Here is a 72,089-nt window from a genome sequence, read left to right on the forward strand (position 1 = left end):
CCAACCATGTAAACCATTTTATGATCAAAGTCCACTCTTTTTTGTAAATGGATGCTTTCAGCAGGGTAATGCACCCATGACACAAAGCAAGCATCATCTGAAGCTGGTTGCACACACACTGGCTTCATTTTAATTCACAGTCTCCAGATCACTACTTTGGCATCCTGTAGTGTCACATATCAAGTATCTTGTGTTTTGTGAGTGGTTCCCCAAGAGGCATGGCCTGGGGGGGGTAGGAAACCCACAGTCCTTTGCATTTTATTGGACTGCACTTGATAGTTGGCGAGTGTTTATCATGATTCTTTCTATGCTTTTTGGTTTATTGATTTTTTTTACCTTTTTGCTCTGTTCTTGACTGCTCTTTGAATCTCATATTTAAAATTTGTTCGCTTGGATTACTCTTTGTGTCAGGTAGCTCTTTTTTGCATTTTTCTGCTCCATGGAGCTTGCTTTTTCTTCAGAGCATTCTTGTGAGAAATAAATCTATTTTATTAAGATTGTATGTGTAAGATCGTATTTTTGGAAGGTTTTGGAAGTTACATTTTGGGAGCTCTCAAACTTTGTAACACTATGCTCCTTCTCAGCCTCTTGGGTCTGTAGTTGAATGGTGTCTGATGATGCCATTTCTGCGTGGTATTATATATCAGTCCATACTCTTTGTATGTCTAACTCCCGATTTATGGAATAGTCTCCCCACATCCACTTCAAATTCTGCCTCCCTTAATGTGTTTAAGAAGCATTTCAATATGCTCTTGTTTAGTGAATTTCTGTCTAACTGATATTAGCTGTTAGGTTTAGTAACCTAGGATGTGAAACTAGATATTATTTTCTTCCAAGCTCTTCACTTGTGGTGATCAGTTTTGTACTGTTGTCCTGTAACATTTGTTCCCAAACTGCCCAACAGACTGATGTTTACTCAATTATGTTGACCTCATTTGTAAGTTGCATTGGATGAAACTACCTTCTAAGCAAATAAATGCAAATGTAATGTAAACAGGTGGGAGATTTGAAGCTATTAAGTACAACATTTGAAAATGACTTTATAGTTTCAAGAGAGAACACTTCCAGGTCCACATTCAGATCATGCAAAGAATTGATTAAAGGAAAATAGATTGCTGGGTTTTATATTTTAAATTCAATTCTACACCAGACTTACAAGCATATTACCAGTATTTTATGTGGTGTTTTTGTGCAGTTTTTGTTAGCATATATCCGGAGATAACATTACAGAGAGTGCATTAAAAATCTTTATTTATTCTAGAACTATAAGAGTCAAGTTGACTGACAGAAGGAACATAAGCCATTCATCTGTAACAACATGAGACCTTAAAGAAATTAAAGCTTTTGCAAGCTCTTACAGAATTTTTAAGTAAGTTATTCATTGGGGGCACAAAGGCTCAAAAGACTTTTGATCAAGAGGGAATTTCTAAGTAATGTTAAATGTTTTTATGTAAAGAATTGTTAGCATAAAACAAGATATATGGATGTATAGTTGAAAGATACCTGTTGACATTCTTATATTTTCTCTTTTGTGTTTTTTAAAAACCATTGCAAACAGGCATGCATTTAAATTCTGTATATATTAAGAATGTTTGTGCTGGTACATACAATTTCTAACCAATCCCAGAGCATACTTACACATTTACTAGGTCAAAGGACAGCTGCAGTTATGTTAAAGGTGGATCTTTGTTTTGTAGGAGTACCGATGGCACTCCTACCAACACTACCGAGTGGCCTCTGTAATAGACTTACAGCTTTTTTTTTTTTCAGGAATTCCCATTTTCATTGTTCAGTTATTTATAATGCAGAGCAATACTCTTCATTGTTAGTAGTTCAGATTGTGTTCTGATTTGATTTCTTTTTCAAAGAATTCTCATTTTAAATTTGTTAGAACCAGATGTTTTATTTCCTGTATAAAGACACACAGATAATAGATAGACACCCTAGTGATACAAACACTAGGGGGTCTCCACTCTGAAAGCAGTTCAGGAGGATAAAAGCACATGTCCAGATATTTTATTACAATCTCATTATTTTTCAAGAAAATCTTTTTTTTATTTTGCCTACTGACAGACTAAAAAGGGTAATTTGAATTTCAAAATTTTACTGTAGAGCTTTATGATTAAAAAAGCTTTACTGTGGTTGTCTGGATTGAAATGAATTTTGACACCCCACACGAATTATTCCCTAGGATAATCGTTGCTCATCCTGCAATCAGTGTTCCTATAATTAACGTTTATATTGTTAAATTTTTGGGGATACCCCTCTTCTATCAACTCTCTAGGTGGACTTTTCAGAGCACAGTACTTAAGGAAAGATTAGGACCCCTATTTGAAGAGAATCAAATATGGTGAGTAGGGAATCATTTCAGACGCCAGCTTCACCTATGAAGCAGTAGCCCTGTAGCCTTCACTGTGGCACTGATATGGGGCCATCTCTAAACCCACTTTCTTCTGGATGCATTAGAAACATTCATACCATCTATTTTCTAAGTGGTTTATCCATCTGATTGTCTCAAGGAGCTAATTTCTATCCACATTATTAGACAAAAGGTGGTAGCCAAAATTGAGCAAGGTGCCAGTCTATCATAGGACACACACAACTAAACATCTTTGGAAGGTGGCAGGAAGAACAGTTTCACACCAGATAAAACATGTAGACTCCATACAAAAATGTTGAGCATGCTCGTTTCCATGCACACTTTGAGATGTATAAAAACTAAACTTGGTGCAAAGCCACACACCTTTTCATGGCAGCCTCCCTCCTTGCGTACACAAGTTTCTGCTTGGTTTTGCAAACTGGTGGCACCCAGCATCAAAGCAATGCTACTGTTTCTGTGTGGTCTCTCTTTTTTCCGATTCACTTCAATGACACGGGATTTATGAAATATATGAAAATTAGTTGAATATTATTTACAAATTTAAGGCACTTGATTGCAATCATTCTGTAACAATATAATGATGTCTGCAATGGCCAAACTATTCCAAAAATCATAGCTGCTTTTATTCTCAGTGTACCACTCAGAGTATTTTAACCCATTGTAGCTGTGTGCAGTGTGTAGTACAATTATATTGTATTATTATTATTGTTATTATATCATTTTATAGGAAAATAAATTTATGAAGGATTTATATATTGAATTTGATTGTACCATAAAATGACAATAAAAGAATTCAATGCAATTCAATAGACAAGAGCACATATTTACAGATGATGATCATAACTGGCATCTAAGTCAATTTAGATTTCCAAGAGCTATCCTCTTGGCACTGTGTGCTGTTAGAATACTAGGATGTATACTTGATATCATTTTTATGATGAAATGCATAAAAATATTCATATTAAATTTTATAGATAAATTGGTAGCTTCATTTAAATAATGTATACTGTTAATAATTAAACACGTGGGGGCACAATGGCAAAGCTGTAGCAATTAGATGGCCCCCTGTCCAGAGATTATTCCTGCCTCACACTGTATGGTTCCTGGGACTGGCATGAGCCAGGATGGATAAATGGTTTTACATTTATTAAAGGACTTATATTGTGGTGATTGGTTATGTGGAAAAAGAAAATGAAGGGACAGGAATTGGGGGTTGGTATACACAGTACTGCTGCAATAAATTATTTCATAGAGTGTCGCTCGTGTCCCAGTAAGCATCTTGCAGGGTGTTGGAGCAATCCCTGGACCGGGGAGGCAAGAACAATTCCTGGAAGGGGCTCTAGCTTATCTCTACTGCTGCACCACCATGCCCCTATATTTAATTCATGCTTTAATGCATTTCATCAGACAGCTGTAATTTCATGAATGAAATATATTCTGTGTGGCAATCAGTGCCTGCGTGCTCCTGTCTGTGAAAGAGAAAGCCCATTTAAGAAGCACATAGTGATTCACACACATAGAACACAAAGAATATGAAGCATTTATCATGCTACTTTAGTTACGATGGGATTTGAGAAAGTCTAGTAAATCAAACATCGATTTTAAGATGAAGTTTACGACGTTCTGCTTTAATGACAAAATAAACTACGAGATTACAGTCGACATTCCAACATTTATTTCTTCATTGTGTCCCTATTTTTTTTTTCTCTCCTCTGTGCCCTAATATGGTTCCATATGATACTCAGACAGTGGGCAACAACTCGCATTTTCATGTCGACTTTTACATCTGACCACTTCTTTTTTTATTTTGGGCACTGTATGACTTTCTAAAATTGAGTAGGACCTCAACTTTGCATTTGATGAAATTCTTCCTTTTTATATGTGCTTTTGCCATTGTCTTTTAACGAGACATTCAACTGAAAGGGCTATTTATATTGATTTACATTTTCAAATATCAAAAATTGTGGGAGGAATCGGGATGGGGCAGCAGGCACATGCATTACATTTCATGCTAATCAGGATTTATAGAGCAGAAATGCACGGAAATTGGCTTATGCATAGTTTTGTGCATGTGAAATTTTATAGCGTATGCACATTTTCACTTTTGTCCATACGCCATGTTTTAGTGTGAATCCTATGCATGGCGTTATACATGATGCCCCATTAGTGTAATTAGAACCTAAAACTTGGAATCTATGAGGCAAGGATACTAAGCACTATGCCCATGTGCTACCCACCAGTATTCCCTCTAAGTAATTTCATTTGCTCTACCTTAATTGGTGCAGTTTCCACATAACCTGCCATTTTGCAACAGATGCAGCAGAAGTTGAAAATGGGACTTCAATCCTTATCCATTGTGTTACCATGCTACACTTCCTTCAGTGCAGCGAAAAATAGGAAATGACTCGTTGTTGTTTTTTTTGTTTTTTTTAAATTAGTGTTTTCTTTTCATATTGTATTTAGGCAACTCAAGTAAAGTTTGCAACATACCCGTATAACAATGCATTCATAAAGTTTTGATGGCTTACTGAAACAAATATTACGATAGTTTTTTATTTTCAGCTATCTTATTGCTTCTACTTTCTATTTTGTACCTAAACAGTAAGTTAATACATAATTTTTGTTGCCTAAATAATTTTTAATTAAATGAATAAATAGATCAAATAATTTTTTTGATATAAGGTTAATATTATATTATTTCATATGTTTATTTGATCATTTTAAAAACCTATGCATCTCTATGCAATATCAGTAGTAGTGTTGTGTTGTATTTACAGTACAGTGAAGTTGTTTCTTGCCTTGTCCCAGAAACATGTCTCAGTTTTCTAGTGCCATGATAAACTTCATATTCTTTAATAGAAAACACAAATTAATTTACCTGAAATTCAATTATGCTCCCAGTAATAAGTAAGTTTTTTTTTTGTAAGTAAGTAGTAAGTAAGTAAGTAGTTTTCTTGAGGCTTCTGTCTCCTCTTGTCTTTGCACAAATGTAGAGTTGACAGGGCTCCTTGTTGTTCTTAAAAACAAGCATATTTTATTAAAAAAGGGGAAAACAACATAATTCAAAACTATTGAATTTTTTATTACTTATGTTCTTATTTTATATAATCATACTTTTAAATGCTATTTGAGTCTACTATACTTCTCTAGCTGTTGCTGCTTGCTTTATTGTCTTCCATATACAGTGATCTCTTCTGCTTGCTGCATTTCCATTAGATGCAACACACTCAACAACACCATAAAGGACGCATCACCTAAAGTTGGTTACATGGCTAAGACATTAACTTCAGTTTACACCAATATCCTGTACACAGTCCCTAGAACACCAGGGTGGCAGCATGAATGTGTGGCCAAAAAATTTGCAGAAACTTTCTGATGCTGTCGTGTCATCATGAAATAAAATACCTAAGAAAGTTTTGGTGATGTTGACAATATTGACCCAATAGATCGATGAATCCATTTTCAGAAGTATTTAGGCTCTTCTGGAGGCAAAAGAGGATACTACTCAGTATAAAAGTGACCACTGATTGTACATATTACTTATTAGCACTTTGTCTTGTAATTGACTCTAAGAGATAACTAACTAAATACTTAAATGGGATGCACTGTTTCCTGCAAATTTTAAATATTTACCAAAAACTGTTAGCTGACTGCAGTGCCCTATATGGATAATAACACATTACTTTAAGGATACCAGTAATTAAAAACAGTAAAAGATTCAAATCAAGTCAATTATTATTTTAATTTACAGTATTTATTTGTTATTAACACAGGTGCAGTTTTATGTTCCCAAAAGCAATCTTTTAAAGTGCCACATTGAAAAAGTAATTAGTAAATACAGAAACAGAAGCAATTATCTATGGTTTTTGGTGCATCACCTACTAACATACTGTACTTGTAGACAATATTGTTGGGCACTTCTGAAGGTCTTCTTGTTTCAAAACTGAGAGACCAAATAAACCCACTATATATAATATGTTGTGTAAAAAGTAATTATAAAAATAATTATTATAATAAATCATACTAAAAGATAGGATGCTTTCAGAAAGTAACATCATCAAAACCCAAATAAAGCAAACTCTATTTGTAATGTTAAAAAAATATTCTAAATTATTCAGTATTGGCAACAGGGACACGGGCCAGGAGAAGTAGGTTGTATGTGCCTGCTAGGGAACTTCTCCTTGGGCTGCAAGGTCTGGAGTGGGCAAGCTGAAGAGAAGTCGAATTTTTAAAGGGGCACCGAGGCTCACTGAACAAAAAGACAGTTTTCTGCCTATATTTTAATCTTGTTTTTAAAGAATTTTCTTTTCATTGAATTTTAACCTCCACTTGCACTTTGTTTTTATGGATTATTCATTACACTGTTTTGTTTGTTTATAGTAAAAGCACTCAAGCACTTTTCACCATCCCCTTCCTTGGGGTATTTGTCCTCATTTGGTTAGCTGATCCCGGTCATGACTATAGGCTGTGGCGTGTTGAAGAGGCTCCCAGTGAACCCGATAGAATGGGGCCGACCCACACCACCACACTTCCCCTGATTTATTTTTGAAAAATTAATTTATTGCTCAGTAGTTAGAATTTTACCTTGAAAGACATTGTCAATAAAAGTACAGAATGTGTTATCATGAGCATTTCATTAGGAAAGAATACTTCAGACATCCATCCATCCATCCATCCATCCATCCATCCATCCATCCATCCATCCATTGTCTTCCGCTTATCCAAGGTCGGGTCGCGGGGGCAGCAGCTTGAGCAGAGATGCCCAGACTTCCCTCTCCCCGGCCACTTCTTCTAGCTCTTCCGGGAGAATCCCAAGGCGTTCCCAGGCCAGTCAAGAGACATAGTCCCTCCAATGTGTCCTGGGTCTTCCCCGGGGCCTCCTCTCGGTTAGACGTGCCCGGAACACCTCACCAGGGAGGCGTCCAGGAGGCATCCTGATCAGATGCCTGAGCCACCTCATCTGACTCCTCTCGATGCGGAGGAGCAGCGGCTCTACTCTGAGACCCTCCCGGATGACTGAGCTTCTCACCCTATCTTTAAGGGAAAGCCCAGACACCCTGCGGAGGAAACTCATTTCAGCTGCTTGTATTCGCGATCTTGTTCTTTCGGTCACTACCCATAGCTCATGACCATAGGTGAGAGTAGGAACATAGATCGACTGGTAAATTGAGAGCTTCGCCTTGCGGCTCAGCTTACTTCAGACAGTTGGCTACAAATTTGATTTATGCGTTTCTTTTTACGTAAATCATTTGCATTTATCCATATTCCACTTAAACCAATAAAGTGTCATAATAAAATAAACTATCCTCAAAGTATCTGAAATGATCCTGTTCAGGATGCTATCTGATACCAGGATATGCTCACTCACGCTCCCACACTTTTATCAAACTAGTTTAGAGCTGCCTGTCAAAATAATGTGTCATTTGGATCATGAAGCAACTGAACGCAGAGAAGGAGTCAAAACCAATGTCACTTTATTAAATGGACAGGCAGTTTCTTCCAGCTATTAGACGTAACTGTTAAACATGGATGCTGTTTTTCAGTCATACTTAACAATTAAGTTAAAGCATTGACCTGTTTTCCACATTATATTTTCTCCCGCAATCCAATCTAGTTCCCTCTAAATGGAAAAGTGAATAAGTAAACCAATGGCTTTAGATGATATCAGGTGTTTGGAAGTCTGATATGTGCTAAAAGATGATGCAGTTTTACAGTGTTGGCATTTGCAGTTCATCAAAGAAAATGAATCATTCAGATTTTTCTGTCTGTGCTGTTTGATAGGAGTGCAAAGATAAACAAAAAGCAGAAATTTATAATGAGAAGAATACAATGTGCTCTAATGACTTTCTGTTTACACTGTAAGTCTCTCTATTATAAAAAAAAATCTTGGAATGCTTGGAAGGAGACGATACGTGATTTTCTCAGAGACACTTTAATGTCCCGCGAGAGCTACTTTAACGTCCAGTTAAAGGCAGTAAGACAAAAGGACAGCTGCTGTACAGGCTTTTAAATGATCGACGTGCAGAGTGACAAGCAGAACATGCAGCTCGACAGCAGCAGCAGCAAGCCAGCAGCTGATCCGACCGCATCTCCTTAGTGTGCATTCAGCCCCACCCCCCCACTTCACAACGCAAGTGGCAGTCTTCTATATTATCATATGAAGTATTTGTACCTCAACCCAATAATTGTCTATATGTGCTGTTTTTTTTTAATATATATAGTTTTTCTCCTTGTTCGCTACTAGAAACACTATTTTTTTCTTGATACATGGAACTTGCAAAATTCTTGATAAATCACACACTGGAAATAATAAATCAGCTATTTACCCACTGGCCTGATTCTGGTAGTATCCATCTTGAACTGTTGCTGTACTTTATTATTAACAATATCAAATTAACACATTTAAAACATACCAACAATTACTACCGAAAAAAGAGAGAAGTGATACATAAAATTATATATACGTACTGTAGCTGTTGAACACACTTAGGAATTAATGTGTAAATTGTTAAGATGTTCCCTATTATCCTATTTTATGACATATGCAACATTTTATAACCTATATATTAGATTATTTATTTGGAATTAAGCTCTTAAAAGGTCATGTACCTTATCCTAAAGAATGACTTCTAGGACAAATGATGTTGCAGTACCTCAACGTGCAGAGACATCCTTAGTTCCATGACAATTTACATTCACCACTCATTCATCTTGCTGTCTGCTGTTCAGAAATAGGTCTTACGTTGCTGAAAGACAATGCTACTTGTGTCATTTTCTTAGGTCAAGGACAGGAGTGACATATCTATAAAAAATATTGGCACATAGTCCTTGTAATGAATGAAAGCAGTGAGACCAAGCTCAAATTCATGGTTAGAAAAAATAAATAAATAAAACAAAAAACATCTGACAGTAGATGCCCAGTACTCTCTGTATTCAGCATTTGATAGAGGTATGTGCAGTGTAGCACCATTAAACCTCTTTGTCAATACCCTACATCACTTATATTAGCCCTTTTCTTACTGTTTGATATATCCAATCATTTCCCTTTCCTGCAATAAATGACAAATTTTGAAGCAAAGAGCAAGCCTAAGATCTAAAACTTATATAAAAGAGAGCTGCCATACAAAATTCTGAAAACAAACTTGGTTGATGCAAACTTAGTAAACTATCATAGATAGCACAGAACATCAGTTAGTCTTTATAAAACATATAGTTGTCCAGGTTCTTCCATCTGACAGTGCATTAACACTGTAATAAATATAACTACTGCACGTTACTGTATATTTGTTATCAATTGAAGGTGTTTTGAATTTTTATGGGTCTCATCCCTGGATTTTGATTTATTTTTCTTTTGAAGTCTGCTTTCTTTTTTAAAGTTAATTCTCCTTCCTTATACAGTTTTTGTGTTAATTGGCTTTTATTAATGTTATTTCATTTTTCTTTGGATTTTTTTTGGCTCTGGTTTCTCTTAACGATGTAATTCAATGTGTAATTATGTCTGATGATGGTGGAAGACTCCCTCAACAACCACCTATGAAGTACATATAGGTCAGGCCCCAGTTAGGTCTGGTGTTGAGGCATTGGATTTGTTCTTTTGTTGGTCTGCTCATAATAATGTAATTATTTCTTTATTTTATGGGTATTCTGGGTCAGAGAGTTTCACTTTCTGCCTGATTTGCTAATTCTTAACATGAGAAGAGAGATACTGTGAGTATATGACAGTCTGTTGATATTCCAAACTATTCATATGGTAAACTCAAAATCAGTGGCCACAAAAATTCGCAAAAGTTCAGTCAGGCTGGAGTCTAATCCAGGGCAGATGTCTTGTAACAATCTTAGCCCAAATAAGAGCATGCAGAGATGAAAAAAACAGTTGCCCTCTTCATGGTGACTTAAAGTATTTCAGTACAGACTAAGAGAGAGAGAGAGAGAACTCTTACTATACAGTAGGACAGCTAGTAGATCAGTAATGTCAAACCTTCAATCATCTGAAGCCTCAGCTAGGATAGCACAGTGGTTCATTGATTAACATGGCTGTCACCTCACATATCCAAGATTTTCAGTACAAATATATGAGGGTGAAGTTTACACATTGGCCCAATGCCTCCCTTCTTTCTCTCCTCTTGGGTTTTTTCACCAATATCTCCAAACTCATGGCAATTCTAAATTGGCCATGTATACGTGTGATTTTAGGTGTATGCATAAGTTTGCTCTACTATGGATTGGGGTCTTGTGTCGACTGGTTCCTTTAGCAGATTTAAAAATATTTTGTATTACTGAGGATAAATAGCATCTACAGGGTTAAAAGATGTATTTACATTAACACAAACATTGGTCCTGCTTGGTGAATTAATATTGTACAATTCTGAAAAATATCAGTATAAAAATAAAACATCAATTTCAAAGGAATGACATAAAAAGGCACCATCTAACTCTATGAGTGGATATGTTAAGAAAAGAAGTAAAAATGATCTTCCTGTTAGTCCAGCTAAAGCATAAAAGAGAGGCAGAATCAACAGGATTTCATGTAGTCTTCTGTTTAATAAAAATCAGTTTTAAGATTGCTTAGTGTTCATTTTGCTTTCACATTACAAGTGGTAAATTTTAGTGAACAGGGAGATCAATTCTGCCATTTACTTTAAATAATAAAGCACTCAAAGGCAAAATATAAACTATCAAAGAAACACAATAGAGGAAACTTGCTGCCTTTCTGAGTCAGTCTTGAATCTGTGTTACCATAATGCCGTGGCTTTCCCACTTGCCCACTTTTTAGACAAGCACTGTGGTGTAGAAGTTAGCTGTTCTGCCTTAACTGTGTGATGCTGAGCAAACCAATTAATCTGCCTGTGCTTCTGTCATACAAACATACAAATTATTAACACTTGTAATGAATATGGATCCATTATGCCAAATATACACATCTGGCAGATAATCACATTTTATTGTTGTACAGCCTTGATTCACAGTGGAATTTTTTTTTTTTGGACATTGATCAACACAAAAAGATCTAAGAAAACAGATCTCTGGAAAATAATCTCTTATATATATTTCTTTTCTGGTTTGTCCTGCTTCCACTTCAAAACCGGTCCCGCCCACACGCAGCCGACACAGCATTTCTCGATTCCTATTCGTCCTCTTCCATGTCATGCACTATACTGGCCTGCTGAGCATAATACATCCAACAAGTACTCAAGGTGTTGCCACAACGGTAAAGTAGCTTTACCACCCTTGTGGGAGCCACCTGTGTCTTTACAACAGCTTCTTACACAGCATACATCATCCATCCATCCATTTTCCAACCCGCTGAATCCGAACACAGGGTCACGGGGGTCTGCTGGAGCCAATCCCAGCCAACACAGGGCACAAGGCAGGAACCAATCCAGGGCAGGATGCCAACCCACCGCAGGACACACACAAACACACCCACACACCAAGCACACACTAGGGCCAATTTAGAATCGCCAATCCACATAACCTGCATGTCTTTGGACTGTGGGAGGAAACCGGAGCGCCCGGAGGAAACCCACGCAGACACGGGGAGAACAGGAAAGTGAACCCAGGTCCCCAGCTCTCCCAACTGCGAGGCAGCAGCGCTATCCACTGCGCCACCATGCCGCCCCAGCATACATCAGAAGCTAAAAATTATTGTGAACACATTCGAGAATACAACTCTTCTCTAGCGTTTGCTTCCATGGGTGCACAGTGTGACAGATTGAGGCACGTCGTCCTCTTGAACCCTCTGACTTGACTCCAGACACCAGGTAAAAGTCCAATAATTATATTTATTCGGACAACACAGTGCACAAAGCACCTACACTCCACAATTCTCATATAATTAATAAACAATACTCCAATCAATAAACAATACTCAATCCTCCACTCCCAGACGCTTAGCCACCCTGCCTCCCAACTCAGCTCACTGTCTGGGATTTCCCATGGTCCTTTCATAGTCCATGACCCGGAAGTGTTTGTCCCTCAGTCCATGTGACTTTCTATCACTTCCGGGTCAGGCAAAAACTTCTCTTTTTCTTCAGCCTGGAAGTATATTATTTCTTTCATTTCCGTGAGTTGGAAATACTTCCGGGCTATATGGAAAATATAAATCTCTGGGCCTCCCTGCAGCGACTCCTGGCGGCCCCGACGTTATCCAGCAGGGCTGTGTATTAAAACTCCATAGTCCATGATGCCCTGCTAGAATTCGGGGCATCTCCACATTGCAAGGAGGACTCCATCTAGTGGCCTGGGGGTATTGGCCGGGATGAATGGCCGGCCATATCTCACAACAGATAACTCAACCTCCTGGCCATGGACCATACTGTTTTAAAATACACTGGCAAGTTTATCACCAAATCTCTCCACTATACGCTAACACTTCTACCTCTCCAGGATATGGACAGTTGTATGTTTTTGACACAGCACAAGCTATTGAAGTATGCTTACAAAATAAAGCAAACTCTGCATGCAGTGAAAAGTTACTTCTTCAGCTAGATTGCATGCTCAGAACCATCAACCCCTTCCCTAAATCATACAAACACATGCATGAAATCGCTCAGTCCAATCCAACAGCATCTGTACGAATGGTTTTCAAGGCAAACCCTTGGAAGGATTTACGATGATACAATGCCCCGACATGTCACACCGATATTGCAGCGATTTTCGTCGGAGAAGATGGCGAACCGCCTGCCAAAAGGGACATTTGCATCTATCCCATAGGCAACTCCTGTAAACAGATTTCCATGTTCAATATGAATTGCGATCCTATCGTTTACCCACTTTTACTCCCTTACGGAGACATTGGCTGACACAAAGATTTACGACATGTTCCCGATAAAAGAACCGCCAAGCGAATAAGGCTTACTCAATACCAATTTTACGCGTACAGATTAGCAATGAGGAATACATTTAGTATTTTGCACTCCAGCGGCAAACTATTCCAACAGTACATCATAGATGCGTTTGTTAAAACAGGAGGACGTGCGTCTCAACTATCTCAGATTACATCATCAAGATCTGCGCGTGGAACAATACAAAGGACTATCAGACTTCAGGCTTCAGCAAGCAAACGCTGAAAATAACAATGTACGTGTGGGTAAAACGATCATATTACCGTCCACATTTCCAGGAAGTCCAAGATACATTCAATAAAACTATCAGGATGCCATGGCCATAGTACGTAAATTTGGAAAGCCTGATTTATTTATCACTTTCACATGTAATCCTGCTTGGCCGGAAATTCTACATGCACACTGCGTCTTTCAAGAAGTATTTATTTCTTCTTGGTTTCTGAATTCCTTTCTCACCGTTTTCCATTCCTATTCTTATACCGCCGTATGCTACGGCGGGCATTGGCTAGTCTAAAATAATTGCAGTATAAAACACAAAATAATTGAACATGTAAGTATTCCCCCACTTCAAGTCAGTATTTAGTAGATGTACCTTTGGCCATCATGACAACCTTCTGTTTGTGTGCACAGGTCTCTATCAGCTTTACATATCTGGACACTGCCATTTTCCTCCATTCTTCTTTGCAAAACTAATCAAGCTCTGTCAGGTTAGATTGTGAGTGAGCAGCCTATCTAGCCAGAAATTCCAATTCTCAATTGGAATGAGGTCTGGACTGTGAGTTGACCATTCCAGGACATTAAAATTGTTGTTGTTAAGCCCTTCCTATGTTACTTTGGCTTTATGCTTGGGGTCCATTGTCTTGCTGGAATACAAATCTTCTCTCAAGGCTCAGGTTTCTAGCTGATTGCATCAGATGTTCCTCTGGGATTTCCCTGTGTGTTGCTGCATTTATTTTACCCTCTACCCTCACAAGCTTATCAGAGCCTGCTGTATGGATGCATCCTTCAGAGTTTCCACTGAGATGCTTTACAGTGTGGATGGTGTGCTTTTGGTAATGTGTGGTGTTCAAACATACCATTTAGTCCAATGCCCAAAAAGCTCCATTTTGGTCTCATCAGACCATAGAACCTTCATCCAGCTGACTTCAGAGTGTCTTCTAGCAAACTCTCTGAGATGTCACCCAAGCACAGTCTCTCTGTCTCAGTCGCTTAGTTTGTAACTCCTTCAGAGTTAATCATATATCACTTGGTGGCCTCTCTCATTGGTCATCTTCTTGTACAATCACTCAGTTTTTGTGGATGGTCTGCTCTAGGCACATTTATAGCTGTGCCATACTTATTGTATTTCTTAGTGATTGACTTAACTGAACTCCAAGGAATATTCAGAGAGTTGGATAGTTCTTGCCTCCATCGCCTTGTTCTATTCAATGAACTTTTCACTGATTTGTTTGGAGTTTTCCTTTGTCTTCACTGTAAAGGTTACATCAGGATACTGACTTACCACAAGCTGGACCTTTCAGATATGGAATATTTGTGCTACAATCAATGTAAACCACTTGGCTTCAGACAGGTGATCTACGTTTAACTAATTGCGTGACTTCTAAGAACTAATTGGATGCACCAGTAAGGATTTAGGTGCGTCATATTAAAGGGGGTGAATACTCATTCAAGCAACTATTTTGTTTTATATTTATAATTGAATTAGAAAACTTTACAGAGCTATATTTTCATTTAGCATCTTCTGTTAATCAGTGTCAAAAAAGCCAAATTAAAGCCATTGTGATCCAATGTTGTATAATAATAAAATGTGAAAATTCTCAAAAGGGGGGGGTGAATACATTTTATAAGTGCTATTTATGTATAACATCAATAACTGATTTCTCACTTTCCCTCTCTTAACCTTGGTCCTCTTTCTGCCACCAGTGAAATTTCACCCCAAACCCTCCTCTTAAGTCCATCTTTGATGTGTTTTTGCTATAATGTAACTTTAATGCCATTCCTAGGATCACTTTTCAACAAGTCCTGTTATTTCAGTGTCAGCAACATCCCTTTCTCCAGTACTGATACATTAGGATAGAGCTCCCATATGGGCTTCTGCTGTCTCTGTGACCCAAGCAGCTCTTAATGGAATGGGTCTTCAAAGAAACTTTCTCTCTCCTTGGTCAGCTAAGTCTAACCTATTTCAGATATTAGATGTCTGCCGTCAACTTTGGCCTGGAGCTATTTTGACCTGTTTCCAGCTGAGCACCCCTCTCTCAACATAAATCTATGTAGCCTCAGAGCAAGGCAGATGGAAAAGAAAAAAGAGATAAGGAGAAAATTGAGATAATAATAATAGAAAGTCCTATAATCCCACAACTCCCAGAAGAACACATACAAAAATATTAAAATTAAAGTAAGCACACTTTTATTAAATTCAGCCAATTAACACATGATGGATTAAACTGAATTAAGATAGTAACACCACTAGTAATACAAATAATGGTATTTTAATATAAACAGCCGGAATAGTTACTTAACCAAATGGCTAAATGAAAATAGAAATGATAAATCAAATAAAACAATATTTTTAATTGTTGTTATTATTTATCACTACTTATTCATTTATCTGTTATTTATATATGTGTTTATTTAGCTATCAGTTTATGGTATAGTATAGTTCTTTACCAGCCTTGCACTTGCCCTGTGTTTATGTATGCATATGTTGCACCACGGTCCTGGGGAATTTAATTTTGTTCCACTGTATGCTGAAATCCTATGTATGGATGGCATGACATTAAAACCACTTGAGTTGAGTGTGATTCAAAGTTTTTACTCTTATATTACATTTAACTGCTTATTTTAAAATCCTCTATGTGCGTTTTTTTTTTTTTTTTAAATAACTGCTTGGACCTATACTGTATAATCCTACATACATAATAAATCAAAAACTGAATTAATGGAAAATAAACAAAGATAATATATAAAACAATAAACCAAAGAGAACTTATTTTTAGTATTCCCCAGAGTGTGAATTAATATTTTTGAATACACGAGATAAGCTTATATTTGCAGATTACTCAAAGCAATAGTGTTAGGGCACAATATAAAATTTGGCAGTATAATTGAAATACAAATAAGTAGAGATGAACGAGTAAAGCAAAAAGCATATAAATGGGACTCTCAAATGGTATTAATCTGATAAGTGAAATATACAGTAGTAATGCATTCATAGTTCTTTATGTGACATTTTGCATATCTGTGGAGTTGTAGGATGATGGGATATCTAGGGCTATTGCATCTTTAACAAAACTGGGAAAAAGAGCTTCATTAAAAGTGATCTTTTAATTAACATATGTGTGTACAGGTACCATTTTGTGCTATTGAAGGAAGCATTTTGGTGTGTTACATCAGTGCTGTGGATTCTGTTACTATCTTTTGATGTCCCTTTCTCCCTTGTGAGGTGAAGATATTTGTTTTTATCTTGGTAATTAAGCAAGCAAACAATCATTGATTGTGATGTTTCACCCACATTCAACTCTGAAGTGTGGATAATAAGGGCCTTTCATGAAGAATGTGAAAATAAAGATGGTTGAGTTGTTTCCTGTCTTTCTCATCCAGAGTGCACAGAAATGTTTAAGGTCTGTTTCCAGATCATCAGTTTTCTATTGTAGTTTCTCCATTTGTAAGATAAAATTACAGCAGCATGCCTTCAGCGTAGCTGTCATGTCACCGTTGTACTGCATTGCATGTTTAGGTTTCCTGACATGTAGTAGTAATACTTTCTGCACAAGAGCTGATATACTGTATCTACTTTGAACTTTTTGTTGAATGTAATATTTCTTTCACATATCTAGTAGAAGTAGTTACTTTAAGGTGCTTGTTCTAATACTTATTGCTAGGAAACTGACCACTCCTGCTTTGTGACCTACTTCATCTTTCTCTGCTGAATTTGTACATTGTTTAACTTTTAACTTGGACATTCTTGTTACTTGCACTTAATTTGTGGCTAATTAGCAAGTTTATCTTATGCTAAAGTTTTGAAATAAGAGATAGATAGATAGATAGATAGATAGATAGATAGATAGATAGATAGATAGATAGATAGATAGATAGATAGATAGATAGATAGATAGATAGATAGATAGATAGATAGATAGATAGATAGATAGATACTTTATTAATCCCAAGGGGAAATTCACATACTCCAGCAGCAGCATACAAAATACAATATTAAATTAAAGAGTAATAAAAATGCAGGTAAAAACAGACAATAACTTTGAATAATTTTGGCTGTGTGCACCACCACAGTGGATTTGAAATGAAGCAATCAAGATGTGATTAAAGTGTATACTTGCAGTTTTAATTTAAGGCATTTAACAAAAACATTGTATGAGCCAGTTTGAAATATTTTTATACATGATACCCTATTTTCAGGGCCTCAAAAGTATTTGGACAAGCTAACATAATCATGAATATAATGATCATTTCAATACTTGGTAGGAATTCCTTCGCAGTCAATGACTGCCTGAAGACTAGAACACATGGCCTTCTCTACATGCTGGGTTTCCACCCTATTTATGCTTTCCCAGCTTTTTCCTTTACTGAAGCTGTCATCAGGTACTGCTTGTTGTATGAACTTTCTGCATTCAGTTTTGTTTTCAGCAAGGGAAATGCATGTCCAATTGGGTTGAGGTCAGTTCATTGACTTGGTCGCTGAAGAATATTCTTTGCCTTCTATTAGCAGTTATGCATGCCTATGCCATAACATTGCCTCCACCATGTTTCACAGATGATGTGGCATGCTACAGATCATGAGCTTTTCCTTCTCTTTTCCATATTCTTCTCTGTCCATCGTTCTGGTACATACTGATCATAATTTCATTTGTCCAAAGAAAACTGTTCCAAAACAGGACTTTTTTTTATAAATATTTTCTGGTAAAGTCTGATCTATCCTTCCTATGCTTGAGGATTACCAAAGGTTTGCACTTTATGGAAAACCCTCTATATTTACTGAACTTTCATGAAGTCTTCTCTTGATTGTAGACTTTGGCAATGATAGGCCTACATCCAAGAGTGTGTTCTTGGTTTGGCTAAATGTTCTGAATTGTTTTTTCTTCAACAAGGAAAGAATTCTGCAATCATCCACCATAGTTGTGTTCCATGGTGCTCCAGACCTTCTAATGTTGCTCAGTTCACCAATGTGTTCCTTCTCTTTAGGAATGTACCAGAAGGTTGATTTGGACACTCCTGGTGTTTCTGCTATCTCTCAGATGTTTTTTTTTTGTTTGTTTTCTCTGCCTAATGATGACCTGTTTTTACTTGCATTGACTGCTCTTTGGAATTCATATTGAGAGTTCACAGTAACAGTTTACAAATGCAAATTCTACACTTGGAACCAACTCCAGACCTTCTATCCACTTAATAGTTAATGACATAATGAGGAACTATACACAACAGGCTATGGGACAGCTTGTCAGTCAATTGTCACAATATTTTTGAGCCTCTGGAAATGGGTGGGGTCCTTATATAAAAATGGCTGTCATTCTCAAATGGCTCATACTGTATTTCTGTTAAAACCTTTGAATTAATGTTGAAAGCTTACATTTCAATCATGTAATTATTTCTTCATTTCAAATCCATTGTGGTGGCATATAGAGCTGAAATTATGAAAATTGTGTCACTGTCCATGCTTATGAGCCTAACTGTACTCATGAGGCTCAGAGTCTAAGATTGTGGATACTAACAAAAACCCTTACATGTTCTTTGCTTAAAGATTCTGAGATTTTAGACTTTTTGATAAGCTCTTTTTACTTTGATTTATGATTTTTGTTTTGAGTTTAGTTGCATGAGTCAACAGATTTTTTGTTTTTTAATGTGTAATTGTGTCCTTCATTTCCTGGTCCTTCTCTGTGTCCCTTGTGGTTAACAACTTTTTCCAGGTTAGTACATGAGCTTAGACCCTGAGCATCACAGGTCGCTGATTTAAATAGGATCATACCTATCACATTACGTGACACAATTTCCATGGCAACTGACACCCGTGTCTTAGTAACAGGTACTCAAAATGGCAGCACCCATAAATAAAATAAGATGCCATCACGGTAAATCCAAAAGGTAACGGTATAGTAAAATTCTAAGAATAAAATCAAAATGGAAGTAACAATAAGTCCTAAACATGACAGAAATTGTTTTCCTAAGTAAATTTATCAAAATTGTGTTAAATTTTGAAAATTCAAAACCTCACATGTACAGTACCAAGCATCGCCATCTCAGACAGGTGGGCCATGGTGATATATTATTATGTATCACATGACTTCTCCGCCATGTGACTTAAAATAGGTGATGATGCTCTAAACAGCATGGCCAGAGCTTTAAGAATCAAATTGAATGGCATTATTCTCAAGATATATAAAACTCAAAATGGCAGAAAAACAACATTAATAAAGTACTATTAAAATGTTTTATACTTATACAGAGGTGGCTCCTAACACATTATGAAAGTTTAATATTCAGTTCCCCAGACAAACATTACAGCAGCTACAGTGAAGTAAAGCCAAAATAATAGGTAAGGTAATTGTCCATTTCTTAAGGACTTTAATCAACCACAATATTCTTTAGGAAACAATGAAAGTGAAGGTTTCATTTAATGTTTCCTCATCTAAAAAATATCCTGCAACTAAAACTGAAATCCACATTTCTGTCAAAATATTTGTTTACAATTTTTTATTTCTTATAATATTTTCACAATGAAATTACACATTCAGTATATACTTTAAGGAATATATAAAGCCACAATCTAACTGAATCAAACCATAACATATGTTTTAATAATAAGAACTGTAACAGACCCTGAAAATAATTCATTCACTAATTTCCAATCTAAGATTTGTACAGCACACGGAGCTCATAACTGTCTTTCAGCTGTCAGGAGGAACTCATAAAAATTCATTCACTCCCTCACAGCTCAGTTAACATTAATAGCAAATCCAGAGTATATTCCCATAAGAGACTCAATTATATTTCTTTAATTATTCTCATGCAGTCTGACCATGCATCTAGCTATGCACCTTCTCACTATTTGCCTAGAAGGCTGAGGTCTTTACGATGTTGCTTTCTGGAAAGTATGGCATGTTTAATTAATGTATGACTTTCAGGTTTAATGAAAAACTGGCTGATTGCCAGTTGCTTTAAGGTAAGGGCCTATTGCTTATGAAGTAGCTGAATATTTTATACTTTAATAATTTAACCGTAATTATGTAATGCTGTTCACAATTAACATATGCAAGGTGTAGAATTGGACAACTTCTGTGTCACCCACTTAGAAGTAGTTGGTAAAAATGGATATTTTATACTTTGCTAGGCTGTTTAAAATTTCTTCTATAGCTTTGAAAAATGCATTTCTTAGTTAGAATATAATTAATTTTTTGACATTTATTGAAGAGAAAGTCTTCTTTGACATCCACACTCAAACTAAAGTTTATTTGAATGCAGTTATGTAATTATATACACCTCCCACCATTAGAGTTTCACTTCAATCCAGATCAGGGCTGGCAGCCAAGTAACAGTGAAAGGGCATATTAGAAGAGGCCTAGCATTGACTCGATTTAAGAAATAAGTCAAAGCATGTACTTTATGTCAGAATGGGTTTTGATCTCCACAAGTGCTCGATATTTTCATGCCGTTTGACCCAAATACACACCTCCTTTTATTGCAATTTAACACTAGCCATATGATCGGCGATTCAGGGAAAATAATACAGGGTGCTTGCTTCACATCAATTCTCTAATATTACTCTTTATTAAGTCCATTCAATCCTGTTTTATTTATTGTTTTGAGATACAGCTTGTCTTTCTTGTGCATTTTGCCTTTAATTCAGTGCATATTGCCTTCTCTAACATAGATTCACCACTTCAAAGCTACAGTACACAAGAAATTCTTTTTTTACTTCCTTTACTTTACATCCTTTAAATACTATAGTCCTTTGCACATAGGGACTTAGCAGTGGAAATGATTCCCTCTGTCACCAACAGTTCAATGGTGACTCATTCTGACCCTGCAGTTATAGTATGTGGTGACTTCAACCATGTGACTTTGGAAGAAACGATGACAAACTTCCAACAGTTTGTGTCATGTTCAACTTGAGGAAATAACAAGCTGGACCCGCTCTACTCAAATGTTACAGATGCATTTAACTGTAAACTTCTTCCATCTTTGGGCAGATCTAACAACATCTTGATCCATTTATTCTAAATCATACACTTCTTAATATAGTGAGGATAGTGATGGGGCCAGAAGGTTAAAATGGCTCAGAATGACTGCCTTCACATGACAGACTGGGAAATGATGTGTGAGTAACATGGGATAATATTGAGGGACGTGGTTACTGCATCACAGACTATATTACCTTTTGCATCAATGCTGTGGTTTCTTCAAAGACAACACAATGCTTTCCAAACAACAAGCCCTGGATTACTAGGGAGGTAAAACAATATCTCCTGATTTCTCTCTTTTTCTCATTCATATCCAGTGACAAAAAGTACATACAGCAAGTGCTGAAATAAAAGATGAGTGAAGAAAAGGAAGCTTACGAAGCTAAAAGAGGAAACAAACTCACCCAGAATAAAAGGAAAAATCTCTGGAATAGACAGAGTAAAATTTTTCCTCCCACTGCCATATTCTTCCAATGACCAGTAACACCAACAAACCCGAAACACACCAACCACTTATAATATATGAAGAACAACCAACTATGTCATCTGAAATTTCCAATGACGAGTTCACCTCTACCCATCATTATGAGCTGTCCATAACCAAACACCAAGAAGACAACTGAGGAAGTTGCACATGGGAAAAGCTGCAAGACCAAGTCAAGTCAGACCTTGAGTTCTTAAGGCCCCTGTTAACCAACTTCTGTAAAATCCTCTGTCACCTGTTCAGTCTGTCCCTAACGCTCTAGTAGTGCCACTGATGTGGAAAATAACCTGCATTGATACTGTTCCAATGAAGGCAGGCATCTCTTCATCTAATGATTATAGGCCAGTGGAACTTACATCACATCACAAGACTTTTGAGAAGCTGGTCCTGGACTATATGAGTCCTCTTGTTGTAGGCTACCTGGATCCACTTGATTGGAGTGGAAGATATAATTGTCTGTCTGCTCCACAAGGCTTATCCTTACCTGGACAAAGCTGGCAGCACTGTGAGGATGCTATTTTATTTCTCCAGTGCCTTCAATATCATCCAGACATCTCTGTTAAGGGGTAGGCTCAGATGGATGCCCCTATGGTGTCTTGGATAATGGACTATGTCTATAATATGGATGTGAGCAACCCTGGACCACAGAAAGGAACAGTCCTGACTTCTTTTCTCTTCATTCTGTACACCTCTGACTATAAATATAACAAAAGGTCATGTCACTAGTAGAAATGCTGCACTTTCTTTACTAAGATACAAAGTTCTCCACTTGCTTCTTATACTCTGTCTCATCCCTCGTGTCCATACCAAATCAACCAACTAATTAAAAGGGTGGGTTTAGTTTTAGGACATACTCTGGACCCGTTGGGGGTAGTAGTAAAGTGAGACAGAGTATAGGAAGCTGGAGGAGAACTTTGTTTCTTGGTGCAGAAAGAATTGTCTGAAATTTAACATCGGCAAAACCAAGGAAATGGTTAATGACTTTTGCTGCACCAAAGAGTCTCTACGTCTGGTCATCATTCAAGGAGTGGATGTATAGGTGGTGCACTCCTACAAGTACTTGCAGGTCCACATCAATGACAGGTTAGACTGATCTCTGAACACAGAGGAACTGTACAAGAAAGGACAGAGCAGACTCTTTTTTAAAAGGGGACTGCCTTCCTTTAATGTGGATAATGACATCCTTTGCGTATTTTACAACTTTCTGATGACCATTGCAATTTTGTACTCTGTACTATGCTATGATGGTAACATCACTTCAAGAGAGGCCCACCAAATCAAAAAACTAATTAAAAGGGCAGGTTCAGTTATGGGATGCTCTCTGAACCCACTGGAGGTAGTAACAAAGTAAGAGAATTAAAACAAAACTTATATATACTGTATAATTAATATATATATATATATATATATATATATATATATATATATATATATATATATATATATATATATATATAGGGGCGGCACGGTGGCGCAGTGGGTAGCGCTGCTGCCTCGCAGTTGGGAGATCTGGGGACCTGGGTTCGATTCCCGGGTCCTCCCTGCGTGGAGTTTGCATGTTCTCCCCGTGTCTGCGTGGGTTTCCTCCGGGCGCTCCGGTTTCCTCCCACAGTCCAAAGACATGCAGGTTAGGTGGATTGGCGATTCTAAATTGGCCCTAGTGTGTGCTTGGTGTGTGGGTGTGTTTGTGTGTGTCCTGCGGTGGGTTGGCACCCTGCCCAGGGTTGTTTCCTGCCTTGTGCCCTGTGTTGGCTGGGATTGGCTCCAGCAGACCCCCGTGACCCTGTGTTCGGATTCAGCGGGTTGGAAAATGGATGGATGGACATATATATATACACACACACACACACACACATACAATGTGTATATATATTGTAGATGTCACACGGGCATTCCGGCCAGGAGAGGGAGCAGACTTGGAAGGAAGGATTGGAAAGGGTGGATGGACAGCCCATTAGAAAGAGAAAAAATCGCTGGGGGTTTTTTATTCCCCCAGCACCCTAGATGGCAGCAGCCCTGGTTATCGGCACCCACTGAGAAGTCAGCAGGTCATGCCGGGAAATGTAGCCCTGCTGGGCTCACAGGGTACCACAAGAGGATGCTGCAGGGAGACAGGCTCCCTACTGTGGTGGACCCGGAAGTACTTTGATCGGGCAATTGCCCTGGCACCAGAATTATTCCCAGGTCAGTAATAAAAGGGACTGCACTCCCTTATCCAAGTGAGTCGGAGCTGGGAGGTAGAGAGGCAGCACTTGACTAGAGGAGGGCAGTGCGGTGGTGAGAACATTATTGTGAGGAGGAAAAAAACCTGTGTTTTTTGTATTTATTGTGATATATTTGAGAGGAGTTGATTAATAAAGCAACCTTTATTTGAACCTGGGATTCTGCTAGTGTGTTCATGGTGGGGTTTGGGCTTGATGACGGCTGGGTTGCCTTCATTATATACTGTATATATATATATATATAACATGCTGTGCATATTTCTTTCAATTTTAGTTGCATTATTCTAATATGATCTCATAGCTAAACACAAAATGTCTGCTTGTCATCCAAAGAATTTAGCAAGATGGAAACTAATGATGCCGGAAGGTCCACTAATAATGGTACACCAAGGTGTCTGTGGGTCGTAAATTCTCAAATACTGTGTAATTTTTTAAATAAATATAGTGAAAAATAGTGCCAGTATCACTGGTCATTCCCTAAACTTACAGTATAGTAAAGTTACATGTGACTTTCAACTTATTACTAAATAAATTTTCAATAACATTAGGAATCAGAATTAAGAACTGAAATTAAGGCAGTTGCCTGGCTCCAGATGTTTTTCCATTGCAACCCAGAACCCTAAAGATCCATTACTTACTTGTACATCAAATTAACCAAATGTTACCCACCTCTTAAGGTGCAACCTCTGAGCATGCCTATTCACCTTACTCAGAAAATGGCGATGAAACCAGTGCAAAAAATATGGAGATAATAGATGTAGGAACAACCATGATAAGAATCCAAAATTTTAAGAATTTCGAATTCCTGTTCCCTACCAACGTGAATAGCACAAAGTGGAAACAAATTGTTAAGATATGGACTAATGTGAACGTTAAATCCAGAAACATTAAATACAAGGTGAATTTCAAAGTGAGCAGGAAGAACCTATAAGTAACCATTTCTTTTAGTCATGGAATGTTAAACAATATGTAACGGAGACAGTTTATGGAATTGAACCCTTAGGCAGATATCTTGCACAGTGAGACACACCTTCTACCCTATTTTGGCTAAAGGAGCAGCCTTACCGCTTATCATCTGCAAATTTTTTCACAGAGGTTTTCGCCATCTTAGGATTCTCCTGAACCACTCTCCATGTGTTGCTTGGCCTTCGGATGTGCTAAGCCAAACTAAATACTGGCAAATTAATTGAGTCCAATTCTAAAAAAAGAAGCTTTAAATTAAAATACCCATACAAATGCAACGTCTTGATTGCAGAAATTATAGAACTTGGAAGCCCATGGAAATTAAAAATCACTGTAATAAAAATTTTTCCTAATTCCTTTGTTATAGGCAACTTTTTTTAACGGAACACAATGAGCACACTTTGAAAACCAATTGATCCCCACAAAAATTGTAATTTAAGGCGGAGAAAATGTAAAATCAGAAATGAAATCCATGGTTGTGTCCTTCTGAGGTTTACAGGAAGGAGGTATTGCCTCACACAGCCTCTTTGAGATGTTTACAGTTTGTGCAGAGTTTCATGCATACAAAGCAAGCAAAGCAAATTTGGTTCTTGATATTATCTCCATAAATATGAAATAACATGCACACCTGAACAGCTAATTGAGAAGTGGACAAAGAGAGAAGAGAGTGTGTTTTGAGATAGGAAAGGTGAGAAGATGATCTAGCCACTGTAAATAAAATCAAAAGAATCAAAGTTGACAAAGAAAATGAAGGTCATAAACAAAAGCTAAATCTGATTTCCCTAACTATTAATTTAGCACATAGCAACAATTGTTTGTTTGTCTTTTGAAATGGTAACAGACAGATATTATATCTTAGGTATTTTTAAATTCACATTGATACAATTTATGTGATATTATGGAGACATTTTATAAAATTCAATATATTGTATGTTGTCAGGTTTACTATTTGATTATTTATTTATTTATTGTCTTATAACTCATCCATTTGTTTGCCCCGCTTATCCTCTTCAGGATCACCGGGAAGTCAGAGATTAATTCAACAGCAACTGATACAAAATTGTTACCTGCACTGACATAGCACACACTAACATTGCCATCACACTGGGGAAATTTAATGTCTAAAACTGACCGGATGGCATAATGTGTATGATTGTAGAAGAAAAAAGACTCACAAGGGAAATCCAGATGAAAATTTAGAAAGCATGCACAGCATACTGTCCACAATAGGCATTCTACCGAGGAAATAATCCTGGGGCAGCATACCTATTGGGGTTTGACTTTCAGTATTGGATTTGAGATATACTTTGTGAAAGTGCTAATAATAACTTTTAAAGAACTGAGTGTTCATGATGAACCTCCATCAAATGAACAAGTTAACAATAAATGTATTTTGAGCTCTTGCTTTGAAATCTTCCTTTTGCTATTTCAGATTTGTCTCTTTAAACAACAACTGAATCATCTCTTTCTTTGTATTTTGTATATTTTTGTACTGCTACCAGAAGCATTAGTTATACTCTTGTAACTTTCTTTTTTCAAATACTATAGAAGCTTTTTGAATACTTGTTAATTAAATTTAAAAACACTCTGTCATTTATGCTCATTTCTATAACATTGTTTAATTTGTTTAACTCCAGTTTTACTTTAGCTAAAGTCACAATAGTTCTGTTATTTGTTTCTTGAAAAAAGGGTTATAAGGAGAGGTAAACGTTAATGACAACTTCCTTTCACTAGCAAGTTTAAAAAGAGGAATGAAAGCCAAAGGAATAAATACAAAAAAGTGGCCTTTTTAACATTGCCACAGCAGACAGCAACATATTAACAGACCTAGAGTGACACTGGTGACAGGATGTCAGCAGGACTAAAGTTAACCTGACTGACAGCGTCACATTGATAGATTTATAATGTTCTAATGCTAAAGCTGACAGGATGTAAATTGGTCCGACTGCTGGCAGTCCTCAGTGGATTCACTGTCAGCACAGGGCCACCTTGTAAAAGAAAGCACCAGGTCTATGGGTCCAGCAGCAAAAAAGTGCTCCATCCGCCGTTTTATGCCTTTTCAGCATTTAGGTCATTCTTTTTAATGGCGTGAAATCAACCTGACACCCTGGTCATAGCTGAAAGTGTGCCTGCAGTAGTGGGTTATGTTTAGTACTCTACATACCTGAATTCATGTTCACAGTGACTGTATCTTGCCTTTTGAAAGGTATGAAGTGGCATGGTATATATTTAAGCAAAAATTTAATAAACCATTTGTGTGCAAGGTAGTGATTTTGGCAAATCCTTTAGCAAAACAGCTCAGACCAATTCATAATGGAAATATTAGGCTCAAGATGGGAACCAGTCCCATATGGAGCATCATCTAATTTAAGGGCACTCGAATGGAGCTGATTTAGAATAGCCAAAAAATATTATGGGATGGAGGACAAAAGCTGAAGTATCTGCAGAAAAACCCACTCCAACACTGTAAGGATACAAGCAGTGCTTGGGCCAGGATTTAACACAGGATTCTGGAGCAATGAGGAAGTAGCATTAACTACTGTCCATTGATTTTGGTAAATAATTATGTAAATGTTTCTGTATAATTCTCTGTGCAATATTTTACTTAACCTTTCTAAGTTTTAAACTCCAGTTTTAGAGTCCAGATGCCTGAATTGAAAGAGATAAGGTTAATGGCTTTAAGTGCTGTGTACTTAGGAGCAATAAATAAATGAAATAAATAAAAAATACACACATCAAACTGGTATGTTATCCACTGTGTTTTTTATTTCTGAAAAGTGTAGTGTTTAACTGAAAACTAGTTATTAGAAATAAATGTAGTCATTTTAATTACCCAAAGTACAGAACAAATGTCCTTTGTCTAGGGCTGTTAAATAATTAACATTTTTAATCATGATCACTCACAAAATGTCACTTAATTAATCTCGATGAATCACGTGTTTAACCAAGGTAGTTCATCGATGTGTAGGATGGGGTGTGTCCTCACTCACTTAATTAATTAATTATCAGTTTTAACCTTGGCAATGCTAGTAAAACCAAAAAATGCCCCCAAGGGGCATACAGTAGATTAAGTTGAGGAAATTCTGTCTCACCTTCCAGCCAGATCACCAGAAATAAGAAAAAAATCTGTACAATTTATGAACCAAATCACTGAAAGTCCACATTAATGTTTTTATTTTTGCTGTTGTGGTTTGGACTTGGCCATGGATTTACTTTCATAAACTATTCAGACACACTTTATTTGTAACATAAGGATAATAGAAGATTGAGATATGCAAGTATATGTATAGATGTACAGAATGAGAAACATTAACAAAATACACAAACCTTAAAATTATGAAAGCTTAGTTGACTTTTTCTGTCCTATGGAAAAAGGCACATAGCTTATGAATTCTGCTCATTCAATTTATGTGTTCAAGATGGATAAGTTCTTAACCTAGTTATAAAGCTTCTTGTTTTGCAGAATTTATGTAGGTGTGTGTATGGGTGATAGAGAGAGAGAGAAAAAGGAATGCTCCTCTGCACTTTCTTGCTGTATTTAGGATAAGAAACCCATAATAGTCAGAACTTATCCTTCACAAGGTTATTACCATTCAGTTACAGTGACACCAGTACTATCATACCTTAGCTGGGCTCTCATATACTGTTTCTCTCTCTGCTTGTTTATTTGATATATATCAGCAAGATGTCTGGCAGCAGCATATTAAGGCAGGGCTTGGCTTGTGTTCTAGCCATAGGAGAAAATGGATAGCATCAGTCTGTCCTACAACTATAGTCCCTTGAGAATGCCATCTCTGTACAACTTCTTAGCTGCTGAAATTATGGAGACTTGTGCCTTTCATATTAGAACGTTAAAAAAGAACAAGTCATTCAACCCAATTCGCTCTGATTGTCTAGAACAACATCAAGTCACGATTTGAAGGTTTCTAAAGTCCTACTTACAGCAACACTACCTGGTTATGTATTATATGTGTCTATGGTTCTTTTAATGGGGAAAAGTTTTCTAATATTTGCGAAATCTGCCCTTAACAAGTTTCCAATTGTGTCCCTGTGTTCTTGTTGCAGTATTTATCTTAAAGTAACAACTAAGATCTACTGTAATAATTCCTTTCATAATTTTAAACGCTTCAATATTTTCCCCTCATAATATCGATTTGCTTTAAAAGATTTTGCTCCTTCAGACTCTCCTCATAGCATACACCTCTTCTTGGTCTAGTGTAGTTACTTTTTACACCTCTATCGCTACTATATATATTTTTTATATGTAGACCAAAACTGAACACATTACTCCAGGTGAGGCCTCATTAATGTGTTGTAAAACTCAGAAGCTTCTTTGACTTTGACTGCTTATCGTGATATATAACCTAACATCCTATTATCTTTCTTGGATTGCTTCTGTTTTAAACCACCCATTTTATATTCAAATATAACATTGTTACTTTCTACATGTAATACTTAACATTGACTTACATTAAATTTCATTTGCCACAAATCTACCCAAACCTGTATTTAATGCTATCTAAGTCCCTCTGTAACAATTTAGTTGATTCTATATTATTTTGTCCTTCCACCTAGTTTGGTATCATCTGCAAATTTTTCTAGCTTACTGATTATATTCTTGTACAAATCTTTATATGTATATTATAAAGAGATGCGACCCTATAGCACTGATCCCTAAGGGGCACCACTTTTAACATCACCATATTCTGATAAAGTTCCCCTCACAATTGCCCTTTGCTTCCTTTGTTTGAGTCAATTTTGTACCCACCTATAGACTGCCCCTGCGTTTTTTTTACCAAACTTTCATGTGTTACTTTCTCAAAACCCTTCTGAAAATCAAGATAAATAATTTCATATACAACTATCTGATTGTATTTTTTTGTTTCTTACTCATAGAATTCCAGCATATTAGTGAAACATGACCTTCCTTATCTGAATTCATTTTGAACAATCATTAATACTCTGGTTCCAGACATGTGCTGCTTGATTATTTCCATAATAACTGTGTCTTTTAATTAACCTGTGATGCATGTTAAGTGTACTGGCCTATACTTACTTAGATTAGCTTAGTCTTTTTATCCAATGAGATAGTATTCTGTAACCTCCATTGTTTAGAAAATTAACCAATATGTACAGATTTTTGAAAAAAATTCTTCATATGTAAAAAATTGTCCCTTGTGAAGGTAATGTGTGAGAATTGTCAGACTTTGCTGAATAACGTCTCTCAGGCCTATCTTCAAATATATTTTGAGGTCTGCAGTCTGATGCAAAACATTTTTCAATAAAGAGTGATAGTGAATGGTTTAGATTTTGTTTCATTCATGGGCATAAGTCCATACATTCCTGTATTGTAGTCTACTGCAGATTTTATTCTTAAGTGATAAGCCATGGACGTCGTACTTCTGTGCTAAGTTTATAGGTATTAATAGTGTTGTCCTTTGAACCATCTGAGAGAGTTTTATATCAAAAGCAACCATCATAAATGTCATCTTTCTCAGCTATCATTAATAAAATACCTTAGATCAGGGCTTCCAGACATTGTCAAGGATTCCAAATTGTTCTACCATCTGGTGTGGGCCCCCACTAATATAAACCCAATGCTATGAAGCAGAGCATAATCTTAGACCTTGGTTACTGCCAAGAGTAGTCACTCTGCATGATTTTTGTGTAATAGTGGACCTTATTAAAGCAAATGCTTAATTACTGCAGACTTTGGATGCATATGTAATTGAATGTCACATGATAGTTCTAGGCCAGGGATTTTCAGCCTTTGTTTTTGGTGATCCAAGTCAAGTCAAGTCAAGTTGGGGAGTATGCACTGGTACAGCATGTTGCCGCACTCACTACACGACAAAACAACTTGGGATCCCGGTTGGCAACCCCCACAGGCAGACACATGGTCCAGTCCCACCCTCCAGAAATGTCCCTCTATCTGCTGTAGCCAGGTGTTATGTGGGCAACCTCTTGGCCTGATCCAGCCACTTGGGTCCCCAACAATGAGGATCTTATGAGCCGGTTCACCCTCGTGGAAACGCGCCACATGGCCGTGGTGCTCCTTCACAATGCAGGAAATGTGCCTCATTCGGGACTTCATGAGCAACCACTAATTTGACACCAAATCAAACCAACGGTACCCAAGGATTTTCCGGAGAGACACAGTACCAAAGGAGTCCAGTCTTGGTCTCAGGCCACTGGATACGTCCATGTCTCACAACCATACAGCAAGACAGGAAACACCAGGACTCGAAAGACTTGGCTTTCGTCCTTTTGCATAGATATCGGGAGTGCCACACGGCCCTTTCCAGTGACCTCATGACCCCCCCATGCTTTCCCAATCCGTCTACTGACTTCATAGGAAGAGTCACCAGGGACATGAATGTTACTGCCAAGGTAAGTAAACCTCTTGACAAGGTTGACACTCTCACTGCAAACAGACACACAGCTGATGGCTGTACCCAAGAGGTCATTAAAGGCCTGGATCTTGGTTTTTATCCAGGACACTCGCAAGCCCAGGCACTCAGAATCCTCGCTCAGTCTCTTGAGCGCCCCGATCAGAGCCACCAATTACTCCGTGAAGATCACAGCATCGTCAGCAAAGTCAAGATCCATGAATCTTTCTTCACCAACAGATGCCCCACAGCCACTGGACCCCACGACCTTGCCCAACACCCATTCCATACAAGCATTGAACAGAGTAGGAAGAAGAACACACCCCTGACGAACCCAAGAATCAACTGGGAAAAATGCAGAGGTTCTGCCTCCACTCTGAACATCACTCACAGTACCAGTGTACAAGCCGGCCATGATATCCAGCAACCTCAAGGGGATCCCGCGAGCCCTCAGAATGTCCCACAGGGCAGCTCATTCAACTGAGTCGAATGCTTTACAAAAATCAACAAAGGCTGCAAAGAAACTCTACCGATATTCGTGTTTGCTCTCCGTGAGAACCCTTAGTGCCAGGATGCGGTCAATGGTAGACTTCTTAGGCATAAAACCAGACTGCTTCGGTCGGTGGTAGTTGAGCAAGTGATCACGGATCCTATTGAGGACGACCCTAGTTAGGACCTTACCTGGCACAAAGAGCAGTGTTATCGCCCTGTAGTTGCTGCAATCCAGGCGATCATCCTTCCTTTTCCAGACAGGGATGACAAGTCCCATTTTCCAGTCAGTTGGGATGATGCCAGTCTCCCAAATGGAAGCAAACATTGCTTGCAATGCCTGGAGGGCAGCCTTACCACCAGCCTGGAGAAGCTCACCCCAGATACCACAGATCCCTGCAGTCCTTCCCCCCCTCAGCTGGTTCACCACCTGTGCAATCTCAGTGAGATTGGGTGGTTCACAGCTAATTGGAGGATCAGCCTCAAGAACCGTGAACCCAGAGATATCCAACGTCCTAGCCGGAGGATCAGCTTTATATAACTCCTCAAAGTAGCCATCCCAGTGGGTCACAACTGCAGTGTCATCCGTAAGGACCGTTCCATCAGCTGCCCTGACTGCAACTGTCCGAGGAACAGATTCAGATGTGCGTAATGCTTCGATTCCTCTGTAAGCAGGAAGTGGGTCGCTAGACCACAGATGGTGTGTCACTTGCTCACTGATTCCTCTAACAAACGCCTCTTTATCTGCCCTCAGAGCCCTCACAGCCATCCTTCTCAGTTCCCGGTACAGACCAGAGTTGCCATTGAGACATGCGCTGCGACTCCTCTCGATGATATCCAGGGTGCCCTGATGGGTGGGCTTTCTGCTTTATGGAGGGGTGTTAATTAACCTCATTCTAACCTTGGTAGCTTCTCTAAGATGAGGCAGAGATCTCAATCCTTTCCTTATTTTTAATAATTGATTTTATTATAACTTCATGTATATATGTTACAAGATTAATATATATATTATTACATATTAACAAAAAATTCCATATCCTTCGATTTCTAAAATATAATGGCACAAAAAACAAGTGCATTAAAGCTAAAAAAAAATATTGTAACATTTGAGGACTTTATTCCTGAGACAGACAGATAGACATGCTGTTCAGACTGCTCATCTGGTTTAAGGGGGTAATAGAGAGCACTAACCTGATATGCTCTTCTTTGGAAAAAACATCCATTGTTCTTTGAATGTGGATCGTCTCAAAGAGTTGCGGAAGAGAGCAGGAGCTGTTCCCTTGGTGCCAATGTGAGCAATGGAAGAGAAAAATGGGGATGGGGGAAAACAGGAGTACAGGTCTCCCAGCAGGAGTGATTGAATTGAAGGGCAAGTGAGTTTAGAGACTGCTGTGTAACCAACCCAGTTTTTAGCTCTTTTTTTTTTTTGTTTTTCCGTGAACCACCTGACAGCTGTTAATCAACAATACAGATTGTCAGTGTGCGGGTTGAGAGCCACTGCTCTGATAAATGACTACATTTATGTAACCTCTGAAGGATATTTTCAGTTACCTAGAATAACTTTATTTATAAACTAGGCAATTTAAAGACAATCTTTAAAATTAGAATTGATATTTTTAATAATGTTAACTTTGCCTTGGTTGCTGCTCTCAGTTTGAAAACCATTGTCTTACACAGTAAGGGGTGTCAAACAATGGATGTATTAAACAAGATTAAGAAAATAAAAAAAAATAATAGTAATCACACGTGTTAACTGTGACAGTCTTACATTTTTCACTTCATTAGCTTTAAGCAATATAATCTTGATTTTAAGAAAGGTGTCTAGTATCTAAATAAAATTAATTGTATGTATGAAAGTGTAGCAATGGTAATAGTTTCTCCTCTATATGGCAGACTTCATACATTGAATGCAGCTTAATGTGCTTAAAACAAAAAAATATATAATACTAATCACCATTAAGATATAGGTTTATATAACGATAAAAATAGATACCAGCAAAATGCAAATGAAATAACTACAATGATATAAAGTGCTGAAATAATTAAAACTGTTCTGATGAAAATATATTTTTAAGCAGGTTTTGCTTTCTCGATGTATGTTTTAGCAAGGTACAGCAAAAATAACAAAATGAAACCCTGTTGCCTTACATCCAAGATACCCAGTTTGCTTTGTCTTTTACCCATCCATGCAAACATCGCCTTAGCCACAATTCCATGTGGAACATCAACAGGCACAGTGGTATTCATAACTGAAGCTTCTGCCAAACCAATGGCAAAATCCAGCCTTTTCTCAAAGTCCCTGAAATCTCTTCGTTGAGATATGTAGTCAACATTATAATGAATAATTGGGTCAACTCACCATTTATACATAACCATAAGCATGATGGGGTATTTAATTTTCTCAACAAGCATGTCTGTTTCAGCTTTCTATATGAATTGCATTGCATCCCCCATCTTCTCAAGTGTTTCCTTTATTTTGTCAATTACCTATATTTGTTATAAAAACAAAGTTTTGAAGATAAACTTTTGTTAATCGTGTACAAATATCCCGGGCCACGGAAGTATTCATCTGTGCGCGATGTGAATATGAAGTGAAATAGGATTTCAGCTGTACAAAACTGCCATTATAAAGAAGTGAAATATTGTAAAATTGATTGATAGCTCTGTTTTTCATTCCAGGTATTTCAGCATTAAATGTAGACATTGTGCAAAGAAAAACAAATAAACCTGTATTATTATACTTGTGATTTGAATTCATTTTATTTAAATTAAATAAAGCCAGTATAAATTTAGACAAAATTCCTATTGTGAAACGCTAAATCATACTTTTTCCTAAGCCACATCTGACTGCAAAAATGTATGTAATTAGCTTAAAAGCAAAGGCACCATTTCGTACAAGGACTTGTCTATAAACTACTCAGTAAAATTAATTAACCACTAAATTTTGATTCCATTTTAATATTCCTCATTCCCATTTCTTCTGTACATGTCTTAAGTTTTTGCTTGGCTGTTGTAATAATAAAAAGCTACATTATGAGTCAGTTCCTCTCAGTACTAAACTGCAGACTGATTTATGAAAGTATAGTTTACCTACTCGATGATTAAATAATTTAAAAAGAATTGTTTTATTTTGCATTATCTTATAGTTTTTTAGCTCACTTAAAATTATGTGCTTGTTTAGAATTACTGGATTGTGCTTAATTATCATGATGACTAAGGCAATAAGCGTTACTGTGACAGCACTAGGCAGTATGTTATGAGGTACCATATAAAACATTAAATTATTTAATTAATTCACAACTGGTGTGCTCCAAGGTCACTTCACGCTCAATGATGCAAGTGATTAATTGTAATATTCTCATTGCCAGTCTTTGTATGTTTCCTGACGGGCATATCTGCTTCTTGCCCCATCTTCCATGTCATCATGCTACACTGACCGTACAAAGAATGACCTCTCCAATTAGTTTCTTTAACATATTTAGTCAGTTAATGCCATTTTATTTTTGTTGAAAAATTTTGTGGTTGACATGCACTCTATGGAGCAAAGTAAATTTTATATCAGCATTAACTAGGAATAAGAATGAAATACTAGTGCCTATTAGCACTGCTGCTTCATGATTCTGGCACCCTGTGTTCAACTCCTATGCCCAGTTGTTGCCCATGTGGAGATTTTCTGCTGGATACTTCTCCCACGTTTGAAAGATGTTCAGGTTAGGTGAAGTGGATGTGAGTGAAGTAGGCTGGCACATTCTGCCTCTTAAGAACTCTGGTTTGGATTATGTGTTTTTGGGAATGTTTTATGTTATTAACATAAAAAGTGGTTCAGAAGTGAACTGATTGTTGCCATGTTAACGGCTATCAAATGAGGCTATGTCTACAATATAAAAAAAGATATAATAATAATATTTTATCTCACCAAATAAGCATATCTTCTAAATGAAAGTTGTTATCTTACTGCATCTATTTCTTTGGAAATGAAAGCTGAATTTCACACCTACTGCATTATGCAATATTTGGCCCATGCTAATGACAACAACTGGCTTTACATATCAAATGGACTTAGTAGATTATCCATGTATCCATTTTAAACTGTCTGTCTGTTTTAGAGTTTAAGTGAGCTGGTGCTCATTCTTGCTTCTAGCTACGCTCATCCACACACCCACATTCGCTCTTACAGCACCAGTTTAGAATTGCCAATGTGTCTTATTATTTAATTAGTATAAAAAGGACCAAGTTCTATGCTTATAGCCCGAGTGAGCATTTATTTGATTCTGGTGATAAATGTCTTCAATAAAATAACTTCAATATTTTACATGCTACTTCCTGAAGTGAACTTCAAGTAACTTAGTTGATCAACAGTGCTTATACATTATGGTTTTACTCTGGTCAGGGTATTCAAACCAAAACACAAAATTTGCCTCTTACTTCACCTTTAATAACAAAACATTATTGCATTTTGAGTTCTGCTTAATTTTTCATTATAAATGCATCAGTAATTTTGTGCCTTAAGGGTTCATAATGTACACCAAAATTAAATTAGCTTTTAAGTCGAAAACTGTAATGCAAAAGGAGTTCTGTTTGTTAAAGATCAGTAATAACATTTTGCAACATTACGTAGGTTCCTTTCTAACTGATATTCTTCATCCTTTTCAGCTTAGAACTAGTGGTTGCCATTTAATTTTCCCTTCTTGGGTACATCTAAGTGTAGGGACCCTGGGTGATATCTTTAATGGTTCAAGATCTATAATCCTCCAACTTCTTTTTTCTTTTATTTTCAACTAAGATGAGTCCTGAAGTCATGTGGTGTCCTGCTGTCCTCTCTTCACCTCTAGCACCCATTTTATGATTCATTATGATTTTTCTTCTGCCAAAAAATAGTTTCTAGACTTTTTGCTATTCTAATCAAACTTTTTATTGCTTGCTTCCAGTTTACTCTATTTGGTCTTGTGATATAGTGAGAAGTTAACTAAAATGACTCCTTTTATTAGCTAACTAGAAAGATTACAATATGCAAGGTTTCAAGGCAAATGGTAGAGCCCTCACCATTGTGGAAGATTTCTCTCATCCATCACACATACTAACCCGGAGCTTGTTGGGATATCATACATAGTTCTGTGAGGCCACAGCATTCACCGCAGTATCCCGTACCAGAGCATTGTCTGACAGGAAGGAAAACAAACCAGACCTATAACCTTGATTTAAGATGGAAAATGTCTAGTTCATGTTGTCATCTGACAACTTGGTGCTCCAAAGCCAAGATAGTCACTTTTGAGTCATTTGAAGAAAGGCTCACAGAGTAGTAGATATGTCTCAGTACAGAAAAACTGCAATTTTTCATTGCAAAAAAATCTGACATTTTGCAGCTCAGACTTTAATTATGGTGGATCCATAGGCACCAACCCTTAAAGTGTAATTATAAGATCAAAGGGAGAATAAGGGATTTAAATACCTGCTGCAGGTATATTTGAATTTTGAATGTGAGATAGGTGCAAGAGCTTCCTTGCATGAAAAGAAAAATATATGTATATGGAGATAAGAGAAAGAATATAAACACATGAAGAAGCAGATAACTGTTCTCACTGTTATACAGATTTAGTTTGGTTTCAAAATGTCTGTTCTTTGTTTTTTTTTATTTTTTTTATCCATACAAACATGCATTCCCAAACTCACTACATTTAATTTAGGGCCATGGGGGGCTCCAGTCTATCCCAGTCTCAATAAGTGCAAGGTAGGAAGAGCCCTGGACAGGTTGCTACTCCATTGTAGGGTTTGTGTGCACGCGCAGTTAGGGGTCTGTCAGAAACTCAACTCAGAGTCATGGAAAGGTTTGGGGCAGCCACCCGTATAATTGATTTCCTGGCTGCAAAGTTGAGCAAGTAAATACAGCACTGCTGTGCACAAAATCGAGTCCAAAACAGAACTGTGGGAATAGGGAAAAGGTGCAGGCTTTTAAAGGGGAAGACAGGAAGTGAGATCATAGGGGTCAGGCTCATGAAGGTCTTAAGCCATTGTTTCCAGCCTGGACATGACATCTCCTTCCATAGGCTCGGTCCCGGAAGTGACGTCAAGAGAGCCAGGTGGGATCTCCCGTGAATGGTCTACAGGAAAGGGAGAAAAAGAGTCAGTGCACTCTGCCACATCCCGGAATGCCTCGGAACTGCCCTTACTCAAGCCCTTTAGCTGCCTCCCATGCGCACGTGTGTGACAGGTCATTCACACTAGGACCAATTGATCTAACTTGTATGACTTTTTGACTTTGATTTGGATATTCTTTATTAATCTTTGAGGAGAAATTGTCTTTAACTGATGGACACATACTGTTGTTTTCATTTTTGTTAATTAGTTTCTACTTTGATTATGATGTATTTGAACAAATCTGTATCCTTATACAGTATGTCATAGTTCTGTATTTAGTGAGTGGGATAATCTGTTATTGCATCTTGCCTTTTAAGTTGTCTCGGCTCTCTGTGCCTGGACTTGGTGAGGAATGCTGTGCAGGAACAAAGCAGTTTGTACGTTTTGTATTGTATTTCTGAGTTGGCAATGATTGATTGGCCATCTAGCTCTGAAAAGAGGATTACTTGTGTTTTGTTTTGTATATTTTATTTACCCCATGTTTTGACACTGATTGTATGCCCAACCTACCTGGAAGACGGTCTTTCTCTGAATTTCCTTTCCAAAGATTTCTTCCCTTTTTTCCACCCTACAAGTTTTTTTTGGGAGTTTGTCTCGTCTTCGTATGAGTAAAGGCTTTGGGGGCTGTCAAAAAACAGATCTGTTAAAGCCCATTGAGGCATTCCTCGTGTGACTTTGTGCTATACAACAAATAAATTGTTGTTGTTCTTTTCACATGACCTTTGGAGAGGATGTGAGAGAAAATCCCACCTTCACAACTCCCCATTCAGTAATTCATTGTGTTTTATAGTTATTTGTTTTTATCTGTTTTATAGTTATCATTCTGTTTTTTAATTATAGTTATCCCATGGTGTGCATGTTTAAAGTCTTAACTGCTTAAATCTTAAGTACTGTATGTCAATTACATTATTGGATATAGTAATGGATTGTAATATAATTGGATTGTATACATATTTTTTATCTTACTTAAGAGTTTCTGGGCTGACTTATGTTCCTGGTGGTGAACAGATTCATATCAAAATGAACATTTGTAATAAAGTCTTAACAGAGAGACTGTAGTCAAAGTAAAGCAGGATGGAGCTGGAACTGTTACATTATGAATAGTCACACTAGGAAAAAGATGGAGGATACTGGTCACTTACTGACAGTGAATAAAGCTGTTGTTACTGGCTACTGATTGCAAATTGGCAGAAAAAGGGGAGTTTCTGATAACCGAATAAAAAAAGAATCAGGGTGCTGGCTTCCCACTGACTGAGATGTAAGGCTCTTGTCAGTCATCATTACTCCCAGTCACAGTTTTCCTGCTCTTTTCTATTATTTTCTGTCCATTCTAGCAAACTACTACTGCAAACTTTTCATTATGTTATTTTAAGGCTGCCATTTGTTTTTGTTTTTGTGACATTTAATTCTAGGGTCGGCTGACACTATCAACCTGCCGTTCATCACTGTGACAATGCTAGGGTCTTAATTCACACCTGAGTAAGCTGCCGGTCCCAAAACCTGTCTGAGTAGGTCTAAATGGTTTTTGCAGAGGAGTCTACTTTTGAAGCTATTCTCCCTATGTCTTGTCAAGATGTGAACAAACGTAGGAAATCTGACGAGTTTGAATGATGATTTTAGTGACAGGCTAGAGTTGATGGAGTGTCAAAAATGTGAGTTATTGAGCTGATGCCTGAGGGCAAAGTTTGGACTAACAGCTCTAAAACAAGGACACAACTTGATTTCTAAAGTACACGCAGTCAGACACATGTAATTCAAGACTAAGTGCTGATTTCTTGTTCAAAATAAAAGCAAACCATATTTTGAATGCTAATTCAATCTTTACCCTGAAGTCACAGCTCAATACTTTCTTTATGAATATGGTCTGAATGCTTTGGTTGTGTTCCTTCTCTTTATTTATCACCTATTTTTATCAAATATGATTAATCCAATTTAGGGCAACAGGAGCTGAAGTTGATCCCTGTCGTATTGGGCATAGGTCAATTAACCTAAATCATCAAAGCTTAAAAACATCAGTCAGATTTATTTTTGAGAACTTCATTATTAGAAATTGTTGGTAAACACTTGAAAATTTTCAAACAATCCAAATCAGACTTAAAGCTGACTTTATAAGATTTTTTCAATTCTATATATTTTCCAAAGTGTGCTTCTATTCACAAGCCCTGAGCTGTACACATATTTGAAAATGTAGCGGTTTAAATTAAACCTTAAATAACATGGAATAAAAACACTGTTATATACATTGTGGCACGCGGCTGGGAGTGGCACCCAGCCGGGATGCCCAGGAAGACAGGAGGAGGGCTCAGGCCTCCTCCAGACCACGAGGGGGTGACCGCCCTGGTTGCTTTGGGGGCCACGGGTACAGAGCTTGGAAGCTCAGCCCTGTAGGGACCTGTGGTCACCACCAGGGGGTGCCTCCATGCCTGGAGAACCCTGGACCCCAGCCCTTCTGCCACACTAGGAAGTGCTGGGGGGAAGACGAGTGGGGACACCCGGAGTGCTTCCGGGTACGCAGCCGGCACTTCCACCACACTGAGGCGTGTTCATGGGAGATTGCCGGAGCACACCTGGAGCACATCCGGGTGCAGATAAAAGGGGCCACCTCCCTTCATTCAAAGGCTGGAGTCGGGTGGAAGACGGACGAGGTCAGTGAAGAGAGAGAGAAGGAGGCGGTCCGAAGAAGGCATAGTGTGGTTGGCCTGGACTTTGGGGGAAGATTGGGGTTTGTGTGGCACAGAACTTGTAAATATTAGTAGTGTAAATAAACGTGTGGTAGTGAGTAAAACATGTCTGCCTGTCTGTGTCCAGGGCTCGTTCCACAACATGTATCTGTTAACTTTATTAAGTATAGTTATTAGGGCTCCTAAATGTTAAGGCTTATATGGATGTGTTTGGGTATGTAAATGAGAATACCTTGTAATGGACTGGCGCCCTTTACTGTGTTCATTCCTGCCTTGTTCCCAGTGTTACAGAGATAAACTCCAACGGCCAGTAAACCTAAATTGGATTACATAGTTTTCAAGATGAATGGACAGAAAGTATAGCTAAGACAGAGGAGAAGCAAACAAAGCTCCTGTCCACACAGATTTATAAAGAAAATACAATTTTGGGCCCCATAGTCTCTGGAAAAATTATATCTGAGCCCAGTTCCCAGGATTCTCCAAAGAACTGCAATGCTAAGGAGAAGGATTTTGGTGGAATACAATGAGGTCTTGTTCCAAAGTCAGGAGATGGAATTTAATTAAAATTGCTACATTGCCCACTTCCATTGCACCAAGACCTAAATGAGAGTTAAAAATATTTAGTAGCAGAGGAGAATAACAACAAATGTAATTATTAAAGGTTGATAAGCACTGTCTCACCAGCAGCTCTAGAAGAATAAAACTTGCTTAAATAATTAGTCTGGAGCTTAAATTAAATGCACAAATCAATGAGGTTGAGGATGCTCTACCTACTGATGAGGCAGCTCTAAAATTGGTAGACAGATCATTCTAGAGGTTGGGAGCTCTACAGTAGAGGATTTAACTTCGTGCAGTAGTATTTATCCAGGGAACATTTTAAAATCTTCATCCAGTGGTCAGAATGTTGGTACAGAGGAGAAGGCAATAGTAAGTTATGCTTAAACCTATTCACTTTGTAATTAAATTGAACAATTTTGAATTCAACTTTAAAAGTAATTTGAAACCCAAATATAGACACAATTTTAGTTTGTCCTGATTAGTTTGAGTTATGGACCGTGCTGCAGTATTTTGAAATAACTGTGAAGTAGTAATTAAATTATTTCAACAACTTATAGAGTGGTTCTACTTGATACAAACAAATGAGCTTTTGCATGTACTACATATTAAGAATTAACATTAATTATCATTGATTATGGAAATTAAATTAGACTTTTTTTCAAAATTAGCCTAAACAGTACCACTTGTACAAAAGTACATGATTTACTTTATTAAAAATTATTAATAAATTTAGACATTTCAAGTAATTTCCACAGGATAAAGTTTGATCACTCTCTGTTGTACAGACAATGCTCATCTTTTTTCTACTTTTATATCCTCATAATGAATTTATTAAGGCTTAAATGACTTAACTGTAGCTTATACGAAATACAGTAATCCCTCGCTATATCGCACTTTGACTTTTGCGGCTTCACTCTATCGCGGATTTTATATGTAAGTATATTTAAATATATATCGCAGATTTTTTGCTGGTTCGCGGATTTCTGCGGACAATGGGTCTTTTAATTTCTGGTACATGCTTCCTCAGTTGGTTTGCCCAGTTGATTTCATCCAAGGGACGCTATTGGCAGATGGCTGAGAAGCTACCCAACCAGAGCACGTATTACGTATTAAATAAAACTCCTCAAATACAGGTGCTGGTCATAAAATTAGAATATCATGACAAAGTTGATTTATTTCAGTAATTCCATTCAAAAAGTGAAACTTGTATATTAGATTCATTCATTACACACAGACTGATGTATTTCAAATGTTTATTTCTTTTAATGTTGATGATTATAACTGACAACTAATGAAAGTCCCAAATTCAGTATCTCGGAAAATTAGAATATCAGTTATGACCAATGCAAAAAAAGGATTTTTAGAAATGTTGGCCAACTGAAAGGTATGAACATGAAAAGTATGAACATGTACAGCACTCAATATTTAGTTGGGGCTCCTTTGGCCTGGATTACTGCAGCAATGCGGTGTGGCATGGAGTCGATCAGTCTGTGGCACGGCTCAGGTGTTATGAGTTCCCATGTTACTCTGATAGTGGCCTTCAGCTCTTCTGAATTGTTGGGTCTGGCATATTGCATCTTCCTCTTCACAATACCCCATAGATTTTCTATGGGGTTAAGGTCAGGCGAGTTTGCTGGCCAATCAAGAACAGGGATACCATGGTCCTTAAACCAGGTACTGGTAGCTTTGGCACTGTGTGCAGGTGCCAGGTCCTGTTAGAAAATGAAATCTGCATCTCCATAAAGTTCGTCAGCAGCAGGAAGCATGAAGTGCTCTAAAACTTCCTGGTAGACGGCTGCGTTGACCTTGGACCTCAGAAAACACAATGGACCAACACCAGCAGATGACATGGCACCCCAAACCATCACTGACTGTGGAAACTTTACACTGAACCTCACGCAACATGGATTCTGTGCCACTCCTCTCTTCCTCCAGACTCTAGGACCTTGATTTCCAAAGGAAATGCAAAATTTACTTTCATCAGAGAACATAACTTTGAACCACTCAGCAGCAGTCCAAAGGCGAGACGCTTCTGACACTGTCTCTAGTTCAAGAGTGGCTTGACACAAGGAATGCGACAGCTGAAACCCATGTCTTGCATACGTCTGTGCGTGGTGGTTCTTGAAGCACTGACTCCAGCTGCAGTCCACTGTTTGTGAATCTCCCCCACATTTTTGAATGGGTTTTGTTTCACAATCCTCTCCAGGGTGCGGTTATTCCTATTGCTTGTACACTTTTTTCTACCACATCTTGTCCTTCCCTTCGCCTCTCTATTAATGTGCTTGGACACAGAGCTCTGTGAACAGCCAGCCTCTTTAGCAATGACTTTTTGTGTCTTGCCCTCCTTGTGCAAGGTGTCAATGGTCGTCTTTTGGACAACTGTCAAGTCAGCAGTCTTCCTTATGATTGTGTAGCCTACAGAACTAGACTGAGAGACCATTTAAAGGCTTTTGCAGGTGTTTTGAGTTAATTAGCTGATTAAAGTGTGGCACCAGGTGTCTTCAATATTGAACCTTTTCACAATATTCTAATTTTCCGAGATACTGAATTTGGGACTTTCATTAGTTTTCAGTTATAATCATCAAAATTAAAAGAAATAAACATTTGAAATACATCAGTCTGTGTGTAGTGAATGAATCTAATATACAAGTTTCACTTTTTGAATGGAATTACTGAAATAAATCAACTTTGTCATGATATTCTAATTTTATGACCAGCACCTGTATATTGTGAGCACGGGGGCTCTTCGCACCCCTAGAGGATACGGCCGCTCCTCAAAAAATGCTGAAAGATTACCTTCACATTGCTCTCTTCTTTGCTGGGCTTACATATGGCTGCTTTATCAAGCGATATGCTTCCTGCACGGTGCTTCGCATACTTAAAAGATCAAACAGCACGTATTGATTTTTGTTTTTCTCTGTCTCTCTCTCTGTCTTGCTCTGACATTCTCTGCTCCTGACGGAGGGGGTGTGAGCAGGGGGGCTGTTCGCGCACCTAGACAATACGGACGCTCATCTAAAAATGCTGAAAGATTACCTTCATGTTGCTCCCTTCTGTGCAGCTGCTTCGTGAAGCGACATGCTGCACGGTGCTTTGCATACTTAAAAGCTCGAAGGGCACGTATTGATTTTTGATCGTTTGTTTTTATCTGTCTCTCTCTCTCTCTCACTGACATTCTCTGCTCCTGACTGAGGGGGTGTGAGCTGCTGCCTTCCTTGCAACTGCTTTGTGCAGCGGTGCTTCGCATACTTAAAAGCCAAACAGCTCTATTGATTTGTTTGCTTTTCTCTCTCTCTCTGACATTCTCTGCTCGTGACGCACACTCCTTTGAAGAGGAAGATATGTTTGCATTCTTTTAATTGTGAGACGGAACTGTCATCTCTGTCTTGTCATGGAGCACAGTTTAAACTTTTGAAAAAGAGACAAATGTTTGTTTGCAGTGTTTGAATAAAGTTCCTGTCTCTCTACAACCTCCTGTGTTTCTGTGCAAATCTGTGACCCAAGCATGACAATATAAAAATCACCATATAAACATATGGTTTCTACTTCACGGATTTTCACCTTTCGCGGGGGGTTCTGGAACGCAACCCCGGCGATCGAGGAGGGATTACTGTATGGGAAATGTAACAGGTTGCAGTTACCTTTGAAAGATTAATTGATAATGTTCAGAAAATGTCTATGATTTGTCCTATAAGATTTCCGAGCTCTACCTAAATATTCTTGAGTGTACTAGAGACGGATGTCAGTGGTTGCCAAAGTCAGAGACGGCACCTAAAGACCACAGGGCAGGGCTCAGGTCTGAGGGCCCTGAAACACAGAATCTTATAGTGACAGAAGATTTGCTTCTCTGCCAGTGAAAGCCACATGCTCACTTGCTGTTATATATTCTCTAGAAATAAATCCTCTGAGAGTGGCAGCTCTAAAGCCATTGAAGAAGCATTCAATATTCTACCAAGAAAGTACATTGCAACAGTGAAAGCCCATCTAGATTATGGTGGCTGAACAGTGGCAGAAGGTGGCGGGTAATTCCAATTAGGTAAGGATGTCTGACCTCCCACGAACAAAAGCCTGAAAAAGTAGAAGAAAGAAGAAAAAGTCAGTGAACCCTTTGGAACTACTTGGATTTCTGCATTGCTTACTAGTAAAATATGGTCTGATCTTCATTTAATTTACAACATATACATCCTCCTTTAGTAGCAAGAACCTGAACCACACATTTACTGTAGCTGCTTATTAGACTCGCTCAATGTTGAGGATGAACTTTGGACTATTCCTCCATATGAGTATTTCTGGGTTGCCTTGACTGCATAATCCTCTTCAGGACCCTGAGATGGACATTTCAAAACAGAAATAGTGTTCTTTTTCAGCCATTCCTTTCTTAATTTATGTGTGTACTTTGGGTCATTGTCTTGTTGCATCACACATTCTCTCTTAAGCTTGAGGTCCCCGAAATGCTGCCCTTACATTCACCAGTAAAATGTCTTGACATGCCTATGAATTTCTTATTCTCTCAACGACTTCAAGCCGTCTGGTCCCTTAGGCAGTGAAGCAGGCCCAAACCATGATGCTCCCTCCACCTTGCTTCACAGATGGGATGAGGTTTTGGTGTTGATGTGCAGAGTCCTTTTTTCTCCAAATATAGCATTGTACATTTGTGCCAACATGTTCAAATTCTGTCATATCTGTCCACAGAATATTTTCCTGTTGTGAAGCATTGTGGAACATCCAGGTGGTCTTGGGAAAACTTGGGATGTGCAGCAATATTTTTATTTTGACAGCAGTTGTTTCCATTTTGATGTCCTTCCATGAACACTATTCTTGTTCAGTGTTTTTCTGATAGTAGACACATGAACAAAGACTTCTTGATTTTCCTGGAGGTCTTTTGATTTTACCCTTTCCTTCCTTTTCACATCTTTCAGGACTGTACTTTGTACTCTTTGAGTGATCTTTACAGAATTCCGATTCCTATTGAAAGTAACTATGTGCCTGAATTTTCTTCATTTGTAGACAGTTTGTCTTACTACAGATTGATGAACACCCAGGCCTTTAGCAATGCTTTTGTTGCCTCTTCCAGCTTCATGCATTTCTATACTGTGTCTTCTAAGGCCCTGTGACAGTAGTTTGGATTGAGACATTGTTGCACACTGTTGAAGAAAACAGATTTATCAATAACCGGGTTTTGTGTAACTTTATTTGAAGGGTAAGGTACCTTTGTACCCCACCGTTTCAATCTAATATCCTAAATTGAAACACCTTTCTCAGACTAGCTTTTGCAGAAGTCATTATTATAAACATTGTAACAGTTGAGGCTGTTATCGACCTCTCGAACCCTCAGGTACCATGCCAAACACCAGGTAAAAGTCCAGGACTTTTTATTTTTATGATAATACTGTGCACTAAGCACCCTCCACTCCACACTACACATACAAATACCAATAATCAATAATCCAATACAATAATCACTCCACCTCTCCCAGACACTTCGCCACCCTTCCTCCCAGCTCAGCTCAATGTCTGGGCTTTCCCAGAGTCCTTTTATACCCCCTGACCCGGAGGTGTTCCTGTCCAACAATCCACAAGTCCTCATTACTTCCGGATCAGGGTAAAAGTCCTTTTCTTCAACCCAGAAGCACGTCGTTTCTTCTTGTCATGTGATCATGACGCACTTTCGGGTTATAGGGCACGTAAGAGTCTGACAGCCTCCCTACAGCAACTCCCGGTGGTCCCCAAGGTATCCAGCAGGGCTGTGTATACAAACTACAAGGTCCATAAGGCCCTGCTGGAATTCGGGGAACCTCCATGCTGTTGGGAAGGCTCCACCTGGAGGCTTGGAGGTGTGGGCCGGAATATTTAGCCGGCCATCCATCACAATATATACTGTACTTACTTTTTGCAGCCTGCACTGTGAATGAGTACTCAACATGCTCAATAAAGACATGAAAAGTGCAACTGTTTGTGTGTTATTAGTTTACTCGTAAGGTTCCTTTTTTAAAATGTTGATTTGCATTACCACATTTTATTAGTAATAATCTAAATGCAGAAATCCAGATAATTTAAAAGGGTTCGCTTACTTTTTCTTGCAGCTATAGGCAAGTGACAGTGGCAAAGAAGTGACAACAAATGGTCACTGGCAAGGAAGAATGTACTTTAGACTTGGCCATTTAAGAACAATGTGGGGTTGAGGAGTACAGTTGTCCAGGGGCCTACCAAAATGTATTTTGACTTGATTTGAGGACATTGCTTAGAAGTAAATGCCAAGAGAAATATAAAGGGTTTTTGGAGTTGAGCTGGACAAAGGCTCAACTGACAAATAAATTAATTGATCGGGAAGATCAAAAGAGAAAGGCGGCAATTTGAAATTGTTCTTTGCACAGTGTATTTTTGAAACGCTGCCAGGATATGGCCTTTTCATATTTCTACAGTATAAATGTTTATTTCTGTATATCACTTTTTAAATATTTGTTTAGAAGGTGCTAATTTTGCAGATATTTGGGATTGTAATTATTCATATGTATTTTTTCAGAATTTTCAGAATTCTGATCACTTAAAATATTAATTGGGTTTATGTATAAAATATTCAGCCTAAAATATACCATCAACCATTATTTTTTACCTTTTTATTTAGTTTAACATTTACAGGTGTCAGAAACAGATCATGTTCTCTCATCCTAGGCCAAATTGGACTTGTCAGTTACCTAATGTGCATGTCTTTGGTATGCTTCATTTTACTTTTCTGTATTTTAATTTAAGAGAAAAGGAGTAGTTTCACTCAAACATACACTAATGTAAGCAATACAAACGTGTTTCAACATAAATATTTTTTTTCAAAACTATGCTGTATATAATTTAACTAAATGCAGGCATCTGTATATGTACAGTATATACTGTATATATTGCTATATATTGTATATATTACCTATAGTGTAGTATTTGGGCAGCACAAAGACAAAAATTCTGACAAAATGTATTGGCGCCGCAGCAAGCAAAGTTTTCTGGCTTTTGAAGAAAGAAGGAAGTGGTGGCTGAAGTAAAACATGTTAAAAGCACTTAATTGACAGTTTGTTTTTGAAGGTCAATACCTCTCCAAAACTGCAAGTTCAGTGAAGCGAGAGAAGATGGTAAAATGAACTGGATTTAGTGCAGTGATTATCAGGAGGCAATAATAATAAGATGCCTATTGTATAAAGTGGTCTTTAAGTACCCAAAAAGTGCACACTGACTACTTGTATTGTTCCTTATCTCTGGGTACTAAAATGTTAGTTGTGTGGATAAATAAAGAAGAAGGAGGAGGAGAAAGGAGAGCTAGCTAGGGCTCCTGCCTGCTCTTATTTCTAGGAAGGATGCAACATTCTTAATGCTGACCTTTATGACAAAAATAGATTAATACTAAAGCCTCCACTACAACATGGGAGAGAGAAGATGTATACACTAAATTTGGACACAATTTCCTCCCGCATTTCTAAAGATGTGTAGGCATGTTAAATTGTGTAAGCATATATGGTCCCAATCAAGGAGCAAAGTACCTTTCGTTCTCCTGATATGTTGGAGGGGATCCTGAAAACATTTTAAAAACATGGTGCTATAAAGCACTCAGTGCCCATTGCTGGGTTTGAAAGAATTTAGGCTGTGATATAAATTCAAAAGCATTAGCATTTTTTTTATTTTACTCTGCTTTACCCTCAGAAAAGGGTATACTTCTGGTCTGTGGCAGGATGGCTCAATAGGAAATTGATTCACGTTACACAATTACACTTATCCCCATTATGATACAGCCTTTTTAGCTAGTGACATTTTGTTCAAATAAGTTCTGTTGCCATAAATTTTACAGACCTCTAAAATATTAAACATACCAATGCAAATGTTCTGTTGAAGCTAGCATAATCAATTCTCCAGCAAATAAGTTGGCCGCTTCAGTTGTCCTAAACTGAAATGTGTATGCGTCATGAAAGCAGCTATTCTGCATGATGTTTGTCAAAAAACAAAATGGCATGGCATTGGTTTACAGATTGAGTATTCATCCATGATAAGATTTCTCTACCAATGTATATATGCATACCAAAATGATTGCATTTTTCTGATATAAATTCTATATTCCTCAGTACCAGAGCAAGAACAAGAATAAAGCAAAACAGGCCCCTCCAACACGATATTTCACATACTGGACCCAGTGATGGAATGACACCCTGTCTAGGGCTGGTTCTTGTCATTCATCTGATGCAGCTGGAGTACATTATTAGATTGACTGAACAGAATGTGCAAACTAAAAGTAGAAGGACAAATTAAATAACAAGTATGGAGCATAAAGCTAGGAAAAACAAAAATATCAGCAGGAAAAGGCAAACGTTTTGTAATTTTAATGCATAGCTGTATTTAGTAAAAAAATGTCCATTAAATCCTTGATTACTATGTGTAATCTCAGGCAGAGATTACACCAAAATATGTTAAAGGTTTGCATACTGTCTCGTATTAGCATTAGCACAAATACTGTAACTACTGTATCAACAAAACAATAATTATTATTATCGATAGAAATACAAAGTCTGTGAGTCAATATGAAGTGGATACCTTAAAAAAAATAGACAGGGATGTTTGATCAGAATTTCTTTCAGAACTACTGTATGCAAATTAAAGGTAACAATTGGTGATATGCAATCCCATCTTCATACAGAAATGCACAAAAAGGAGTCCCACAGACAATAATGCTCATTCTCCACGTCACGGTCAAATGGATAAGACTACAAATGACACAAAAATAGATGCCTCACCGCACCATCAAATCATTCGGGACACAGCAGTGCATTAGAAAGTGAACTGCTTATCTGACTTGATAAAATTCTGTGCATCTCAGGTCTTTTTCTTGTCCTTTCCAAATGGACAAGCACTATCTCTGATTCTGTCAGACCAGTACAGTGTAACATAGAAGGATTTGCATTTTCTTTTTGTGTGTTAGATCCTGCTAGCTCAGCTGGTTGCTCGCTGACCTTCAGAATGTGTCACCCTGTAGCAACTTAGTGCAGTCAGCTGGGAACTAACACAAACTGGCATTCTCCTTGGAGGGCCGGATGATAGCTATGTAGGAGGATGGTGGAAAACATCCCTGTGGTTAGTGCAGTCTGGCTTTCTCACTAATGAAGGACTAAAATTTGAACAATTTAAAACGGAAATGACGATTCTGTTTTCACATGACACGAACAAAGGTTGTGCCAGCTAAGGGGATATGTGGGCATATTGTATGTAGATTTCAAGCAGTTGGCCTCCAATGAAAATTTTGTTAATGGCTTATAGCTGTTGCCAAGGCTGACCAGGATCACTTTTGTTTACAGCAAATAATTCAGCCTTTCGTGTGTAGCTGTACTTTATTTACAGCTTGTTTGTTTTTCTAATAGTTAGCATTTCAACTGCACCACTGTTTTTGCATTTGCTAGCTACTTTAACAGCCTCCATGACTTTGGTTCATCTTCCAGTTGGAAAGAAATCAGCCAAAACAGCCAAATCAGCCAGTTTAGTTGGATGATGAGCCTCTGCTTATTGAGGACATGTGGCTTTGCCTGGAAAGCATTAAGGATTATTTTAGGAATGTGTTATAGACTACCAAATGTAGACAGTAATTTCAATGCACATCTTTTTAGTGATATTAAAAAGGCAAGTTTACAGGGAATATTATAGTCATGGGGGACTTTAACTACCCAAATATTATTTGGAATAGCCTTGCAAATAACGGAGCACAAGAGCAGGAGTTTTTAGAAGTAATCAGTGACTGTTTTTTAACACAGTATGTTAAAGCACCAATGAGAAGGGAAGATTGTCTGGATTTAGTATTTTGTAATAATCAGGATAGAATTGAGGGTGTAGAGGTGATTGAACGAATAGGGTCAAGTGATCATGATATAATACAGTTCTCAAAATTTTGGAAGAGTGTAGAGAACAAAGACTAAAACTGTTAAGTTTAAATTTGGTAGGGCACATTTGAACAGATGTAGCAAAGTCTAAGGAGGACAGACTGGGATAAGCTTTTAAGACTGGAGACATTCGAGGAGTAGTGGAACAGGTACATGTCTAACTTTGGAATTAGTAGGAAAATTAAAAAAAAACACTGCAGTGAATTAATAAAGAGCTAAAAAAAGAAGCTGCAAAGTACAAAAACATTTGTATAAGATGTATAAAACTAATAACTCCAATGTGAATTGTAGGGCATATGAGAACATGAAGGCAACCATTAAGAAGGATATTGTAGGGGGGCCACATACAGTAGGTATTGTTGTTTATTGTGTTGCACCCAGTCGCATCTCGTGTCAGCACCCTGTTTAAACTAATGTGTGTCTGTTTAAATGTCATCCCCGTAATAAGAAACAGGGAAAGGTGTTGCAGGGAGGCAGTGACCCCCTGGACACGTTAGGACTGGGATTTTAACAGTTACATCCGGCTCATTATTATTTATATATGTATATATATATATATATATATATATATATGTATATGTATATGTATATGTATATATATATATATATGTATGTAGATATATTTTACGTCACAGATTATTATTCTTGTATCTGTCATTGTATTGTATTTAATATATTCCCATACTTACTTTACATATTTGCTTTTGTTTGCTAGTCTTTAACCGTCGATATGGGAGGAGAGAAAATTATTATTTGTTAGAGGTACGGCTTGGTATTGATAGGTTTTCTTAGTAATTCATCCAGGCCACAGGTAATGGTAGTGAAGCTGCTGGCTGGGTAAGGGGTTGGCCGTTACAATATTGCAGTGGCTTATAGACAGTGACAGAGGAATATAGAAAGTAAAATGAAAAATGACCCATAAAGATTCTTTCAGTATTTTAGTAGTAAAAGAACAGTGAAGTAGGAGGTGAAGTGCATTAGGAACAGTAAAGGGGAATTAAAAGATGAAGACAGTGAAATAGCTAAATAGCTGATGCTTAAAACTTGCATTTTTCTGAGGACTTCACAAGTGAGGAAGCAGATAACCTCCCAGATTTTGAAATTGTAGAGGAAGAAGTACTGCTCAGATTAAATGGGCTGAAATCAAACAAATCTCCAAGACCATATAATATTTAGCCTTGAGGAGGTTGGCAAGTACAAATATAAACCTTGAGGCATATTTTTACGAAATCACTGCGCAATGGGGAAATTCTGAAGGACTGGAAAATGGCAAATATTATCCTGCTATATAAAAAGGGTAACCAAGCAGATCCAAGCAACTATAGGCCAGTAAACTTAACATGCATCACAGGAAAATTAATGGAAGGAATTATTAAGGGTAAGATTGAGCAACACCTGGCAAATACAAAACTTTTACTGAACGGTAAGTATGGGTTTAGAAGAGAAAGGTCATGTTTTATTAATATACTGGAATTCTATGAGGAAGCAGGAAATGGATGTGATCAAAGTGGAGCATATGATATTATTTATCTTGACTTTCAGAAAGCATTTGATAAGGTGCCATATTAGAGGTTGGGCATCAAACTAAAAGAAGTGGGAGTTCAGGGTGATGTTTGTAGAAGGGTGGAAAATTGACTCAGACACAGGAAATAGGATTATGGTGTGCAGAACTTTATCAGAATTATCTGATATTAAGAGTGTTGTTCCACAAGGGTAAGTGCTAGATCTGCTGCTTTATTTCATACATATAAATGATTTTGATATTAACATAAGTAATGAGCTAGTCAAGTTTGCAGATGATGCCAAGATAGGTGGATTGGAAGATAATCTGGAATCTTTTGAATCATTACAGAGGAACTTGAACGGCATATAGGCTTGGCAGATTTGTTACAGGTGAAATTTAATGTCAGTCAATGTAAAGTATGAAATATTGGAAGTAAAAATGTTAGATTTGAATACACAATGGGAGGTCTGAAAATCAAAAGTACACTTTACGTTAAGGACTTAGGAGTTATAATGAACTCAACACTATCAACTTCCAGACAGTGTTCAGAAGCCATTAAGAAGGCTAACAGAATGTTAGGTTATATAGCACGATGTGTGGAGTACAAGTTCATGGTGGTTATACTCAAACTTTATAATGCACTGGTGATGCGTCATCTGGAGTACTGTGTGCAATTTTGGTCTCCAGGCCACAAAAAGGACATAGCAGCACTAGAAAAAGTCCAGAAGCCCAGAGAAAAGTGACTAGGCTGATTTCAGGGCTACAGGGGATGAATTATGAGGAAAGATTAAAAGAGCTGAGCCTTTTCATAAGACTAATAGGAAACATGGTTTAAGTGTTTAAATTATGGAGGGAATTAGTCCAGTGGATCAAGACTGTTATTTTAAAATGAGTTCATCGAGAACACGGGGACATAGTTGTGAACTTGTTAAGGGTAAGTTTCGCAGAAACATTACAACAACAACATTTATTTATATAGCACATGTTCATACAAAAAGTAGCTCAAAGTGCTTTACATAATGAAGAAAAGAAAAATAAAAGACAAAATAAGAAATTAAAATATTAGTTAACATAGAAAAGGAGTAAGATCCGATGGCCAGGGTGGACAGAAAAAACAAAAAAAACCTCCAGAAAGCTGGAGAAAAAAATAAAATCTGTAGGGGTTCCAGGCCACGAGACCGCCCAGTCCCCTCTGGGCATCCTACCTAACATAAATGAAATAGTCCTCTTTGTAGTTAGGGTTCTCATGGAGTCACTTGATGCTGATGGTCATACAGACTTCTGGGCTTTTAATCCATCCATCATTTTTGGAACATCATGGTACTTAGAGTAGATGGTGGTGGCGCACCACAGACACGTACACAGAGAACCATAGACACTTGGAATAAGTCTACTTTTTTTAGAAGAGTTAAGTGGATAGGACAGGTGTGCTTTGTTGGTCTGAATGACCTGTTCTGTTCTAATGACCCCTAACAACATGTAACCAAGGGAAAGTTCTTTATATTTAATTGGCTGAGTATCTTGATTGGTTTGCTAAGACCCATATATACTACATTTTAGTAGTTTAGCAAAGCTGAATTAAACTGTTTAAAAAGATCCTTCAGACCACATGGCTGTGTTGCAGATGTTTTGACACAAAAAATGCAATAGTCAACAATTACTTTCTTGCTAAGCATCATGAGAACATATAAAGCACCAGTTGAGTGAAACTTTACAACAGCATCCAATGCACAGCAACATCCTATGAGCTATGAATCTTTGATGGTTACAACATTTTACACATTAGCAGTGTTGACAGAACTGAGGAGTAATCTAGCATGTTTCTAATGCCTCTGTCATCAGAATAACATGAGATTTGACCAGCCCTGTCTGTAAATGTACATTCAGTAATTTATTTTCTAAATCTGTTTATTCCAGTACATAGTATCAGGCTATGGGAGCATATCTCAATGGCATGGTGGGAACTAGCCTTGAATAGGTTGCCATTTTATTGCACAGCACACTAACAGAGCACAAATATCAAATCACCAGTTAACCTTACATAGGCACACCTTTACAACGAGGGAGGAATGCAGAGGAAATCTATGCAAACAGGATAAAAGTAAAAAGTCAAAATTAGAGCCCAAGACTCTAGAACTGTCAGGCACAAGTAATAACCAGTGGATCAGATTCACCAAGCATATGTACAGAAATAGTGTGGCAGCATGACAATTCTTTAATTATTGCCAGCAGTAACAGCAAATTGAAATTATGAGGCAGCACATTTAAGTGATGCTTAATCCTTTCTCTTTGTACTAAATTTTTCATCCTATATCATGAAATTACTTATATTAAGAGTTAACTGGTGACTCTGAAGATCCGAAGTGTAAATAGGAATGAGTTGGGTGTGTGTATGAGTATGCTCTGCAATTAGCTGGCATCCTCTATAGGGTTGACTCCTGCATTGCACTCAGAGCTGACAGGATCTGGCTAAGTGTTCTGTGACTATGAATTGATCATTTGTTCTTGTGTATTGCCTTTTGTTAGAGTTAAGAAAGTGAACACTGATAGAGGTGCTAATAGGTTGAAACACACATGGCATGGTATGAAAAAAATGTAAAATTAAGAGCTCAGGTAAATCAAAGTGGACAACAATTGAATGGTTGAAATATAAAAGAGCAAAAAAATGCTGAGAGCAACAGCAAGCAAACCTTAGGTCTAAGCAAGTTGTAATTACTGAAGCCACAGAGGGTATATAACTCATCCATGATTCATTGCTAGGCACAAAAGTAGAACAAAAAACGGTTACAGCTATCTAAAATATTTAATATAAAGCAAATAGCAGTAATTTTTAAAAAAAAATTTTATATATAAACCATAGGTGTGCATGTTGTGTGTGACAGTTTAATTCCTCAGAACAACTATGTTGTGTCACCTGTGTTACAAAGTGCTACTGAAATGTTGGAGCTGTTGAAATTGGTATATAATGAGGACACTGTGAAAATGTCAAGTGTCTTTGAGTGACATAAGAAGTTCAAGGAGATACAAGAAAATGTGAATGACAATACCAGAAGTGGATTATCTAATGACAATGCCCCAAGCCATGATGCACTCAGTGTTCATGACTTTCTGCCTAAGAAATTAATTTCCAAATTTGATAATCTACCCTATTCAACTCAGTTGTAAATAGCCCCTTATGATTTCTGGTTCTTCCTAAAAATAAAACCTGTCATGAAGAACGACGATTTTCAGACATTGCTAACGTCCAGCATGACGTGACAAGGAAACTCATGTGTATTCCAGAAACGGAGTTCCAGGTATGTTTCCGACAATGGCGGAAGGAGACTACTTTGAAAGAGACAGTAGCCGCTACCGCACAGATAATCACACATTTTTTTCTACAAGTTCATTCCAGGAATTAAACTATCACACCTTGTATATTGTGTCTGTCTGTCTGTTAGATTGTAAGTCCGTAAACTTGATACTTTAAAAACAAAGCACTCAATCTGAATGAAACTTCGCAAATGGATTAGAATTCTGAAATGTTAAATGTATATTAATTTTGAGATAATGATTTTTGCATTTTTAATCACTTTTGAGCCCCAGTTGTGCTTGTGACTGGGTTACCAATTGAAAATTGGCCTAAGAGGAGGGGCCAGACAACGAATATTCCATTAATGGCCCTCTGAGATGGATAACTTTGCCTGGAGCAGGGAGACTGGTACCCACTTCTGGATCCAATCCTCGAAGTGGCATTCACTGGCAATGACCTCATATATGGGTAATTTATCTAGCCAGGGTTGGGCTCAGTTTGAAAAAACATGGAACCCCAATGTGGGCACACCTCCCAAAAGATCGAGGATGGTGTTCAGATGCATTGCATCTTGGACAACAGACATGAGTGGGATAGATCTAGACCCACTAGACGTTGGCAAAGAAGATTGGCTCTTGGGAGATGAAAGACAATGTTACTGGCAGGCAAGAAGCTGGAGCATATGCAGAAGGTAGAAAAGTTCTGGCTAGTCATCCTCTCAGCATATTGCATCATATTCTTGTTTGCTTGATTTTGGATGCCAATCCAGGTTAAATTTTCAGTTGAAGCATTTTCTCTTCCATAGCAACTCAGAGTTTTGGCCATTTGTGCTATGTTATACACAGTGCTCAAAAAAAACTATTTAGAAATGCCTGAATAGCCCATTTTATTACTATAAAAATGTAAATCTTTAATGTTTTTAAATGTAAGAAGTAAAAAAAATGTTTTCTGTACCTTAAACTAGAATAAATAAATCCAAACAAGCATTGAGAAAATGTTTCAGACACAGTAAATCGGGATTTATTTAATTTGTCAAAATCATAATTCCATAACTTTTCTGTTCAGGGTTGCTTCCATTCTAGCATGTAATGCTGGCAGTACAGGCTCTGTGTCCAATGACAGTGAAATGGATTAATGACATTTGATAACGGATGGAAAGATTGCATATCTAAAAGTGAGAATATTATTTATTCATGTTGAAAGCTTTGGACTCTGCAAATTTTAAAACATAGCATTTCTTTTGTTTATTATTTTTGAAGAGTTTTACAATATGTCATGTATTAAAAGTGCCACCTCTCTGAGATCCAGTTTCTTTCTCTCAGATCATCATAACTGTACACAGCCTTTAAGAAGTAGAAGAAGAGTATTAATTAGAATAACATATCAATACCAAAACAGTAGCTTTGACAAGGTGTAGAAAAAATGTAAAATCGCTCCAGTACCTATTTTCTAAATTATATAAAATTAATTTTTCTTCTGTAAAACTTTGCCTTTATAAAAAACAGCCTTGTTCTATAAAAATACAGAGTTTGCCATTTAACTATTACGCCTGTAAGTAATTATGTAAAAAATACAATTTTTTGATACTAAAATGATTGAATATTTGGGAAAGTTAGGCAAATTAAATAATCACATGTGAAGGGAATAGTACAGGCAAATCTAGTTAGCTAAGCCCTTAGGTGAGAAGTTCAATATGGTGACAGAAATGAAACCAATAACTTTCAAATAACTCAGGGCTAAGCCTAGCAAATCAGTACAGCAGCTTGATTGAGAATGGTGATATATGTCAATAAAATGCATTATCTATACTAATAAAAGGCAAAGCCCTCACTGACTGACTGACTGACTGACTGACTGACTCATCACTAATTCTCCAACTTCCCGTGTAGGTAGAAGTCTGAAATTTGGCAGGCTCATTCCTTACAACTTACTTACAAAAGTTAGGCAGGTTTTATTTCGAAATTCTACGCGTAATGGTCATAACTGGAACCTGTTTGACTGACTCACTCATCACTAATTCTCCAACTTCCCGTGTAGGTGGAAGTCTGAAATTTGGCAGGCTCATTCCTTACAGCTTACTTACAAAAGTTAGGCAGGTTTTATTTCGAAATTCTACGCGTAATGGTCAAAACTGGAACCTGTTTGACTGACTCACTCATCACTAATTCTCCAACTTCCCGTGTAGGTAGAAGTCTGAAATTTGGCAGGCTCATTCCTTACAGCTTACTTACAAAAGTTAGGCAGGTTTTATTTCGAAATTCTACGCGTAATGGTCATAACTGGAACCTGTTTGACTGACTCACTCATCACTAATTCTCCAACTTCCCGTGTAGGTAGAAGTCTGAAATTTGGCAGGGTCATTCCTTACAGCTTACTTACAAAAGTTAGGCAGGTTTTATTTCGAAATTCTACGCGTAATGGTCATAACTGGAACCTGTTTGACTGACTCACTCATCACTAATTCTCCAACTTCCCGTGTAGGTAGAAGTCTGAAATTTGGCAGGCTCATTCCTTACAGCTTACTTACAAAAGTTAGGCAGGTTTTATTTCGAAATTCTACGCGTAATGGTCATAACTGGAACCTGTTTGACTGACTCATTCATCACTAATTCTCCAACTTCCCGTGTAGGTAGAAGTCTGAAATTTGGCAGGCTCATTCCTTACAGCTTACTTACAAAAGTTAGGCAGGTTTTATTTCGAAATTCTATGCGTAATGGTCATAACTGGAACCTGTTTGACTGACTCATTCATCACTAATTCTCCAACTTCCCGTGTAGGTAGAAGGCTGAAATTTGGCAGGCTCATTCCTTACAGCTTACTTACAAAAGTTAGGCAGGTTTCATTTCGAAATTCTATGTGTAATGGTCATAACTGGAACCTGTTTTTTGTCCATATACTCTAATGGAGGAGGTGGGAACGAAGGTAAATGACGTTAATTGTTGACTGTCTTTTAATACTGTGTACTTGTTGAGTGTCTTTTAATACTGTGTAAGCATACATATTAACACATGTGCAATTAAACGTGTGCATTTACGGGGTGATTTCTCAGGCTTAAAAGCTCGCCTTTTATTAAAAAGGTAAATGCAAACTCTTTTCATTCTGAAGGGCACAAACCACGTTAGATTTCAGCCGTTAAACGCGCAAAAATGTCAGTACACCAGATAAATAAGCGCAACATATTATCAGTTGTATTGTATGCTTATAATACATATAGAAATGTGTTAATCGTTAACTAATATTATGGGATGGAGTTTTTCGACTTGCGCCTTGATTTAAACGATTGCATGTCTTGGTGGGTTTGCGTAGCTTATTGTCAATATCTTTACACCTCTTTTTAAGACTTAATTTAAAAAGGTTTTCTTTTCTTCTTAATTAAAATTTAAAAGCAACGAGCTGTATATACCCGGCGTTGCCCGGGGCAGAAGTAACCTAATCGGTCAAACACTTACATATATACCAAAGTAAACCTAATCGGTCAAACAGTTACATATATAAAAAAACCGAACCTAATCGGACAAACAGCTTCATATATACAGAAGCGAACCTAATCGGACAAACAGCTAATCTATATACATAAGCAAACCTAATTGGTCAAACAGTTACATAAATACAAAAGCAAACCTAATCGATCAAACAGCTTCATATATACAGAAGCGAACCTAATTGGTCAAACAGTTATGCATGTGCAGAATGATTTTACAAACATTATGCGTGTTAACAATCATTAAAAAGAAAAGATTGAGGAACTGTTCTTCTATATGTGATGAAGCCAACTAATAAGACAGATTTTTTTCAGGACCCAGCTGTTTCATAACTAAACTACTGCCACCCCAAAGTAATGCCTAATAGTGGTTTTTGGGGTAGCTGTGGAATAAAAAGGGTGTTTTTTAGTCAGTAAGAATCTGACACTACCCTTCAGTACGGGCTGAAGGGTGCCTATGTAAGGTTTTACATCCTTCCCGTATGGAAAAAAAAAACATACTAAACTTTTTTTTCATCATTACAGATAATCTCAGTCAAATCGAAGTACGCATTCTCAATTTATTTTTATCTAATTTTTTACTTTTTCACAAAGCCATCCCATGCCAATTTGTATGAATAAACTTTTGCTAGAGAGTTAGCAAAAGTTTATTCATGCACATATTTTAATACGGATAATCTATCTCTAATCAAGGTTCTCATTTTCATTGTAATTTAAAATAATAATAGATACTCATTTTTTTCTTCTGTTTTACAAAAACCAATCTATGCCACCTACGTCTTCGTCAAGTCAGCTTCATCCAGCTTCATCACATATAGAAGAAGAGTTCCTCAATCTTTTCTTTTTAATGATTGTTAACACGCATAATCTTTGTAAAATTATTCTGCACATGCATAACTGTTTGACCAATTAGGTTCGCTTCTGTATATATGAAGCTGTTTCATCGATTAGGTTTGCTTTTGTATTTATGTAACTGTTTGACCAATTAGGTTTGCTTATGTATATAGATTAGCTGTTTGTCCGATTAGGTTCGCTTCTCTATATATGAAGCTGTTTATCCGATTAGGTTCGCTTTTTTTATATATGTAACTGTTTGACCGATTAGGTTTACTTTGGTATATATGTAAGTGTTTGACCGATTAGGTTACTTCTGCCCCGGGCAACGCCGGGTATATACAGCTCGTATATATATATATATATAGCAAAATACCCGCGCTTCGCAGCGGAGAAGTAGTGTGTTAAAGAGGTTATGAAAAAAAAAGGAAACATTTTAAAAATAACGTAACATGATTGTCAATGTAATTGTGTTGTCATTGTTATAACTGTTGCTGTCTTTTATATATATATATATTATATATATAATATACACACACACATAAACATTTATATACATATACATATATATACATATCTACATATACACATGTACATATATATACACACACATACATAAACACACACATAAGACTTACTGAGTGAAATGGGCTTTCATTGACAATCATGTTACGTTATTTTTAAAATGTTTCCTTTTTTTTTCATAACCTCTTTAACACACTACTTCTCCGCTGCGAAGCGCGGGTATTTTGCTAGTATATATATATATATATATATATATACATATACACACATACATGCAGTTTTAATAACACAGAAATCAATATAAACATTAACATCATTATCATATGAGAATATGAAGTAATATATAAGAAGCACATTTCATATAAATATAAATTATTAAACAGTAAAATCTTCTTCTGTAATTTGCTACCGTGGCAATTTGTGTGTCTGTCCAGGATTTTAAATGACCTGTAGCTCGCAAACCGTTGCACCTATACACTTGAAATGTGGTACACATATAGTACGTCACGTCTACTATCCGCTTTATGGGTGATGATTGTTTTAGTCTTTTTATCTTTATTTTATTTTATTGTACAATCAAGTCCTATCTGCGCACAGCAGGGCAGCCGTGGGCGGATGCGTATGGTGTATTCACTCGATGTTATCGTGCATTGCGCTGTCAGTGGTATTTTGATAAAAGAATTTGAACAACATATAAGAAGCGTATAAATTATTAAACAGTAAAACATTAACATTTAAGAAGTAAAGTTACATTAAGTACTACTGCTGTGCCTTCGGGTATACCTCATTTTTTGTTTGCCCATTACATGCTTAAATGTATACATTTAATGGTGCAACCACCCGAGAACACGCGACATATAACCGAGCGTGGGAGAAGCATGGATTTTAAACACGCGTTGAGTTGATGTGCTGGTCTCCCTCGTGAAATAACTGGTAATGTTTGACTAAAATCTACAGCGAGTAAAACGACATTAGCTCCTATTTTTTTTTTTACGATCTCTGAGATGTTGCTTTTTTTCGGTTCAAGGCTTCATAAGCTCTTTTATGTTGTATGGTGTACTTATCCCAAACCATCATCTTTGAATGTTGCAAGACTTTCGCCTTGTATGTAGATCGGGGTAATTACATTCATTGCATTCCTAGTCTGAATCACAATGTGATTGTATGGGTGGTTACCTGGCACTGTAGGGTTGCCACCCCGTCCTTTAAAATACGGAATCGTGCCGCGTTTGAGAATGAAATTGCGCGTCCCGTTTTGAATCAATACTGGACGGGATTTATCCCGTATTTTTTTTATCATTTTTTTTTTAAAGCAGCGTCTCATGCAAATCATCCCACACGCATTTTTATGAAGATGCCTCCTTTCCTACTTTTGATTGGGTAATACTTGATGTCATCGTTAGTTTGATTGGTGTTTTTAACTGTCCAGTGAGTAGGGCGTGTCTTTCAACCGTAAGCAGATTTTTTGCACTGGTATCACTGACCTCGACGACGGCGACGTTATACGTCAAAAATAAATTACGATAAATGACGATTTTAGCGATACTTTATTACGACGGCGGCTACATAGACACGATCAAATAAAAACAAAAAAATCAAATAATCATTCTACATTTTCAAAACGTCGACAAAACGACGGAATGAAAAAAAGGCCCACCCGACGACCCACCCATTCCATTTTTATATATATAGATATATATATATATATGTGTATATATATATATATTATATATATATGTGTATATATATATTATATATATATGTGTATATATATATTGTGTATATATATATGTGTATATATATATATTATATATATATATGTGTATATATATATTATATATATATATATATGTGTGTATATATATATATGTGAATGTGTGTGTGTATATATATATAATATATATCTGTATATGAATGGAAGAGAATATATATATAATCAAAATACTCGCGCTTCGCAGCGGAGAAGTAGTGTGTTATAATATATGTGTATGTGTATATGTATATATATATATGACAGCAACACTTATAACAATGACAACACAATTACATTGACAATCATGTTACGTTATTTTTAAAATGTTTCCTTTACTTTTTCATAACCTCTTTAACACACTACTTCTCCGCTGTGAAGTGCGGGTATTTTGCTAGTATACTATATAATAATAATCAGGGAATACACCAAGACAAGGGAATACACTGATTCCTGTAATAAGAATGAAAAAAACTAAGTTGTGAACACCCTTGCACTCACCCAAAGCAGTTCTCATGAGGTAAATCACGAACAGCTTATGTCCAAAGTAAAACACTTATTTCAAACAGCAGAATATGGGGTAAATGGAGATCACTCTGAAGTACTTCTCTGAAGTGAATCTGTCACCACACAAGTTAAAATCCACTTGAGAGATGACACAGCTCATGCGGTCTGAGAATCAATGCTTTTTAAATTGGAAAACCAACTATATTTCAATAGGCTAATTAACAGGCTGCTGACTGCTTTGAGGGAGACCAGAATAAATTGTACAACAAATAAAACATGGTAGTAATATAATAAACAAAGGCTTGGCAAATGATTACAGAATCAGATATAAGTTATCCTAAATATTTCAAAGAATAGTACCTTAAAGTGTGATGACAAGCTAAATATTCAATGGTAATATAAACAACTTGTGCTAGAATTTTTAACAGTGTAAGCTACTGTAATTGAACAAACACAATGTCTAGAGTAGTGTTGAGTACAGCCTTTTCAATAATGCACTGTCGGGTGTTCTTGCTTTCTACTGTGAAATGCAATAATATTTTGGTCTTATTAGAACTGTTGAGTTTTTGAAAACTGAATTGAATATGTAAATCAATATAAATATCCCCTTCCATTCAGTGTTTTGTTAAAAGACAATGGGAAAAGCACTTGTAAAAAAGAAGAATTTCAGTGAATGCGAAATGGAGGTCCTGCTCAGTGAATTATAGGAAAGGAAAAACATACTATTTGGTGGCTTAAGCAATGTTATAAGCAACAAAAGGAAACTGAAGGAGTGGTGGAGGCACTCAAAAATTGAAGTTCAGAAAGACGCACAGTGCCAGAAATAAAAAAGAAGTGGTCACATACCAAACTTGACATGAAAAGGCGAGTTGCAGCCGACTATCTGGAAAAAAGAGGTCTATGTCAACATAAATTCCCACTTTAATCTCTAAATTTCCACTGGCCAATTTGTCATTAAACACTAGAATCCCTGAAGCCTAAGAAAAAAACTTGTAATCCCGGCCCACCTTAAATCCCTTCACACCTCTCTATCATTGCTTTTTGTTTTGTAAATGTGTTGATCAGCACAAGCAGCGTTGGCGTTGCTCAACTTGGGCAAAAAGGTCTCCCAGCTCAAGCCAAGGCTCCTTATGTGTGTATGAGATCTGGAGTTGTATAGGGTAAATAATACAGTATATAGTTATTTGGAATAAATGCATTTAATGCATGTTCCGTGTCTACAAAGATCTGGGTAAGTGTAGAATGAAAGGAAATGCAAGGCAAGAAATTCTGAACACATGCCTAAAGCAGAAACTTTTTCCATGTTAATCTAATAATGACGTGAAGTGTATAATGTGTGAAGACTTAAGTCCAAATATCAAATAAACATGTGCACTTTTATTCAAGAATATAACCATCCATCCATCCATCCATTTTCCAACCCGCTGAATCCGAACACAGGGTCACGGGGGTCTGCTGGAGCCAAACCCAGCCAACACAGGGCACAAGGCAGGAAACAATCCTGGGCAGGGTGCCAACCCACCGCAGAGAATATAACCAAACTTGTTGCTGTCAATGAGTTACAAACCCAAGCTCAAATGTCAATCAACAGAAAACTAATACATATTCCTAGATGGTGCAGAAGTATGAGCTGCTGCCTTATAACTCAAAGGTTGCAGGTTTGAGTCCCAGCACTTTGTGTTTTGAGTAGTGGCCTGCTATTGTTATTATTACTATAATATAATAAAAACATACATTGGATTTGAGTCTGTAACACCCGGTGTAAATTTTGGCTACTTGTAAAAGTTAGCGCTTTTTTTTTTTTTTTTTTTTAATTCACTTTTATTCTCTCAGTGACGTTCATGTGGTACAACAAACTTGCCTCTCCCTCTTTGAGTTGATGCTGTGTATCTCCATTATTTTCACAAGAGTAGGGATGACCACAGTTGGTACTGTGATTGATGCCACCTCAGAACTATTTGTTGTACCAGCCATGAAAGACACAATGTCCCATGACCGCTATCAGACTGGACAAAGGCAGAACCATAACAACAGACAGCTTCTTCACAGCGCTTTCACTGGCTAATAGACTGCTGCACCGCAACACAATATGCTACAGTATATTCTATGCATGGCTACCTTCCACTCATTTTCAGAGATATTAAGTGAAAGGTCCTTTCCCCAATGTCCCCTGGGATGTTTGAAAGGAAGAGACTTTAAAATGTTTTTTATATAAGGTTGTGATGCTATTTGAACTGAGATTGATCAGTAATGCCTCTGAAATAGAAATGGGTTAGGAGGTGACAAAAAATGGGCAGTTTCTTTTTAGCAAAGTTTCTAATTTGAAAGTAGTAGAAAAATTGTGTTGATGGAAAGTTAAATTTGAAGCGTAATTGTTCATGACATTCAAAGACATTATCATTATACAAATCTGTAAGTGTTTTAATCCCAGACCTATTCCAAACATTAAATACTATGTCGGTTTGAGAGGTTTTAAATAGGTGATTATCATGTAAAGGTGGAACAGATAACAGCTTCTCTTTATTGAAGTGCTTCCTATATTGGTTTCATATTCTGAGTGATTGATAGAAAATTGAATTATCAGTATAATGATGATAAATTGTATTTACTGGGGTACAAAGTAGGGTACATAAAGATGCACAACAAGATTTTATTTCTATTGCAGACCAGGCTTGTGTATGTTCATCAATTTGTGTCGATGTCCAGGGGGGTATTTTTCATACGTCGCTTAAATCACCCGAGATCAGATGCCTCATCTTGGATGAGTTAATGCCGGTGAAACTCATCTGGGATAAGTCGGTTTTTCAAACGCAGCCGTGTAGTAGGTCAGTTTAGCTGGATCTAATCATCCGAGATGATTCTGCACGCCCGCGCCTATATATTGAGTCTAGAAAACATGATCAGCAAGTCTTTGATAGGCTGCAACAAAATGACGAAAGGACGGGTGCATTTTTTTTTCACACAAGCTGTGTGTGTGTGTTAGTTAGTTAGTTAGTTAGTTAGTTAGTTAGTTAGTTAGTTAGTTAGTTAGTTAGTTAGTTAGTCAAAGAATTTCAAGATTTAATATGCACAAGGGGTAACACTGCAAAAGCAGCCCAAACCAGAAAAGACGGCTGGCAAAAAGTGGCTGAAAAATTAAACGCATGTGCATTGTACTTACTGAATGCAGCGTTTCATTTCCTATGGGTCAGATTAATTATTATTTAATATGTCATAATTCCAGATCAAACGTGAGCACAAGGAGAACACGGGAACAGGTTAAAGTGAAGTACAAGAATATACTTCAAACTGGTAAATATTGGTATATAACTATTTAAAGAATTGTTGACATAAAGAATCATATATAATGTAAAGAACATTAATTTTAAAGCTAATAAGAAGGCAGACAAGCAAAAAATAGGTGGAGGTCCATGCGGTCCAGACCTAACTCCTGCAGAAGAGTTGGCTCTCCAGCAAAATGCCCATCGCCCTGTTTCTGAGGGCATTCCAGGGGGAAGCTCCTCCTCAGAACCAGTGGCACGATGCAGTGGTCACTTCATTTCAGGTAAAGGATGGTCATTGCATGTATTTGTCCTCAATGTGTGCCATACGTATGTTCCATATAGCCCTCTTTTTTTGTTGGATCAGTTGCAGGGAATGTCATATCCCTAGAACCTGTGTCTCACCAATGAGATATTGACAAAGGTCAAATATTTGATGAAGACACTGTGTCTGATTATTCATCAGGAGGATAGGTACATTTTCCAAATAATTTTTGATCAAACTCCACTCTGATCAATCACATGTGCCCCAATCACATTTGGAAATCCTGGGTAATGAGAATGTTAGGCTGATTGTGAGATTCTTTATGGAACTGTGGGTGTTTTTGCCTGTGTATTACCTACCTGCAGTGGCATGAAATGCCTCTTTTGTCTGCACACGCAGGTGTCCAGGAAACACTATGAAAACCTGAAGGAAATATTTCAGAACCAAACAGACTTTACGAATTGCCTGGCAAACTGCACTTTTAGATAGATTTTCTGTATCGCCTACAGTATATAAAAAAAGTGTCGCTTGCAAAAAACCGCAAAGCAATGCATACTGTCTGTGTGGTTGTGAGAGCCCAACTTTGCCGAGTTTGACTTCAAATATAAGGTCCTAATAAATTTTTGAGGTACAATATTCCCCCTTGGCTAAAGCGGTATCTTTCGAAAAGAATTTCCTCCGGGAGCAATAAAGGATTTTGCCGATCGCGCAAAACCCTCTCTATATGAAATTCTCTTCTTGTAATTTGCATACCAATATCAATTGGTCGCTCATTCATGAACGGCAAAGTCATGACTGAATGAATTCCACGCATGGACATTGATTAAGTGTGTGAGCTAATCCTTGTTTACATAGAACAAACCTGCTCCAAGCAGGTTTGAGGATTTGGATGTGTTGCTATGACAACACATCCAGCAAGGGTTTCGAAAAAAACGACAGATCCAGGATCATGCCAAATATAAAAAAAAAACCCAGGTCTTTATAGATTGTATGTTTGCCCCCCAATAATAAAATTCAAAGTTAGGTAGTGCCATGCCCCCTTCTGCTTTAGGTTGTTGTACCGTTGCCCTTTAAATGCTTGGATATTTCGAATTCCAAATAAACAAGGTTATAATTAACTCAAATTTGTTAAAGGACAATTTGTTGATGTATATTGGGATGCTCTGAAATAGAAATAGAAGCCTGTGGAGGATGTTCATGTTGACAGTATTGATTCTCCCTGCTAATGTGAGATGGAGGGTAGACCATCTTTTTACATCTTGTTAAATTTTTTCCATACAGATAGCAAAAGTTTGTGGAAAAAGATTTTTATATTTACTTGTGATGTTAACCTTAGGTATATGAACAGATCTGCTAAAATAAATGAGAAGGTGTCCAGTCTAATATTGTGTGCTTGAAAGTTCACTGGCACTTTTATTCAAATTAATCATGAGTCTACATATCTGTTGAAATTCTGCTAGTGCATTGAGGACTGCTGGTATGGAAGTTTGTGTGTCTGATATACAGTACTTCTACAGATAGTGATATTCTCTGTTCAAGTCCTTCTCTGGTAATTCCCTTTATCTCTGATACATTTTGAAAGTGAATGGCCAGTAGTAATTGCAAACAGCAATGGTGATAGAGTACCATGTAGTTTGTAATAATGTTGTTAATGCAAACATAGGCTTCTGGACTGGTATTGAGCAGTCTAATTCATGCACATATATTTGTGCCAAACCCAAATTTGCGCAATGTGATGAATAGATCGTCCCACTCAACCATCTCAAATGCTTTTTTTGCATCCAAAGATAATAAGATCTCTTGTGTGTTACATTTTATGGGTGAGTATATTACATTAAACAAACATTAAAAGTTAGAAACTAAGTATCTGCCTTTACTAAATCCGGTTTGATCTTGTGATATTACATAGAAAAGCACTTTCCAAATCCTTCTACTAAGAACTTTATAGAGTATCTCTTTTGTACTCTTTATTGTGTAGACTTTATCAGAATGCTTCAAATCCCATAGACTTACTACTGTTTATAAGGTAATGTACCTTAACTTCTCCCCACCTTCCTTTCTATATGTATAACCTCAGGCAATTACACAGAGTTAAAGGACAAGAGGAGTTAAGTTACAACTTTTAATAATGTATTATCGATAATATTCATAAAATAATAATAACAAAGCAAGGTACATGTGAATATTGACAACCATACAACTTGATAGCTGCTAGATGTTTATTTTCAGGCAGCATACATACTTGTCGTTACTCACATGTCTCTGGTCAAGTAATCATTTATAGTCAATTTTCTTCAGGACAGACCACATTCTGGTCTCAAAATGGAGCCAAGTTGTGGTCCTTATTCTCGCCTCTTCAATCCGTGGTGTGTGAGAGAGAGGTGGAGGGGTAAAGCGACCACATTTATGCATTCTTTCTCTAAATACTTCGACTAATAGTATGTCATGGTACAGAAAGGCCTCTGATTCAAAACCAATCCCAAAGCCATACTTCAGACCAATGGGTGCACATACCTGTCCTCAAGTAGTCGATACGATTTGTTTAGCTGAAGCTACTTAGCTTCATGCAGGGGATGTCTCATTGAATGTCCTGCACAGAATCCCCTTGCCAAACCTGAGGTACCATTCCAAACCCTGCAATAAATTTCACATCCTGAGTCACTCCTAAAGACACGGGGGTTGGTTAGTTAGACATGAAAGCACTGTTGTTCTCATCAATGAAATAAGACATTGCTTTTCAAATGCTAATATTACATTTGCTTTGTCTGACTTACAAATTAAAACATACAAAGTATTAATCCACCACAAAGCTTCGTATAAGCTCACTTACAAATTATTTTCATCTTCACAATATGCTTGCCTTCACCCTTTAGTAAATATGAAAGATGTTGCTGAAACATTGGTTCATGTTTTTATTACTTCCCAACTTTAATATTGTAATTCCCAGTTCACTAAGAGTTCAGTAAGAGTTCTTACTTACACTGGGTGAAGAGGAGCACATCACTTCTATTCTTTAGCAGTTACGCTTTGTACCACTTTATTTACATATAAAATACAAATGTCTGCTTATTACTGTTAAAGTTTTGCATGGTCTAACCCCCCTATTTAAATGAGCTTCTATACCCTTTCTATCTTTGATGTGTACTCAGGTCCACAAGCATTTGAATGCTGGTGGTGCTTTAGAGCAAACTATTGACACAAGGAGGCTGGTAATTCACTGCCATGGTCCTCAGATTTTAGAATTTATTTCCATAGAGCATTCAAGACCGAACTTACCTATTTTCTTTCAAAACTTTTTTTTCTGTCAACATTTTTCTTGTCTTAGCTTAGTTACTGTAGATTTTGTGTTTTCGGCATTCTGGGTAGTTGTTTTTCACATGGTGTATTATCATGGTATTCTCCTTGAATTCCCTTTACTTACTTTCTCCAGGGATAAGTGAACTGACCAGTTTCATTACTAGATTGGTCTACTTTTGCATCTTAAGATTAACACACACATACATGATATACACACAGACCCTAACCACATAAGTGTTGTATCAATGACACATGCACAGCTTGTCACTACCTAGCAGTTTAACCACATAAGTGCTGTATGAATAATGCATGCACTGCCCCTCACTCCCTAGTACTTTAAGAGACTTACTGTACTTATCATTGGCATGAAAAACATACAATGTCTTAGATATATGTCAGACCTAAATATTACTTTAGTCTTCAAGAATATATTTAAACATACAAAGGCTTGACATCCTAGGCTATAGGCCATTTACCAACCAATTACATCTTACTTTTTGTACTGTTCCCTCTATTGGATGGAGCTCTCCTTCACAGCCTGATAAACCTGAGCGTATGGGAACTTCTGACTGCTCCAGGAGCTCTTAATGTTTACTTTATTACTTCAGTCAATCTAGATATAAAGGCAATGTATATAAATTTAAGAGCAATGTGGTATTTATTAAAGAGTAATAATACCAATAAAAGAAAGTATAAAATAAAATACAGGGAGCTAAGTCTAGATACATACAGAGTTTAGAAAAAGCTTACAAAGAATGTCAATAATTGGAAGTCCTGTCTTCTAAAGTTATGAAGTTCTATCTAGTAATCAAAGTCATCCATGACATGCTTTCACCATAGATGAAAACAGTTTCCTTATCTGATATCGCCTTCGGTCATTGCTGTTTCTACTTCTCTTTTCTGGTCCCTTGGACAAGCCATATTTATTTTAAAACTCCATGTGGGGTTTCAGGGACATGTGATATTATACACACTTGATTGGCTGGTTGTCAATATGATGGATGTCCTCACTCAAACTCCTTGATCTTTTTATGCATGTCTGTTTCCCTAGCAATAAAGTAATCAACACAGCCCAAAGCATCACAGCTGTTTCCTGGGCTTCTGCTTTGTTAACACAGATTTTTTAATGGGGATTGAATACTGGAAGAGAAGATGATTTGATGTCCTGGTACAATTTAGGACAAGAAAATAATTGTCCCTGCAAGTGACGTGTATTTCACTGCATCTTTTTTTGTTTGAGCAAAATAATAATTAAAATATAGGCATCTGTTATATAAAAAATTGCAGATCTGGCACTGCAGGACAAGTTCAAAAGTAAGTGTTGAGTCCAATAATTTGCTAAAGTTACAAAACAAATGTAAAAGATTAACAATCACTTTCAATATTAATATAAAGGTTTGATAACTTTGAGGCTATGGATTTTTATGCAATCAGCAAAACTTCAATTTTCTCAGTATTTAATTTGAGAAAAATAGCTTTAGACCACTTCATTCTGTTAGGGCGTGAGGTGGGTAGTCAGTAGTGCTCTTAGTGCAAAAATGAATCTGTTTTTTTTATCAGCATAATTATGACAACTGTGACCATGGCCAAAAACTGTTTCCTGGGGCACGCAGTGAGTAACATGGCCAATGGAGGATTTGCATTTTTGATGTGCCATCAATGCCAGTTGAATAGATAAGAGAGAAAAGAACATCATGATTTACAGTATCAAAAGCAGAGTTAAGATCAAGTAGAAGGAGAAAGTTGGGTGCAACAGTATTAGTAGACAGGGGGAGATAATCTCTCTATCAGAATAGCAGTCTCTGTACTAGGTATCATACGGCGACCAGACTAAATAGATTCCAAAGATTATGTTTGAAAAGAAAAGTTTGAAGGTGTGTAGCAGCCACCCTTTCAACACTTTTGCTAGGAAGGAGAGGTCTGGATTAGGCCTGCAGCTGTTTAAAATGGATGAATCAGGACCCGGTTTCCTGAGGACAACAGTAACAGCAGCTGTTTTGAGAAAATGTGGAATAAAACCATATTCCTATTTAAAATAACAGTAATGCATCAGGCTTTGTAGGCATTCATTTAAGCTCAAATGTTTACAACACACATTTGTAATATAAGAGAAATAGAAAAAAGTGTGCCTGTTTTTT

Source organism: Erpetoichthys calabaricus, chromosome 3 (assembly GCF_900747795.2).
Source record: "Erpetoichthys calabaricus chromosome 3, fErpCal1.3, whole genome shotgun sequence".
Lineage (NCBI taxonomy): Eukaryota > Metazoa > Chordata > Cladistia > Polypteriformes > Polypteridae > Erpetoichthys > Erpetoichthys calabaricus.